The following is a 72089-nucleotide window of genomic DNA, read 5'->3' as shown; positions in this document are numbered from 1 at the left end:
TTGTGGCTAATCGCTGAAAATCTGACTGATTCATCGTATTTGCCTTTTACGCTGTCTGCACTATCTTGTTGCATTTTCTGAAGAACAAATACATTACTATAATGAAAGCCTACGTTTATTACTAAAATTACCAATTCAAAGATATTTTATTTAAAACGAAGTCCCAGGTCATTATGACTTAGTTTTAAGAAATTTAATGTCAAACAAAGTTGAAGGTCAGTATAACTATGGTTCATGAAGCTCATTGTTTCATTATATTTAGAAATCACTTTACATTAAGTCATATTTACCAGATATGGCATGCTTGTATAACAAAATGATGTTAATATGAAAAATATATGATTATTCTGTAATATTTCTAAAACCGTTTGTTTCAAAGAAATTGTTATGTTCATAAGTAAAGAAAATACCAACAGTTTATATCAGTGATGCAACGGATTAAAACAATTATTAACCGGTTAACCTTGCACTGAAGCCGGTTATGAACCGATTAACTGAACAAGCTTAAAAAGAAACAATATAAAAAGAGACTCACAAATGTCATGTTGCTCGAACACGTACTCTCTTTAGATAAGAAAGTAATTTAAGATCGCTTGCGCTGATTACATTAGCGGCCATTACAGATTCATAATACACATGTATCATAACAATTATGTAAATCGTTCTCTAAATGCATGTTCGATCTTGCATGTATTTGTCCTGCGTAGAAGCATATTAGTAAAACGTTATAAGAACCGCAAAATATTCCGTTTCATGTGTCATTATTTTATTTTTTTGGTTGGACCGCTTATACAAGCACGTTCACGTCGTATCGCTTAAATAGTGCTAGTTCCTTTAGTTTTTAACCAACTGTACCACTTAACTTCGAAGCAATTACATGCATGCTAAATATAACTAGAAATGGCGCGGCCGCAGCCGACGCGTATCCCCACGCCGCAGCTTTTAACCCAGGGGTCAGATCAAAATTCCAAAAAGTGCACTGTCGCACATATGCTCGTAGCTACCATGTGTTTCAGTTTCAAGGTTCTACCGCAAATAGTATAGGAGGAGATAGTGGCCAGGACGGACGGGCGGACAGACAGCGGAGATAACCACATAAACCCCCGCTCCAATTCGGAGCGTGGAGATAATGATTTTATTTTGTATTACTATTTGAGTGTTTTTTTTAATTCAATCACTTTAATTATTTGCTTTCTTGATTAAATCTTGCCTCAGACGGTGGTGGTTGCATAGTTGATGACGTACGTTACTAATAATAAAATTTTTAATAATAACCGCTTTCGCGAGCTATTAGTGTTGGTTAATGTCAGAACAAGAGATGTGATTGTCAGAAACATGATACCCCCTACTGCGCCGCTTTGAAGCCATATATTTGACCTTTGACCTTGAAGGATGACCTTGACCTTTCACCACTCAAAAAGTGTAGCTCCATGAGATACACGTGCATGCCAAATATCTATTTGCTATCCTTATGATTGCAAGTTATGACCAAGGTTTAAGTTTTGGGACAGAATGACAGACAGACAGAATGACAGACAGACAGGCCAAACACAATATACCCCCGATCATTCGATCCGGGGGCATAACAAATGAAAACAAGCCGCCCAACGTCAATTACATCTACGCTAATAGCTCCTTATCCCCGCAGTTCGCAAGTTACATTTGTGCGAGTTAAACAAAACAAAAGTGTCAATTATCCAAACGTATCCACAGTTTGTAACCACACAAGTACTAATTTATTGCTTTATTACTGTGTTTGTTGACAGGTTATTTATTACCGTCGTTGGTGTTTCATATTGTTCTGACTAGAAGCTAGCGTAAGTAGACATTATGTCACGCGCACAAAAAAAAACATACTAAAAATAGGTTAACCTTTTCCAAAAAAATGTAACCGGTAAGTTGACCGTTTCGGTTGGTTTACTGGTTTACCTCTATCCTTATCTTATATCCTTACTTATAAGATATTATATATGTATTCATTTATATCTTATCTATTTATTTATGAAATGAAATAAGATTTAACACATTGACAAAAAGAAAGTATAAGCACATGACAGAAGACAATAACACAATTGAATATATAAATTTGTTATGATCTATTCTTGATAGAAAAAAAATATTTTAGTTTCACCGCACACATTAAAAGATTTAGACTCATTTGCTAGTTTACCACGTTTTCACTGAATAATATGCCATTACAACGCTGCGGGTGTGAATGTTAGATTTTGCAAACATTTATATCGTATTCTTATTCACCTATCTTATTATGAAAAACGTGTAGTACATCATTTGTAAGCAAAACGAACTAGTTCACATTGATCAGTTCATATTGCTTACTTACGAATTGATATTTCAAGTAAAATATGTTCCATATAGAGTAGTTTAATGTGTATGTTGAAAATGGTTTGAAGTTCATTATGAACTCAAATTTGAACAAACAATATGTTTTAATCAAGCGTCCGCAGAACAAGAAGGAATTACTCACATAAAATTGGACATAAAAACACGTTATCTACAATCTTTACAGACAGGGATACTTCGACATTGGCTATAAATAGCCTTCTTCACACTTATTTAAAAAAAATTATAATGCCATTTAATGTATTTATTTACAGAACTTTATTATTTAAAATAGTATAAAATTCGTATAACAGCAAAACGCGTTGGTAAAAACAGTTACAACGCGGGGATCGAACCTAGGATTTTCGATATAAAAGCGTTCGCTTCACCTCGACACCACATAGACGCATTTGTTTTGTCGGTTATACTATTTTAACCCACATCTTGTTTTGATTTTGATCAACCTATCGTTGATTTACCAGCATATAAGAATAATTCCGGTGTAACGTAAATACACCAAATTGCACGATATAACACGAAGTTTATTGCATGATAAAAACATCAAAGTTAAAGATGTATTAAACTTTATTTGCCTTATTGTCAACTTTGATTAGAAAAATAATTCCACCGATTGTATTACATGCATCGTAAAGTTCTAACGAATTTAAACCCAAGCAAACAAATAGCATTCCTTCATATTTGAATTTACTTCCCTTTACCAATGATCAAAAATGAAAACTTGTCAACTTACTTATGATCGTAAAGGTGACACAGAAGACAACACAATTTTCCATGGTCTTCACAGTATAGCTCAATGCGATGATCGGGGTGTTGTTGACAGTTCTGCAGGAGATCCAATGCTGTCTTGACAGCAGGCCACTTATCCAATTCATTTCATCCAAACGATTTGTGTTTCTTAAATAGGCCATTGTGGTTTTCAATACATTTATCACAGTATCCGTCGAACATTGCTGACAGTAGAACAATACCTCCTTGTTGACATTGTCTTCCTCGCAGACATTGCAGCAATAATCGTATATTACGTCTGAACTAGAGTCCGCCATTTTATATCTGAAGTTATAAAGCTTAACTTCAATCAATACACGACAAACTGTACTGTGGTTAATATGTAAAGTTTTCAATCGAGTAGCCATATGCGTCACGCGATAAACAGTTCGTTAAAACTTACAGGTAGTATACTAATGGCGAGTAAACTACTTTAGATAATAAGCGCATACTTCAAAACTAATCATTGTAATTAAATCTGAAATTACTCCGAGTTTTGGTTTGATAAACGTTAACAAATCGGTCAAAAGCATGTAAAACAAAGTAGCACAAATAACTGATATACTGCCATCGAATAGGAACCAAGAATTATGGTAGCGAGTACACGGATTAATAAAAGCAAGTACACATTGAATAGTAGAAGAAAAAAGTCGATCCAAACCCCTTCTGCCATGTTCAGTACCAGTCAAAGTTTGAGAGAGCTGTTGTTAAAATAGCAAACATGGCTCTACTTGGAACCAGTGAAATAATTGGGAAGAGGTATTCGACAGAGAAAATTTGGTTTTCATCCCGATCCCTATGCTTAGAACTGGTCATATCTCTCCACGAGGGATGTTGAAGAAGCAATCCGAGCGACCTTCCCTAACGCTCAGATCGGGATTTGTCAAACCTCTGCGCGGGGGTGGTAGAGACGTCATTTACCGCTATCATTATGCTCGAAACTTGTCCAATCTATGCGCGGAGCTAACTGACAAAGAAAACTTGGCTACCATGGATATCGCTCTGCTCGGAACCACTTAAGTCTGCGCGCGGGGGTTAAATACAGAACATTCGGCTACCACCCCTATCATTATGCTCGGAACCAGTCAAACCTTGTTTTCACGTTTTCTATGCTCGGAAAAACTCACATCTCTATATGGGGATTGTAAACAAAGCACAGACGTACCGCTATTATAACGTAATGCTTAATAATCAACGTAAATAAACACGCGTAACTCTTCCTCAAGGAAGCTATTTAAAACGCAGTCCTCATTTCGGTTTCAAGTATCCATATCATATCATCGTTGCTCATAACTCATAAACCAATACAATTTATAGTTCACGTAATACAGACGTTCCCATGTGATCTCAGTCGTGTCATTAAATTTTAAATTATGGACATTGTGAAACAGAGGCGCTTAAGGGGAAACTCAGGGCAAGCGTTAAAGAGACCTCCAGAGAACACATGACTTTCCCTTCAATGTGATATCACGAAGGTTGGCTTCACCTGCAACAAACGGCTAATGCCAGTGGACTGTAGAGAATTGTGGTTCGCAGCCCTGACTCAATAGATACATCAAATATATCATAGTCAATGTTTGAGTAATAACTGGTGCCAACGTGAATATAATATACGTTTACAAGAAATACATAGCAACTCACAACAATAAAAATAAATATCGCTATGTTTGTGTTTAATATAAATCTATATTAAGCGCACGCACACCATCAAATGTTTGCAATTGCAAAACGAGCAATTTTCTTTCGTCTTATTTCGAAAGGGGTTTTCCGTAGGATACGTATCACTTGTAAAGCTTTTAAGTTTTATTTTGAAGTGCATTATATAAACGATGACAATCGTCTTTACGGCTAATACATGTGTTGGAATCTTTGTTGTGTTTGCGTTTCTATTAAATACATTTTTTTAATTATTGACGTTATTTCAAATCGTAACGTTTATTATAGTTTATTATTATTATTTAAAAATGTGTTTTTTACACACGGATATTAACAAACAAAATAGGAACACATTATCAATTTAAAATAAAGTTTCAAATTTCAACACAAAATAAGTAAAGCAATCACAAATACATAAATAAATGAATGAATTAATTTATTAATGCATGGATGAATGGATAAATGGATGGATGGATGGTTGGATGGATGGATGGATGGATGGATGGATGGATGGATGGATGGATGGATAGATGGATGGATGGTGGGTTGGATGGCTGGCTGGCTGGCTGGCTGGCTGGCTGGCTGGCTGGCTGGCTGGCTGGCTGGCTGGCTGGCTGGCTGGCTGGATGGATGGATGGAAGGATGGACGTATTTAACGATTACAAGTTATTTGCAAAACAACACCAGCCTGATAAATAAATGACATGTATCTATGTGGGAACATGCACACTGTACGATATTTTAGTGCTTACGGAATTACAACGTCGGGTACGACGATGGGCATCGAAACAACATTGGCATGCGCATTTTAAAATCCTTTGGAGCGAAAATAAATATTGGCGCCTTATACGTTATCAAGAGCTATTACATGGATGGATGGATGGATGGATGGATGGATGGATGGATGGATGGATGGATGGATGGATGGATGGATGGATGGATGGATGGATGGATGGATGGATGGTGGGTTGGATGGATGGCTGGCTGGCTGGCTGGCTGGCTGGCTGGCTGGCTGGCTGGCTGGCTGGCTGGCTGGCTGGCTGGCTGGCTGGCTGGCTGGCTGGCTGGCTGGCTGGCTGGCTGGCTGGCTGGCTTGCTGGCTGGCTGGCTAGCTGGCTGGCTGGCTGGCTGGCTGGCTGGCTGGCTGGCTGGATGGATGGATGGAAGGATGGACGGGCGGACGGACGGACGCACTCATGAATGAACGAACGATCGATCGAACGAACCAATGAACAAAGAAACGAACCAATGAACAAAACGGGTATTATATGTCGTGGCCACGAGATAGAAAAAAGAGGAGTGCACAACTAAGTAAAAGAGGAGTGCAATTAAAAAAAAGATCGGTGCATTAAACAAAAGAGTTGAGCATTTTTGCTATCTCGTGGCCACAAGTTAATCAGCCAATCAAATTTTGCGTAACGTGTGCAAATATTCTCTACGCATATATATATATATATAGCTGGTCAGAGCGGACTTTTACTGTGATTATTACTTCCCTTTGTATAAAGATTTCGATGAACGACCACATGCAACAATTCGATTGGCTGAACAACTCGTGGCAACGAGTTAGTTTAGTCGGGATCTCGAGATAGCTAAAATAATCTCCTCTTTGTTTAATGCCCCTTTCTTTTATTAACTGCACCGCTCTTTTTTTAATTGCACTCTTCTTTTATTTAGTTTTGCACTCCTCTTATTTCTATCTTGTGGCCACGACAAAGCTAACTGCTAGCCACGAGTTAGTAAGTCGTGGCCACAAGATAGAAAAAAGAGGAGTGCAATTTTAAAAAAAGAGGAGTGAATGTCACCTCTATGCCACCATAGTATATTGTTTATTTCCAAATCTCATAACTAATTGATTACATCTAGTATGAAATGTCACACCACAGTAATACAAAAACGCAATAACCTGTATAAGGTGGTAAATGATAAAACGGGCCCATTGCATTGAAGGGTTACATAACAGAGGCGCACGTTGGCGAAAAGTTGTTGGAGAGTTAGAGATGAATAGCCCATATGTGTTTGGACATTTGCAAAGCCGACTAGTATGCCTTATTTACCGATATACTATTTTCTGGGCCAATTGTCTGACATATTCAATAACAGGTATTTTGTTTATAATTCAAACACACACTGTTGTATTTAACGATTACAAGTTATTTGCAAAACAACACCAGCCTGATAAATAAATGACATGTATCTATGTGGGAACATGCACACTGTACGATATTTTAGTGCTTACGGAATTACAACGTCGGGTACGACGATGGGCATCGAAACAACATTGGCATGCGCATTTTAAAATCCTTTGGAGCGAAAATAAATATTGGCGCCTTATACGTTATCAAGAGCTATTACACTACTATAGCTACTTTTTACAAGCAAAATGACAAATAGCTTAGTCTCAAAACTTAAAAACGTCAAAGCGTTTATCAACATCTAGTCGTAAATGATGTAGCGAGGCAGTCAACAGTATATTGGCTGTGTTTGACGCAGGCGATAAATCAGTGTGCACTATTTACTAATTAAATATGATGTTCGCACTTTTGTATATTTTACTCAGGGTTCTGTTGACGGGGCGTTGTAAGATATTGGTTGGAAATACATGTTTTTACGACACAGTTCCAGACAAAAACTTGCAGGGAGCTTAATTGGCAATATGACACTTGCCTCGTTTCTGTGTAACGAACGGATAAATCTGGATTGATTTATTGACGAAACGGCGTAGAGCACTGGGATAAATATTTCTCAGGCAATGGCTAAAAAGAAACTTCGTGCACAAATGTTACTAAACAATTACTAGAGTGCCGAATATTCAGACTCTTCGGTAATATTGGAAGTAGCCATGGCAATAATTGAAGCAGTAACATAAAAAATATGTTGTTTTTTTTCTGAATGTTTTTTCCTTATTGTATTACTCATGTTAAAAAAATATAGTCGCCGCTTAACTCTTCACCCATCGACCCTGTCTGCGACTAATGTTTGTGGAGGTATATCGGATACCTTCGACTAATGTTTGTGGAGGTATATCGGATACCTGCGACTAATGTTTGTGGAGGTATATCGGATACGGTATCCCCCTAGCAACGGTACTTGTTCTACATAAGAAACGAACTCAACAGCGTTCAATAGGTTCAAGTCTTCCGATGCTAAAATAAATAATATTTTTATATAACTAATGATGAGGAAAATGGTTAGAAGCTTTACGAAGATATCCATATTACCAGGATGTTCTTCTTAGATAACTTTCCCAAGAATCTTTGAAGATTTTGAAATAAGTACATGGTGCACATTGATTGCTTGTCCGGTATTCTTTTAAGCAACTACTGTCCGATATTAAACGAAACGAAATCCACATAGAAAATCAAAATAATAAAGAAATCAAAATACCCCATTTAAATCCAAATAAATTGCTTCTATTCTTTATTTGATATTGCACATTGGGAACAAATGTAGCATACATATGGAAATAATTTGCGTATTTGTATCGTTTTGATTGTATTGTTGCGTTTTGGGGGGAAATTTGGGTACTGATTCTCTGCACGCAAATACTTTGTACCCCGTATAATCCTTTAACTTAACATTTTGTTGTTGCTTTCTCATTATTATATAACTAACGTTTCAATGATGTTTTTATGAACTAATATTTTTAGTCGAAATGTCGCAGTGAATGACAGTAAACAGAAGACAAAAGGATATATAATTAATCAAACCCTACAAAGAGCAAATGATCACGCATGCATTACCCGTCGTTTTTAACATTTGAATACTATCCCTTTGCGGAACAGTGCATGTCATGAAAAGATTAATTGTAGCGCTGATTACTTTCTGTTTTGTTAGTTATCACCCGTTGGGGATAAATTGTGCATATCGATCCACTCATGCAATTCTTAAAGTGTTGCTGGGATTAAACTTTCCCAGTATTAGGGAAATACACAACTTTTTTAGAGCGTTAAATTAGTGGATTGATTATTATACATAATCGGTAATAGTTGTTTGTTTTATTCTTCGACGTAGCTGTCTCTCAGCATTAGGACATAACGTCCATGTAAATGTTCAGCAATTAAAAGCTGTACAATGAGCGATTTATGTTCAACCATTCAACGGTCTTATGTTATATATCAATATGGAATATATCAAGTACGTCCCAACCGAAAACTTCGAAAGCTCCGAAGAAATGGGGATATATTGCCATGAACCTGTCCGTCGGTTGGTTTGTGGATCTGAACGTGATCTCTTTTTGAACCCAATCGTGAGAAATCCTCCTCCTCCTTCTCTTCCGCCTCCTCCTCCTCATCATCATCATCATCATTATCATCAGCATCATAAACAGCAGCATCACAATTATCATCATCATCATCACGATCGTGAGCATCATCAGCATCACCATCATCAGCAGCAGCAGCATCACTATCAACATCATTAGCATCATAATTGTTTGAAAAGCAATTAGCAAAAAAAATATGTTGTTTATTTGATGGAAAGACGACATTGATTAATTTTGTTGAAGAATTTATTCACGTTTGATTTGTAAAATCTCAAATCATTTGATAAGATCTAATAGTTTATTTACGTTAGTATCATTTTTTATATCAACGAAACGTATAATCAATAACGGGTTTAAGTTGATGCAAGCGACGGCGCTTGGTTGCGATAAAGATGATTGATAGATGCACAGTAAAATTACAAACACACGAAACACGTAAAGTAAACACATACAAATCCCGTAAAAAGTTTCTACTTCGCGCTCTGGTTCTAACGTAGATTTTGCCATATTTTCGCTGTGCATGATAACACGGAATACACAAGTACATTTCTCACATTATTTTTTCGCTAAAAGATTTCCATACACTAGACTTTGATGATTTAATAATTTGTCCCCAGGGAAGAATATATTATCTTGTGTACGCTTTTAAAAGTAATTCCAAAATAAAAAGGGCTTCGCTGGTCGCCTATGGCATAAGACATATGTTCGCATGGCGCGGCTAACGTCAAGCTGGTAAAGCCTAAAAGTAATGCCTACGAACAGCTATTATACGACGAGGATTAAGGTATAATTACAAACTGTTAAAATGTTAAACTTACCAAAAATATAAATATATTTCTGTTTATTTTTTTACAAAATCTCATTTTTTTATTGGGTCTTTCTATATTTCAGAGCATTTCCGTATTGCTCTGATATTTAATATACATGCGTATTTAAAAATGCTTCCATCACCGTCTGACTTTAGGATGCATTTCCCTCATTCACCCAATTATCAATCTGCTGAGATTAGCTTGTGTAGTGATGAACGTACGATGCAAAACAGCAAAGCTTTCTAACATCTGTTTATAGAACAAAACAGTAATGGTAGGCCGTGCTCTGTGAAAAGGGGGTTTAATTCATGTACTTAAAGTGTCTTCATAGAATAGCTTGTGCTGTCCGCCAGGCTAATCAGGTACGACACTTTCCGCTTTTATTGTATTTTTCGTTTAAAGAAAACCTCTTATTAGCAAATATCGGTTTAGGCGGAAAGTGTCGTCCCTAATTAGCCTGTGCACAGGCTAATCTGGGACGACACTTTACGCACATGCATTACACCACTTGTACATAGTACATTGCCAATATTAGTCATACAATACTGCAGTAATATACATATCACAATTTCATGTGAAGGGGAAGTGATCATGCAGTAACAAGATGTGTGTATATTCTTTTACGTGATACATGGCAGTGGTTAGAAAATCATAGAAACAAACGCATTTTTATTAAATATGTATGGTACATTGTGGCTATTGTGCAATTAAAATTTATGGAAAATAAACTTTAGTGGAAAATTTCATTATCTGACGCATACCATGTGGATTATTATGCTTATAATGGTTGTAAACATATCACACATATTTGCATAGATAACATATAGCAGCGACTTTAGCCATGAGTCAGGTCTGTACTTCCTCTGTATAAAGTTGCAACAGTACTTTTAGTTATACATCTTTGGTATGTTTTACGTTTGAATACAAAATAATATTTTGTAAATGTGTGTATTTTGTTGCCTGAATTATTTCTTTGTTTAGAAATACACCATAAACTCGCAGAGCTGTATTCTACATATACATTGCATACCAGGCGATTGAAAAAAAATGACCGAACATTCGAATACCAATTTTCCTTTGTGTTGCCATCCATATAAAATAAAATATATGAGCGCTTATACAAAATATTTTAAACATATTTAAGATATAATTAGTAAACATCGTTTTCAAAATACAAAACCTTAGTATGCAGTTATTTATTTCTTTATAATATACATAAACAAATACAATTACAATTCTTCCTTTTTATATTTTCAGGTGCCCACTGTTCGGAGATTGGAAGACTGGACGCTCAAGTTAGTTCATCTAGGCTGTAGTATCATTTTTACTGACGTAAAGTATTTTCATATCAACTATCTATAATTGATCAAAATAGTATTTTAACGAAAATAAACTATAGAAATCATAATTTAAATTAAGCGGGTATACACATGTCCGTTTTTTAAAATCGACAGTTTCAAACTACTAGATTTAATATTCGGTTGATACAGCAGTAGTAGATCTGAATTGTAAAGATTATTCAATGTTTACTACGCTCACTTCTGTCTTGCAATCGACAAGAAAAAGGATTTAAGCTGTGGGTGCTGATTCGTTTGGAGTTTGTGTGGCATACGTATAAAATCCGGAGCCAAGAGGTATTCAACTCAACTCTCCGATCTAGTTTGCAAATTTGAAACGTGTGCGGATAATTGAAGCACCTGTCGCAGACGGCTCACTTTTGCTTTAATAGTGAATGTCATAATTTTCCTTATCGACAAGTTATAATTGTATATGAATAATTTATATCAGTCGAAAATAACTGTTTATAGTAACACATTAAACAGAGGTCAGAAAATATTTTATCCCATCATCAGACGTGTTTTGTCGAAATAAACCACTGTGGAATAAATTTTCCTCTATTTCAGCAGTGCTGAAATATAGCTGTCACGCGCGGCGAAGAATGTTCATATTACTCGGAATCAACTATAAAGTAATCATTTTTAGTAAAATCGAATCAGATTCAACAAAACAAACAATTTGATACCAAGATGTAATATATTTTTAACACATAATGCAACTCAAAAAGCAAATAAACATTATTTACAAATATTAAGTGCGCGTACTCGTGACGTCATTATTAACACGTCATACGACACAATGCATGTTGTTTCACGCTAAAGATGCAGTTGCTTAGTGTCTTTTTTTCATTATTTCTTAAAAATCGGGGACGTAGAGGTATGATAAACAGAAAAAAAGATTAGTTACTGATCTTTTTGTAATGTATTAGGCTCGACACGATTAAAATAATGAAACAATGTTTGCTTAAAATATCTTTGGGATTTTCCGTCTAGTTCGATTTTCCTATTCTATTTTAAAAGAAATAATTAACGACTAAGAAAATTGATGGGATAAATCGAATACTAGGTCGGTGCCGAATAAAGCAAAGTTTATCTTGCTCGGCACGAAAATCTGAACCACTCGCCAAGGCTCGTGGTTCAGCTTTTCTAAGCCTCGCTAAATAAACTAGACCTAGTATTCTCTATGTACCCGTTTATTATTATTATTATTATTATTATTATTATTATTATTATTACTATTATTATTATTATCATTATTATTATTTTTATTATCGCAGCATAGTTAAACAACCAAAACACATATATGTATGTTAATGCTTCTAAACATCTGGCACGCAAACCTCTTAGTGGGGCATATATCAACTTAAGAAGTTCGCAAGGTCAAACAATTGCAGTAATGTTAGTGTATGAATGAAAGTCATATCCTAACTCACATTGAAACCACAATTTCCTTTTCATTGGTCGCTAAAAACCATTATGTATCAGCATTACTTTGAAATTCAACCATATTAGGGGTCAATTATCTGGAAGAGTAATGACTGTAATTAACCCGCCAGTTGAACCAGACAAGTACGCTATAAGAGAACTCATATGTAACGTGAAACCTTAAACAGATGATACTGGCATGTTGAATATTGCATGAAAAGTAGTTTATTCACACGCTGATTTTCTATTTTAGCTCGGACTTTATCATGCAGCTCTCTTAACTTTGCCAAAGTGTCAGTGATCAAACATTTTAAATGGGGCAATGGTTGGGAATCACTGCATCTTATGTTTCTTTGTTGCCTCTTAATCTGCTTTAAAACGGCCGTGAAATGTATATAAGCTTCGATAAATTTGAAATAAACAACGCAACTTCAAAGAAATTTGTCGGAAATAAATACAAATAAAATATCAGTTGCTACAAGATTAATTTCATTGACAGTTTTTGAACGTTTTTATTAAGTAACTGATTGCCTACTGAGTTGATTAATCTAGACATAAACACAGGAAGTGACGTCAACGTAGTTTTGCGGAGAAAATAAATTTATAACAGGTAACATAATAAACAATACAAAGATGGATCGTGGTTTAAGTAACAGCCTTTTATATGTGATGTAATTATATATTTTAAAATCAATTTACTTTTAGAGCTTAAGCAATATAATTATTCGTAAAAAATAAGTTAATATACACGTAAACCAGTGAAATGAAACTTTATACTTACTACGTTTCTATGTGTTACTAAAACATATTAAAATGATCGCCTTTCATTGATTAATGATCATGAACATTATTTATCTTATCTTCATTTAATGTGAACTTAAGTTCTAAAGGTATTGAAAGGGTGTATACAATGACCAACTCAATAATACATTGTTCATTTCCCTTGTCGATGATTGCTGTTGAGCTTTGCTTCAAGTTGACCTCTATGCGTGCCGGTTAAGTAAACTTATATCATTCTTTCCACACTTAACGGATTAGACAAGATAAATATTTACGCTGCTAGTGTATTGAGGGCTTTTATAAACACATTTATATCTAAAAAGTGATAACGGTTAAATAATAATCAGGTATGTGTCAAGCCGATTTATTTATGAACTTGCATAGCATGAACTTGTTGAATTATGAGTTGTTGACACCATTATAAAAAATCAAATGCAGAAAGATAAACATTATACAATTTATAGATTGAAACAAACCATAGAAACAACAAACATTATTTGATGAACGCTGATTTTTATAGAATCTCGACGAATAATCATGCCATTTTTAACAGACACACTAAAACATTAAAAACAGTTTAATTGTACAGCTTTGCTCAAAGATATACGAGCTAACCAAATTCCGTCTGAATACGCCTTAAGACATTGATTTGTGCCTCTTTTACTTATTGAACGTGAATACAAACCGCTACGCAATAGGATTAAACGAGTATATCTTCAGTTTTGGTGTTTTGGCGGTAATTCAGGACTTTATTACACACCATAACAGAAAACAATAAATTGGTATCGAATTCTTCACTCAACACAAAACACGGCATATAGTTTAAGTTTTTAAAAAGCGTGATGCAGTGAGATTGTACTGACTTATTCACAGGTTTTACACATGAAACTTTTCAAACTTTGTCTACATAAAATAGCACTATAAATTAAGGCATGAAATACCATTTATGCCGTATACTCATAGAACAGAACAGAACAGATAGACTCATACTGAAAATACAGCTCGGTTATGCATTGTCTTTATGTTAAATTATTAAAATACAAAACGTTACCAACGCGAAATGAATTACTAATTTGGAATGAATGTGTTGTTTTTGTTAAGTTGTATTACAACACGGGGATCATTTACATCAAGTATCAAATGTTTTATCATATATGACAGTCTTGACGGCCGCGTTGTTCAGGAAATGGTCTATAAATCCGAGAGACAGTAGTTGGAAAGCTGCTTGATACAAACTTTGATTTTGTTTCTTAAATTCCATTCCTTTTATTTTTTTTCACCATACTGTTCAGTGGTTAAAATCTAGCATTTTATAGCATTTGATGACACAATTAAAAATTTCAAAAAATCCCATAGTCAATTAACGCCGTCAATGTTTACAATGCCTTTTCTAGTTGACCTACCGAATTCTATAAGCAAAAGGCAAAACGACCTCAAACACATAATCGGGTCAAGAATTCTGATTTACTCTTTAATTTTAGCATGCACACTTGATAGCGCGGACTTTTTAGTAATTTCTGGTGTTTGATTGGCATTACGAGAATGAACAAAATATTATACGATATAGGTTGTACGTAAGAATCATTCCTAAATCTCTAGTCGAACTAGACATAACGCGAATGCATTTTATAATAAACGATGTAGGACTGTCACGCATACAACTAGATCTGATTGTTTCTGTGCTAAAATCGTACGCAAAACTACTCCCAATTCCAGGCGTGTCCAGTTTGATTTTGTATTTAATATCTCCAAGCCACTTCACTTAACAAATACTAGTACGTACTTCATGAACGTGCATGAACGAATGTAGAAATGGAAATCTATAACTCATGGCTTAGATTGTATTTCTTTTTATCAATGTTGTCAATAATTGATTCAAACGCAGATACCAATCAAATACAAACAATTATTTCCGGTCATTTGTTGAGGGCTTTTTTATCATAGGGTGGATCGGAAGATGACAATTCCGTTGTCAACACCGATTGTAGGATGTTTAAGAAATAAGAAAAAATAATTGTTCTTAAATGACGACATTTGGAAGAATTACAGTGATCGTTGCTGTGGTGGTGATTTGAAGTTAGATTTAAAACAACGACATCAATAACAACCACGAAAACAGCTGATACACATTCGCGTTTTTAAGGACAGGGTCGCACGACTAACATCTTAGACTGTGAAGATTTCACGACTTGTTGCGTAAGATCGGAACACAATGTTTATATTACTGACGATGAACTCAAGATATTTCAAGTTATTTCAGCAAATTTATCACAAGCAATTCATGGGATTATGATGATGTTTTACTGAACCGTGACTTCTTATTTTTACTTCGACACAACACATTGAGTGTGATGTTCGCATCTACGACGCCTTGTTGTTTAACTTCATTTGCTATCTCTCACGATTCGCAAATCGGATAACACGCTGATACGGGAACTCCCAGTAAATCCATTGGCTGCCAATATATCAACTATCTCGTTTTAGCAGGGCCTATTTATCACACTTTCAACCTAACATTGCCCACGAAGGCTTGTTAATGCGCTTAATTGATCGGCTCCAATATTGATGGGTGGGTGCTAGAAGTTTGAAGCGCACAATATACGGTGTTTTTTTAATTTATTGATAAAATATCTGATACATGCGGTTTCTTTGAATATTTAGAATTAATTGCCGTGCCAGTGATAAAAAAGACAGATACAATAGGGGCGTGTGTGATTTAAAGAAGAGATTTCAAGTGATGTGTTAAACATATTGTTACAAAATTAATATAGCTTAATGGTGATAAAATGACAGAAACCAAATTAAGCTTATCTGTACAACAAGTAAATAAGAGACTTCCTAAAAATTTTCAACAACAACATTTCCTTCAATTTAACATCATTTTCCTTAAAAATAACGAACGCGTTAACAGTCTTTGACCTTAAATAACAATATTTTGAGAAGTATATCACTTGTAACAGAATGCATGCACTCAACACATAAAAGCACAGGTACTTGAAAAAAAAATTTTGTCCGTATAGATGTATATATAATAAGAGAAAAGGTATCCAACGATGATTTCACATGTGTATTAAATAATACAATGCAACAGCATGAACGATCAAACAATGCCCACATGTCGTTGTTGTTGCTAGCAGGAAGCGTCCATCTCTGATTAAACACCTTTTACTTGATTAAAAAATCCCCAAAGTATGTCCGAAACAGCTAAAAGTGTCACAAATATGACCTTTTCTCTTATAAGATATATAAGGACAACTTCTTTTCAAGTACCTGTGCATAAAAGTACCAAGTGTTTTTAAACGGAAAATAATATTTACGAATAGCTTGCATTTAAGGATTCAACCGGAAGAATTTAAAAACCACATACACATTTGTCAATGTCTCGATAAGTCATGGAAGACTACTTAATTGAACACATTCTTAATAATAATTCAAAATTGTTTTATTTTTACACTTTTGGTTAAGCACAAACCTAACAAAATAATTTTGAGCGAGTTGATGCAGAGGATCTATTTGTGTCGTGCTCTGTGAAAAGGGAGTTTAGTGCATGTGCGTTAAGTGTCGTCCACAATTAGCCTGTGCAGTCCGCACAGGCTAATCAGAGACGACACTTTCTGCCTTCACTGGATTTTTGCTAAGAAGAGACTTTCTTTAGACGAAAAATACCATAACAGCGGAAGAGTTATTACGAAGCCGATTCAAAAGTTGTACAGAATCATCAAGCCACATAAGAATATGAGCTTCAAGAAAAATGTGTTCACGCCTTTTGTTTCAAGTGCTACTTTCTGTGACGTTTTATGGCATCCTTCATAAAATAAATGCTATTAAGCACACGTTTGTCTAAAAAAAAAGGTTTTCGACAATAATTCGCCTCCATAAATTGAAACGCGCGGAATTATTAAGACAACAAAATATCTTGTACTTATCATTAATTGAAAATATAAAGCTTTATTTATTTGTTGAAACTAAAGACATCTACATTCAATAATCTGGCCATGTATATGTCCCTGAATTGTGTAAGTGTTTGTCAAATCATACACATGTCTTATGTGATTGTTTTTATTTGTGTATGTCGAGCATAGACGACAACTTTAGAACAGAGTAATGTCCTTCACCAGTTCTGCAATTCTGTTCTGTGTTCTGTTCTGTTCTAACACCACGAATTACTGGAGGCCTATCATTAACAATCTCTGTCACATTAAGTATCTACAGCCTGTTCGTAAAAGTTTGTAAGGATCGGTGCTGTTTACTCTTCCTGTTTTGAGCGCTTCATAACACCCATGTAATTACTTAGGTGGATTTATTGACCCATTCGTAGTCAAACGCTTTGGCCTCATAATAAAATCAAATGTTCAAACATATTTGTATTAAGTGGATTTAAGGAATTACAATACAACAACAGGTATTTGTTATATACATATGCCGAGCATCTTAATACCACCATTACCCGTTAAACGAAAAGTAAAATATATTGTTCGTAAATTAAGAAAGCTTTACCAATTTGGTGAAAAATATGCGGGGCAACCTTGAAATTGCGGGCGATATTCATTTGATTGAACTACGTTAAAGTGCGGCAAATCCGACGAATAGCTTACCAATTTGCAATGTCATTATGTAATAATTATTGAACTAAAAATACTATGATGATTCTTCTCGTCATATTGTAAGCTTATTTGATGTACGATGTGGTTATGCTTATGACACGATATTACGTCACAGAGCAAGAAAAACACATACACGAATGTTTGAATGTTCAAGAAGAAGCTATTCATGCGAATGACATACCATAGTTAGTGAATTTGTCATGGAACGCTAATACATTGCATCTTACATTTGAAGAACAGTTACTTAATATTTATTTTTTTATTTAAAAATGTACGTAATATGTTTGACTTCGATTGTTTTGTAATTTTTTATTACTACAGTTTGAATGTCTATTGAAAAACGTGATTTTTTATATTACACTTGATTAAATAGGTAATGTCTACTTGAATGTTTGTTTTTTTATAAATCGTGTAGTGTACAAACGAATGTACATGTATACTTAATTTTGAATTTGATGCTTATTTTACAAATAAATTTACACTGACAAAACCGACGCTAAAGAATTCTGAGCCTTCTATGGGTTTATAACTGTTTTGTCTCGGTTTGTACTTGAAAACAACGAATACCGATTACTTGAGCAGTTTAATCGAGTGCAGAAATGTTCAATAAAATATGCCGCACGAGCAGCAACTTGGCGGATTCTTTTTTATGACGAACTTAATTGTGGATGAATATACACAATTTATGTTTCGAAAAAGCAATTTCGTGCATACTTCATGAGCTGTAACTTGCAAAATGGAAATAATGGATTGGGTTTAAAAACAGTTATGTTTCATAGGATGTATACACCATCCTTCGTGAATGATTGCATACGGGCATAGTAAGATAAACGTTGGATGTGGGCGACTCATTGTGTGGGTAGAAAAACTTCATCTATAAAATCGCACAATAGTTAATGAGACGATTAAGACTACAAGTAATTTACTTACAGCTGTCGAAGGTATATATCACAATAAACTACGTATGAAGGTATATTTAAAATATATGATATTTGGTTTTTATATGAGGGTTTGATTGTTTAACATTGCTAAAAAAATAGCCTGGTGCATGTTCTCGTACTTATTAATTTAAAAGAGAACAATGAAAACCAGAGACGATATCAATAGAGGAATATGTTCAGAACATTCGATATCAACATAAAGTGATTAAAACTGTGATCGCCGCCTCGGAACGGTCTATACAAAGCATTCGGGGTTCAAATCGCTTTGGAGGCTAGTCGAACCTGACACTTACCAAACAATTGAGTCGCGTTCTGAGAAAACTGGGCTTAATGCATGTGCATAAAGTGTTGTCCTAGATTAGCCTGTGCAGTCCACACAGGCTAATATGTGACGAGACTTTCCGCTTTTATGGTATTCACAGTTTCAAGGAAGTCCGTCCTTACCGAAAATCAAGTTTATGCGAAAAGTGTCGTCCCTGATTAGCCTGTACGGATTGCACGGGCTAATCTGGGACGACACTTTACGCACATGCATTATGCCCAGTTTTCTCAGAACGCGACTCAATTAATCTCAAACCAAACGCGCTTCTTAAAGGACTTCAATAAAATGCTACTATCCAGGAAGACAATGTCAAACAGAATGCCAAGACATGACGCGCAATCAAATATAGTCATCGTCGTCGTAGGAACCATTTTGTGTTTGTCCTCTTTTTCTTCAACATCGACATTACGTGACCAGTCCTCATCTTCTTATTCCTCATCCTCGTCATCATCATCACCGTAATGATGATCATCATAATTATCATAGTCGTCGTTGTCTCAGTGTCATCATCATCTTCACCAGCATCAGCCATAGCAACAAAGCAGCAAGAAAAAATGCAACGAATATCATCATAATTTTGCTCATTAAACCATGTCGTTTCAAATTAATCTTTTATTAAGTCATCACAACCACTCCGTGTAGATCAAGGTCTCTTTTATTGTGTCAAAGGACTTCAATATAATCCGGTCCTATTGATTGACTTTCTTCAGAGACTCTGAAATGCAAACTGCTTGACAATTGTGTTAGAATAAGAAACAAGTTGACGGATATATTAATTGTGTGAATGGGTTTAATTGGTAATTGTTTACATATTTTTACTGACTGTCGATCGGTGATAGGAGAAAGACACTTGTTCAATAAAAGAATATCGCACTTGACCATTGGCCTTCTCAAATGGATTTGTATACAAATGTAACCAGCGATTTTATCCATAAAAGCGAACTCGTTTAAGTGTAAAAGTATAGCATATTTATATCAAACATTGAAAGATGAGATTAATTGGATTGTAATCTACTTTACTACCTTCGATGAAAACAATTATATACGTACTTAATCGTGTATGACATGTGCGTCATGATAAAGTGCTAATATTATCTTTAAAAAGAGTTATGTGTATTAACGGAAAAATAGAATTGTTGTCGTTCGCAGGTATGTTTGTTTAACTAAATATGTTGAAGCCAATTAAATATAAAAACTATTGGATATTGTTAAATTTAAAACTCTAACAGATTAATATAATTTTATGATATACATGCACTGCATTTGTTTGTTTTTTAAATGGCATGTCGTTCACAAGCCTCTAGTCGGTAAAGAATAAATTCTAATGTAGATCTCTACACATTTTATTACGTTTAAAAATAAACAAATATAAATTGTTCTATTTAAAACATTTATATCAAGGCCATTCTATATAGGCAATTTATCTTTATAAAAATATTAGTTTGCCGCTAACATGAACGTTTAATAAAACAATCATCGCTTATTTAAGAAAGTAATTTTCGCACAAACTTATATGACTTCATTATAACTGAATTCTATAAAAACTTAAACGTTTACATCTTCCCTAATTTTAATCGTTTGAAACACGTATGCAGCGTTTAATCTACAAAATGTGTATCAGTGCTTTTTTTCTTTGAATTTTATTTGGACCGCTATATTTTCGGAAGATGGGCATCATAGATGCTTAGAGTCAAAATATTATTTATATAACTCACTGGATTTTACAAAATAAGCTCACCTCTATTTAAATAGCATATTCACGCGTATGCGGACTGCACAGGCTAATTTGGGACGACACTTAACGCACATGCATTATGCCCAGTTTTCTCAGAACGCGATTCGTTTATTTGTGCGCGAGTTTATACGACGTTTTTGTCGTCAGCGGCTAACTCACGCAGTTCTCTTTGAGGAAGTGAATATTAAACAATTATCTTAACGAATAAAGTTGATTGGAGATAGACCAAATAATGAGCTGTTTTGCTCTCGCGCTTTAATAGAAGTATTTAATTGTTTTGCAATTTTCGTGGTAGTCATCACTTGGTTCGATAAAGACAAAGTTTACTTTGAAAGACTATATAATCGTGCTGAAAATAAGTAAGTAATTGTTCGGTTTTCTAATTATGGCGAGCGTTGTTGGTTAAAGATTTTTATTTAAAAAACTACTACATTGTTTGTATTTGTTTCATATTAATTTTCTAAGTTAGCATGTAGTAAACGATAAACCTGGCAAACTGTGTCATCAAAACTCAATGACATTTTACATGTTTTGAATGTTTATACATGTTAATCCTTTCCCCCTATTTTTTATCCACACCTTTTGATACAGCTATCCGCTTATTATGGCAAATGTAACATATCTCTGGTAAAACCTGAGTGAAGATTCTAATTTAATGGCTTTTTTTTATGTAGTGAATTCTATCAGACAGAGGTTGCTTTTGGTCAAAACTATAACGCATCAATCGTACATCATATTTTAAAACTTTGTTTTCGTTAATTCAAATAATATTCGCGTTTAAAAATGGTATGGTTAGTAATTTGTATTACCTGTATTGAACTTGTTTTCATTCAGTTTAACAAGTTAACTTCACGTCTTAAGTGACCGAATATACAGACAATGAGGCTATATCGTCTGAAGTCAATCATGAAATGGAAAGCAATGTAACATTTTGCTTTTTCTAACCTATACCGCTGCTGGAACCATTTCTCGTCCCTGTCTTTAAATTCTTTTCTAAATTGCTGTCATGGTTGCTAATAAATTCTAAATAAAATGCACAGAACATCTTCTTTAACATCTTTATATACTCATTGTATCAAACAAGTTTACAAAAATAGCCTGCTTGTTTAACGGTTAAAAGTATTGCATTTACCAAAGAATGAATAAGTCTAGTTTACAAACATGAAAATACAAATTACGTCTTACCACGATACAGTTCTTTGCGAAAACTTGCATGGACGACGAGAAAAAAATAATCCTTGTCCTAAATGGCCTTCTTCGTGCAAAAATGGGTCTTATGCCATATGAGGCCAGTGTAGCTTCGGACAAACCTTTCTGGTCTTGAACTTCGCTAACCGCTTACAGCATAAGACCAATGTTCGCATGACGCGGACGAATAATGCTGATAAAGCCTACAAGTAAAGCATATTAACAGCTTTTATACGACGAGGATTTCTAAAGTATTTATGCAAAGTTAAACTTACCCAACATATAAATAGAGTTAAGTTTTTTATCCAAAATATTTCATTTTGTTATTGTGTATTTTATATTTATGAGTACTTCCATATTGCTGTGATAATTATTAAACACGTGCATGCCAAAAATGCCCCCATTGGACGTATGAGAGCATTACACGCATTCATCAGATGAGTAATCTGCTGAGATTGGCTCGTGTAGCGATGTACGTACGATTGAACAGCATCAAAGCTTTCTTACATCTTTTATACGAAAGAGCAGAAAAGACCATTACTTTCGTATGACTTGTACATAGTAAATTACTTTAGTATGACTTGCACATAGTAAATCGTTAGTCTTAACCATGTAATACTATACATATCAAAAGGCCATGCGAAGAGGAAGTGATCATACAGTAGCAAGCAGTGTGCGTATTATCTAACGTGATATATGACAGCGGTTTCAAAGTAAAAACAAGAACAAATCGCATTTTTTACAAACTATTTAAGTTGTGACTCTGTTGCTATAATGCTGTTAAAATTTATAGAAAAAATGTACAAAATAACTATGTTTAACTACTTTTAAGCATATAACCGCTTTAAAAATACAATACCATAGTAGCCATTCATTTGATATTTTCCTTATAACATACATTAACAAATACTTGTATAATTCTTCCTTTGTATATTTGCAGGTACACTTGTTCGGAGATTTAAAGACTTTGCGCCTAAGTTAGTTCTTCTAGGCTGTAGTTAATGACGTAACGTACTCTTATATCAACAAACTACAATTGATCAAAACATAATTTTAACGAAGAGATACTATCGAAATCATCATTGAAATTAAGGGGGTGAACATATGTACCTGTTTAAATCGACAGTTATAAACCACTAGATTTACCAGTCAGTTGATCAAATGCGATTTAATGTCCTCTAGTGTTTAGCTTATTTGAAGTTTACTACGCTCACTTCGGTCTTTCGATCGAGAAGAAAAAGGATTCACCCGGTAAGTTGTGGTTGCTGATTCGTCCAAAATGTGTGTGACATAGGTATAAAATCCGGATTCCAAGACGTGTTCAACGCAACTCTTCGGTTTAGATGCTGTGGAATAATTGCAAAATGGAGAAGTGTCCGGATAATAGACGGGTCAGTCGAAGACGCCTTACGCTGGCTTTAATAGTGGATGTTATACTTTTCCTTATAGGTAAGCTATAATTGTGTAAGAAAATTTTATTCGATATCAACGTGTACAATAATTACACATAACATAGTGCTTACATAAGTTTTGAGTGGAAGCGTTCAAAATACCTTCGCGTAAATATGGTAAATAGATCAAGTATCTTAGAACTTTTGAAATCATTGTTTAAGTAGGGTAAAACATGACTGCATCTTCAGAAGCAAAAAATAACAGATTTGTTGATTTTTTAACTAAACAAAGTAATGAAATGGATTGAGCTTAAAATAATAGACCAAATGTTTTATTTGGTTTAGATTAATACAGTTAATCTTGTTAAATAAAAATAATAATAACACTGATAATAATAATAATAATAATAATAATAATAATAATAATAATAATAATAATAATAATAATAATAATAATAATAATAATACAAATAATAATTATTAATTACGTCAAGTCAAGTCAATTTTATTGGCAGATACATAAGAATATAGCCAACGAACATACATTGTGATGAAAAGTATGGTATATATAAAATGGGCATGAAATAAAAATAAACAATTGTTGTGGGAATATTTACCAAAATAACATACGCAATGTTTAACCGACTCGTAATAATAATAATAACAATAATAATAATAATAATAATAATATTAATAATAATAATAATAATAATAAAATAATGATTACTAATAATACAAAAAAATTAATAATAATAATTATCATCATAATCATCATAATCATAATATTTTTAATAATAATACCGACTAAATATCTTCCACGCAAACCTCCAATTTGGACACTTATGGACTAAGACTTATTCTGGGTCAAGCCATTTCAGTCAAATTGGTTCGGGGAGGATAATCATATCTTAACACAAATTAAAACCGCAATTTTCTTCATATTAATCGACTACAACCATTCTGTATAAGTGTTTCGTTGAAAATGAACCATATACGGGTTCTATAACCTTGCAGAATAATGACTGTAATAAACCGGCTAGTTGAACAAGAAAATTACGCTAAACGCGAACTTCTTTGTAAAATTAGGGTGCAATTATCTTGACTGTTATAAACGGCTAGTTGAACAAGAAAATTACGCTATACGTTAAATTATTTGTTAAATAAGACATTTAACAAATGTTTTGTCACGCTGAGTATTGCACTTGAAGTAGTTTATCATCATGTTGCGTTTCTTTTTGAGATCCGCCCTAATCATTTCGCTCTCTTAAATTTGCCAAAGTCTCCGTGATTAAAGCTGGTTCATGGGACAATGGCTGTGAATCACACATCCTATACTCATTTGCCTATCATAATCTACCTTGTTTTGTGACGAAATGTATGTTAACTACACCGCAATAATTACTAGAGTTCATATTTTTGTTTGATATTTTCTTAGCGGAAATTTCGCAGCGAGTAAAGCCGAGATATATAGTGAATGTAAATACGATATCAACGCAAATCCCTTTCTTGCCGATATGGCTGGACAGTGAACGCCATATCAACAATTAGTAATAAAGGGTATAAAACGGCGAAAAGTACTAGTACCTGTCTTGACATGGGCGTCGCCATCTTGTTTGTCACGTGATTACCCCCTCTGGCATTCCGAGTAAATTAACGCATGCAAAAATGACAGCACTAACGTGTACGTCATTTTCATTAATTGATACGTCTAACAAGAAATTACATACAATAGCGTATAAGGATTTGATTCATAAATCGACATCTGATTGGGTGTTTCTATGCGAAAAATGTACGCAAAGCTATTCCTAATGAAAGTAAGTATCATGTTTGTTTTGCATTTGATATCTCCCAGGCACTTCACTAAACAAGTACCACTACATATATTGCAGAACGTAGCTTTTTTACTTATTATTTTTGCGTGTATACAATGTGAGCGCGGATAACAATCAAATCCAAAAAGTTATTTCCGGTCATTTGTTGAGTGTTTTGTTCATGTCATAGGGCTAATTGATTTCCGTTAAACACCGATTGTAGGATGTTTACCTACTTAACGTAAACTATTTGTCTTAAATGACGACAGAGATCGGACAGGATGGCGTTTATAGTTGACTTACTTTTTGCCTGGATTGATTTGAAGTAAGATAAAAAAAACACACGAGATAACGGCTTACGCACATTTGCGTTTTATAAATGTTCACACAACTAAAAATCGTCGACTGTGAAATTTCCCCGACTTGATGGCTCGATCATCACAATCCATTTAATAATAATGATGAATGATGAATTTATCACATTTTTAATATAATTTGAGCTAATCTCTCGTAAGCAATTTATGCGTATTCGAGACTGATTTAATGATCCATTACCTACTTTGTTGACATCGACAAGTCAGTTAGTTTGATATTCGCATATACGACTCATTGTGGTTTTGACTTTCTTTGCTATGTCTCAATAGTCGCATAATCAGAAACGCCGCTGATTCGGGAACTCCCGGAAATCTGGCAACCCAATTGGCTGCCAATATATCACATATCTAGTTTAGCGGGCCTATTTATCACTCGTACAGCCCATTTATCCCATTAAAGGTTTATAAATGCGCGAAATAGACAGGTTCCAATATTTCGTTCTAAACATATCTCGTTTTATCGAGATCTATTTATCAATCTAGCAACCTTTAATCCCAATCGAATATTTGTAAATTCGCGTAATTGACCGGTTCCGATAATGATGAATGGGTGCTAGAATTTGTTCGAAAAGAAATAGGACGCGCTTTGACTGTATTGAAACGTTATGATATATCAATAAGATATTTTAGGTTAAGATAAACATGAGCCTCGCTCTGTGAAAAGGGGGTTTAATGCATGTGCTTAAAGTGTCGTCCCAGATTAGCATGCGCAGTCCGCACAGGGAAATCAGGGACGACAATTTCCGCCTAAACTTGATTTTTGACAAGAAGAGACTTTTAAAAAAAGAAAAATATCATAAAAGCGGAAAATGTCTTCCCAGATTAGCCTGTGTGGACTATACAGTCTAATCTGGGACGAACCTTTACAAACATGCATGAATACCCCTTTTCACAGAGCTTAGACATCCTTATACTGTTGACATTTATGACTATTATCAAAAACGCGATGCTGCAAGTTTCAAGAACCTTAAAAATACATATAACATGCAACAACAACACATTATTATTTTATTCGTTTACTTGTAAAGTTCATTATATTAATCCGTAAACAATAATACAAAAACAAACGTGAGACAAAAACGAAAAAAGGTATTCAATTCCGTGTTCTAGTTTTGGCTGTTATTTTCTTAATAGTGTTTTGAGTACATTAACCAAGTTACTGTTCATAACATGATAAAGTGGTATAGATGCAAATTGTTCCGGATGCAGCTCTTGAATCAAAATATGGCATACCTTAATGGTAAAACTTCCTAAATTGTTTTCCTGGATTATTATACATCAAAGATGCTCAATATTCATGAGGTTTTTACTAGGTCGGACGAAGATTTCAATATTCTCTATAAAGTAATATTAAAACAAAACTTCCACTCTCGCATGTATCCATGAAATAAACCGCGTCGATGTATATTTTAGTTCAGCAGCTATTTATCAAATCATAATTGGTCAAACTAATGCGTTCGCTAACAGGCCATTAATCAAACAGAAGCTTAGTTTTCTTACATACTTGCCCCATTATATTTTAACGGACCTTTTCACGTTTTGGTAAATTGACACAATTAAACAAAAGTTGTTTCACCTTCGCAAATGTTCGTTGTAGTTATGATATTTGTGAGGAAACAGTAAAACTGAACATTTATCAGAAATATCCATTTGGTGCATCTTTTGACGATTTGAAAACCTGAAAATTATAAAGCGTTGCAACGCGAAACGATTGAATGATTTGAAGAGTTCTGTTGCTGTCATTATATTGTGTGACACTACGAGGATTGCTTATATTAATTATAAAATACATCATTAATTGTATGAGCACGGATGGTCGAGTGGTCTAAGCGATAGACTTCTACTCCAGGGGTCAGTGGTTTGAGCCTAGTTGAGGGTTACTATTTTTCTTTCTTTAATTATATTCTTGTCTTTTACTGGTACTTTTAAGATCCAATGTTTACATTTATCGATATAAAGCATTTAATGACAAACTTCAATATATGTCAAAATATGTGAAAAGGTTCCTTTAAAATCTAGGTAAATACGACATTATCAAACCGTTTGTTTCCAGTCGACCAAAACAGTCTATCGAGTTGCCATTTTCCATTCGTTCATCTCAAAGCATGAACTCCAAAAAGACATCACGTGTTTAAATAACTCAGATGATGTGTCGCATGAATTGAAGTATGTTTGACGTGTTAAATAGATCGTGGTGGTTTAGTTAAACTTAATATAACGGTATCGGGAATAAAACTTCATGGCCATAATGTATAGGTCTAATCGTAACTAATAATTGTCGCCGTATAATTAAATGGTTTACACATGAACGCAAAATACTTTAATGGTTTAATTTTAATGTTGGATAACGCCTTCATCAATTGAGTAGCATTTCAAATACTGGTTAACAGCATTATACTTGACTGTGTCATTGCAACTTCTATGTATGGGCCGTGCTCTGTGAAAAAGGCGTTTGATGCGTGTGCGTAAAGTGTCGTCCCAGATTAGCCTGTGGACTCCGCACTAGCTAATCAGGGACGACACTTTGCGCCTAAATTTGATTTTTGCTAAGTAGAGACTTTCTTGAAACGAACAATATCATTAAAAGCGGAAAGTGTCGTCCCTGATTAGCCTGTGCGGACTGCATAGGCTAATCTGGGATGACACTTTACGCACATGCATTAAATCCCCTTTTCACAGTGCACGGCCCATATGTTAGTTTGATGTTATTTGAATAGTTCGAGAAGCTGATTTCGATTACCTTTTTCCAATATTTTCAATGTTTCAACTGTTATTACTAAAACGAAAACATATTGCTTGTTTTCAAACATACACTATCCCAATAAGAATCAACTTCTCTGAGAAAAAACTTTTCACAATCAAATATACATATATTTGTTAGTGGATTGGTTTTTCAGAGAAGTTGATTTTTGTTATAATTTGATTATGTTTCATTCAAAATGATGTTTTTACTAATTATTATTATAGCCACACGCTAACCACCTGTGGGTTATTGTCGAAAATTGAAATTTTAAATTGAACAATTGATGGCATTGGTGATATGTATACATTGGTCATACTTCTGTTCCGGAAACAGTCCCATATACACACCACATACACTGCATTTATATCATATTTTTGTTTCCATTTCAGTGGGAATCCCGGTTCTTTACTTGTTCCTTCAGGGCCAGCCTTTTATCCAAGGCTTCCTTTGTGATGACCCTTCCATCTCCCTCCCTTACCGTCCCGACACCATAAGTACACCTGTACTTATCTTCGCCGGCGTCGGGACTTCTATCTTCTGTGTGAGTAGAAATAACGTTTGTTTGTACTACATATATGTGGGCGCCGGCGAGTGGCCTGCCCTTCTATTCATTTTGACAATTGTAGCTACACAATACCGAAGCGTTCTTCTGGATAAGTCATTTTGTATAAAGTATAGCTCTTGACCAGATAACGTGTAGCATACGAGTCTCATTTCCGACTCAAAAGTCATGACCCAGATATACAAGTAAAATATAATGAACGGAAATATCAATAAAAAACACACGTCTTTGCTTATTTGAGAAATGTATTTTATAGGTCGTTATCGTGGAGGTTTTAAACGCCATCAACAGGAAGTATATACGCGCATGTCCCACGCGCGAAGATTTCTGGTTCATTGCTAAGGGCTACTCGGTGATGGTCGTCGGGTTCGTGGTTCAAGAGCTGTTTGTCGAATTTTTGAAGAGACAACTTGGATTCTTGAGACCCAACTTCATGGACGTGTGCCGTCCGCAGTTCAACAGATCACTATGCCCCGCGTGAGTTGGTTACTATTTCAGCCACCTGTAAATGTGTTACTTATCATCTTCGCGTGTGCAAACCGCTTTGAGGCTTATAAAATTGTATCACAATCAGCTTTTTTCAGAAATATTGTTACAGCGTTTTTGCTTTCATCAAAAGCTAAAACATGTGAGAGTATTTTGTAGTGTTAATTTATTCTGGAATATTATTTTCTTATTTACATCGGTAATTTTTACTCTCAAACATTGAAATGTTTCTTTCTAAAGCTACATTACCGAGTACACGTGCAGCGGAAGCGATCACGACGCCGACGAGATTCGTGACAGCCGACAGTCATTTCCATCCGGGCACTCAGCCTTCTCCCTGTACATCGCAGTTTTCTACTGCGTATGTATCACAACTTCAAGAGTTATCGTGTTTTAAGTCTATAATGCAGGGATTATTATAAGTCGTAAATGTTCAACCATGCCAGAAAGACGGATGGATAAATGCATTTAACGCATTGAATTTGCAGCTCAATACCACGGAATAAACCATTTAAAACTGTAATAAAACATAAAACGAGTTATTGTTCTCGCACTCAAAAGTATATTTATAGGTAATATATTAAAATGAAACCTAAAACTCGCGTGTGCTTTTCTATTAGCCTTACAAGGTCCTATTCCGTGGTGAAATACGAGATGTAGTTGATACACTTGTCTAGTTTCCTTTTTTTCATCGTTGTCTTTGTGGAATTAAATAATATCGAAACAAAACACTTAAATATGTCCGCTAATTCTTTTTCCAGTTTTACATACAGAGACGACTCCACGTCAGTTTCTCACGAATTCTGAAGTTCTTCCTGCAAGCTGCTCTCGTCTTCACTGCATCCATATGCGGCTTGAGTCGTATCAGGGACCACAAACACCATGCCTCTGACGTCATCGTCGGATTTACCGTCGGGGCAGCAGTTGCCGTCTTTGTGGTAGAATATTTATATATAATTAAAGTGCACGTTTATAGCGTTTTTTCCTAACGAATTTATAATGAAAACAACAACACAGTCTAATGAATTATGTCCTTAACATCGGCTCCCACTAACATTGCATCAAATAGTAATCGTTTACATATGGGCCGTGCTCTGTAAAAAGGGGGTTTAATGCATGTGCATAAAATGTTGTCCCAGATTAGCCTGTGCAGTCCGTACAGGCTACCGGTAATCTTGGACGACACTTTACGCACATGCATTAAACCCCTTACACTTCATCAAAATAGTAATCGCTTGCACATTATTTCAGTATAAGCTTTTGGCGGAAAACCTGCTCTCCACATCTTTAGAGGATGACGTCAGCAAATCATCCATGTCAACATCGACAGTGTCACATGACTTATGTTGCACATGCGCAACAACAATATCTTCAAACGTCGAATCGCATACGCCTGCCCCATTACTCCAAAACGGGTACTTTAATGACGTCCCAAACACACTCGACGAAGGCAGGCATACGTCGTTAAAACTTAAAAAGAGTTCTCCCGTTCGTCGCCCTTTGTCAACACCAGTAACATTATCATCCCAACAAGAACTGGTTTGAATTTACACACGTGTTTTATATAAGTTTTTCTGAACTCGTGTAGCACAGAGAATTTGTTCTCGATGGAGTAGTAACCGTTACGAAATTTGTTAATCTGGTTGGAAGAACGTTTCTTACAAAAATTTAAAGCACGCTCTAACTAAAATTATCATCATCAAAATCATCGTCATCATCCTATTTGTCGTCGTCGTCATCATCTTCATCTTTATCCTTATCAACAACACTATCAACAAGAACAGCAGTGTTAAACAATATCATAATTACCATTACTAAACCTTTTTTTCGTACTAATCACCAACCAACTTTCGCGTAGACCAATGTCCTTTTTTTGTCAAAGGGCTTCAATCTTATCCGGTCTTGGTTATTGACCTTCGTCAGAGAATATGAAATGAAAACTTCTCGAGCAATCGATTGTCTATAAGAAACGACTACTACGGATATATTAATTGTGTCAATAGGGTTTATTTGGTCTTTGTAAAATTATTTTTATTGGAACTCACTCGGTGATAGGAAAAGACACTTTGACTTCTCAAAGGTATCTTACTAAGCACTTGACAAATTAACTTATCAAATGGATTGTTATATCAATAATACCAGCGATATACAATAAATAAAAGAACATTCGAATAAGTGTGAACATGTTCCATGTATACATCACACATGAAAGATGAGGTTAAATAATGATTATTTTGATATTTGTGTTGTGTTAAATGCAATTACATATTTGTGGCATTAATTGTCCGATATGATAAATTGTGTTTATTTTATTTGTATACATGTGTATGTGTGTTGACGGACTAAACACTGGACTTCTTGTCATTCGCAAGTAAGTTTTCTTAAACAAATGGCGTCTAGCGTATTAATAAAAAAACTTAGTCAGTATTGTTAAATGAAAAACTCTGTCATATGAATATAATGTTTATTATATAAAAGTACAACATATGTTGTAAACTGTTATTTCTTTGACAAGCCTTTAGCTTGTAAAGTATACAAACGTCTGCGTTAACCGGATGTCTATAATCGGCCGTGTACCGACAAAACGACCGGATGGTCTTTGTCGTGTGTTATCTCTTTTATTACATATAATTCTATGTTGTTCCTTCACTTAAATTTGTTGCAGAACCAGCTTTCCGTACTTTAATTTTTATTCAACCTAAGGGACTTTATGACCTATTTCGTTTGAAGTAATTTATGTGACGAAACCCACCGGGTAAAGGTAGACCCTCTGGATTTAATGAGAACAATTCGGACGTTGTGGTTACTTTTAACAGTAAAATATTTATTTAAAAAGGCATCTATCGATTGAAAAAAGGTATTTGAGATAACGTGTTTTTCATGTATAATTGGAACGTCTATAGGACTAAAGTAATCACTCCGACCAGTGATTCTATTTCGGAAATCGTACTTTCGGTCAGAATGGCCAGAATTCGATACATTTGCCAGTGTATCATTGAAACCTGTACATATTTGCTGCTTTCAGGGAAAACGGGGCTTAATACTGCATTAAAAGTCTGTCATGTTGGCAAATTTGTTGCTCAATAATTTTAAGTGAAGCAATTAATTGTGAAAAAAGAGACATATTGTTGTTTTTTATTCTAAGTTATCTCTATAAAATGGATATGAGGATAAACAGTGCTTTCAGACATACTCTTTATAAATGTGAATGGCTTGTGTTCATTTCCAACTTGCGATATAAAAAGCTATAACAAAATTTTGAAAACTGAACTGCGTCTAAGATTATGCAATAGCGAAAACCTTCAGTGCATTCAGCGCTTTGATTTTCATTATCATTTTTTCAATTGACCTCGCGCGATCCGTTTCTTTTCAGATATAAAAAATCTAACCGATCAGGCAGACCGATATTATTTATATTAGCTCGCCAGATACGAATAACGGACCGCTATTATATTTATATAATTAGTTTTCCTATCACATTATATGTAAATTAAAACAGTCGCGCATTTTGTCTCTCATTTTATAGGCGTGAAAAACGTAATATACAAAGTACGAAATCTCTCGAAAGTATTTCAGTTACCAAAGAATATAGAGAATACTATGTTAGTGTGATTGTGTACTTAAATTTATCCCACGAGTGAAGAAAGGTTTACATGGCGAGGCTTGTCGAGTGCCACTGGATGCAAGCAGGCAATTCTTTGTGAATAGACATTCTTTGATCGACTGACAAAGGAACGACTTATTCATCAAAGAAATTACCCTTTTAACTCAACATCGATTTCCTTCGAACAGTTAAAGAACAATTCACTGATACTTTCCTTAAATTTAATCCATCAATTGTTCAACAAAACATCGCGTTATTCGAGTATATTCGACATTTTAACGAAATCGAAAATGCAATTTCACCAGTTTCATTCCAGTTTTATATCCCAACACTGTTACTCACATTCATAATATGATAATAATGTCGTAAACACACACAATAATCGTTCGATGCATAAAAAATATTAAATTGTTAAATAAAAACCCGCCAAGTCCGAATTTATGTTGTCCTTAAATCCAAAGCGTCTAGCTTGTTTCGGGCAGTGATAATCGGCCCCAGGTCGCAAACCAGGGTTATGCCCCCTGCGGGCCGATTATCACTGCTCGGCCCATCTCATCCGTGTATTATCCTCTAAATAATCCATCGTAAACACACACACTCGTTAACTCGTTAAACGACTGCGTATCCAATGACTTGAATGACGCAATCGGGGGTGAAAGGCCAAAAAAAGTTATCCCTATGTTCTAAAAATAACTGTGGAATAAACCTTATCTAAAAATAACCGTGGAGAAAACCTTATCTTTTCTTTATGCTTTTCTTTATGAGTCGTATTTGTTCTATAAAATCATTTAGCTGTAGTATAAAATAATTAGACTTATTAAAAAGTTATAAAATTGTGTTTTCCTTATTTCACTACTATCTAAATTAATATATCTACAATGATAACAACAGAGTCATAACTCCCTTTAACTTGAAGAATTCTACTGAAAAAAAAATCTTGGATAAGATATGTAAAACGTTGTGACACTCAGGTACCATTGACACTTATCTTGGGTATGTTATATAAATGTTTGGACAACTCAAGTAGCTACCTGATACATTTTTGGGGTAGATTATATAACGCCGTGGGTCTCTGAAGTGTCTTTAGAGTGCAAGATGGATAAGTTGTATCGTAACCAGCAAAATCTCTTAACATACTTCTTTAACTTTTATTTTATTTGGTCTTTATTTCATATAATGTAGAATATATACACTTCAGCGATATATTTGCATTATTCACAATGGCGCCAAACAGTGCATTTTTAAGCAGCTTTTTAACCTGATAATTTCAAACGTTTTTCAGAAAATTGCTTATTTCAGAAACTAATTATACATTGATTATGTCTTGTATGTATTGTGAAGCCATAGTTATATAAAAGAGTAAAATCCATACTAAATAAACGTGTATAACGTACGTATTATGATAATAAAATAACGGGTCCATTGCATTTTGTGTTTACACGACAGAAAGCAAACATTGGCGAAGAGTTTGAGGTGAGTAGCCGATATATGTGTGTTTTTTACGCTTGCAATGCCGCCTATCAGGCCTTAGTTTTAATATAAATGGCTGTCCGGGAAGCACCGTGCTTGGTACACGCGTTTCTCCACGTAAGTATTTGTGTTTGGTTGGTGGTCACCATAAGGGATAGGTGGGTTTTCCTTCGGGTATTCTGGCTTCCCACCACAGCATAAGGCCACATCAAAATAAAAATACCTTTAGGAGAAAAACAAAATACAGGAAATTACAGCTGTACTCCAAAGGTCGTCCCATCTTTCGTGAGTCAAATATATAATTAGACAGGCGTGTTAGGGTAAACTCCGGATCTCAACATGTAGCCTCAGGCGCGGAGAGACCTCGTAAACTTCGAAATACACACAAGCATTTATAAGATATGCCATTATTTTGCCAATTTTCTGACGGAGTCAATAACAGTATTGTTTTGGATATTCGAACACACATTTTGTATTGAGCAATCACATGCATAAACGTGTTTGCAAAACAACAACAAACTATCGATAAATAAATTAGAGCAGGCATGCAATGGTTTTGTGATCGTAAAACTACTATTTATTGCTAACGGAATAACATCGTCGGGTCCGCAGATGGGCATTAATATAACATCTGCATGCATTTATTTTGAAATCCAATAGGACAAATATTAATAAATCTCCGTTATACATAACTCCGTTATACATTAAACATATTCATAATTTTGAAGTTAAATCACTTGCTCTGCACATACAAAATGATTTATTGCCGAGTTAAAAAACTTAACTATGCGTCAAGGCGTTTATCAGCATCTCGTTGTCAATTATACAACTAGGCGTCACGGCGGTGAAACACGAACTATCCACAACATCTTGACTCTGTGCAACGATGGGGATAAATCACTGTGCAGGTTTTAAACAAATTATTTTTATGTTAGTCCGGACTTTATTGGCAGGCCGTTGTAAGATAATGGGTGGAAATGCATGGTCTCACTCTAATGTTCTCACGACACAGTTCCATTCGAAAACTTGCACGAGGCTTAATTAGCAATTTGAGACTGGCATCTTTTTTGTGTGGAATGACGCACCGGCGAAGATCTTTTGAATACAATTTTCTCTAGCAATAGCTAAAAAGCTGCAGAGATTAGTCCAACATTATTTTAAGTCGGACTGAGATGCATAATTCCAACAAAAAATAAATTAGCAATTTACTTACCTCGTTTAAACAAAAGTTAATTGATCCCATTCTTGATTTGTAATTGAGTATCGGAAACATATAAAATATATACCGGGGTAGTTTGGGTAGTTTTAAATAATTCACATATGCATATTGGATTGATTGAAAACTTGCGTTGTTTTTGCACATTTATAAATATAATGCACGAAAAGGCTATGTAATCCGTATAAAATATTGCTTAACATAATCTTGTCCAGTTCTCTATTATAAACTTTCGCATACAAGCTTCATGTAAAATAAATATGTTGAGTCGAATTAATGAAGTAAAAGCCAGTCAACAGAAATTAAACGAACGGACAAAAGCGGCTGAATAATCAATTATACCCTACTTGAGCAAAGCTTGCGTCACCGAATCGTTGTAAACATGTGGATACTTATCCTATGCGAACAAGTGCATATAATGACAATATGCATTTCAACCGTGATTACATTGTGTTTTGTTAATTATCACCCGTTGTTGTTAAATTGTGCATACCGATACCGTGCATTTAAAAGAAATAATGACATAAAACATTCTAATTATTAGAGAAACATTAAACTGACTTTTTTTAGCGTCAGAACAGATGCTTGATTCGTAGGTTGTTGTTTGTTTTATTTTATTTGCGAATCTGTCATATAGGGTCTTGAAATTAATTATATGTGAATGTGGGCAAAATAAAAGCGGTACAATTTGCACCTTATGTTCAATCTATCAGTGGTCTAATTGAATTTTGCTATGATTCCCCACCCCTCAAAAGAAATGTCGGTCAGTTTGTAGGTCTGAAGCTCATTTCGTTTTGCACGAAATATTGAGAAAGCTTTGGCCTACGCTCATGTTGGAAATATTATTGTTAGCGTTGATAAAAGAAGTGATTATGAATAATATAATGAATAGTTTAAAACATATTATGTTATTTTGAAAAAAAAGACGGTTAAGTGATTGTAAGCTCCTTTACAACATACATACAAACAAACTTTCATTATTTTTCCTTTGTGTATTTTCAGATGCGAGAACTATTCGAAGATTTAAAGACTAGACGATACAATTGATTTCGTCTGCGATGTACTGTAACGACGTAGCGTATTTTTATGTCAACACTCTATCTGTGATCAAACCACTATTTTCAACGAAAACTGAACGGAGACATATTTTTAAAATCATAATTTAAATTAGGTGTTCATTTGTATACATATGTCCTTGTTTTACTCCTAGGTTTAAAACCACTGTATTTACTTGTCAGTTAATTCAGTGTGGTTAGTTGGTCTGTAAAGCACAGCTCGATTGAAGATTACTACGCTCACTTCATTAGTGCAATCGAACAATCGGACAGAAAGAAGGATTTAAAGTGTGGCTGCAGATTCGTCGTGTCACACAAGTATAAAAGGAGACTGAATCACCCAACCCTCCGGTCTTAATGGTCCTGTGGGACTATTGCAACATGGAAAAGTGTCCGGATAATAGACGGGTCAGTCGCAGACGACTCATGTTGGCTCTAATAGTGGATGTGATATTTTTTCTTATTGGTAAGTTTCTTTTTATATACAAACATTATTTATTTGAGAAACAAGTTTTTGCACATAACACAGTGTTGATATATTTATATATTTATGTATTTTTAAAATTGATCTTGATCGAAATGATATAGTTTATATTTACTTCAAACGCATGCTGTTATTGTATAAGTATGTTTAGGACGATGAGCTGTCTTATAAACTATTTTGAACTGATAAAATATAAAGTTTAAGTCTTACGCGTACATATTGCGAAAAAAAAGTTTCTTGGGAATGTTTGAAATTATTGATCACTTACGCTCAAAACCATATCTATCTTGAGAATGCACACAGCATATTGATTGTATGCTTTTTTCACTTAAAGGGGCCTTTTCACAGATTTTGGCATGTACTGAACTTTGTCATTAAATTGTTTGTATTTAGAAATGTAATCATTGGATGTAAAAAGCTCTAATAAACAATAATAGAATTTAAAAAAAGTAACCCTCTACTGGGCTCGAACCACTAATCCCTGGATTAAAAGTCTATCGGTTAGACCACTCGGCAATCCGTGCTCATACTATGATTGTTGTATTAAAAGTCTATCGGTTAGACCACTCGGCAATCCGTACTCATACTATGATTGTTATCGGTTAGACCACTCGGCAATCCGTGCTCATACTATGATTGTTATCGGGTAGACCACTCGGCAATCCGTGCTCATACTATGATTGTTGTATAGACCACTCGGTAATCCATGCTCATACTATGATTGTTGTATAGACCACTCGGCAATCCGTGCTCATACTATGATTGTTGTATAGACCACTCGGCAATACGTGCTCATACTATGATTGTTGTATAGACCACTCGGCAATCCGTGCTCATACTATGACTGTTGTATAGACCACTCGGCAATCCGTGCTCATACTATGATTGTTGTATAGACCACTCGGCAATCCGTGCTCATACTATGATTGTTGTATAGACCACTCGGCAATCCGTGCTCATACAATGATTGATGTATAGACCACTCGGCAATCCATGCTCATACTATGATTGTTGTATTTTATACTTAGACCACTCGGCAATCCGTGATCATACTATGATTGTTGTATTTTATACTTAGACCACTCGGCAATCCGTGCTCATACTATGATTGTTGTATAGACCACTCGGCAATCCGTACTCATACCATGATTGTTGTATAGACCACTCGGCAATCCGTGCTCATACTATGATTGTTGTATTTTATACTAAGACCACTCGGCAATCCGTGCTCATACTATGATTGTTGTATAGACCACTCGAGAATCCGTGCTCATACTATGATTGTTGTATAGACCACTCGGCAATCCGTGCTCCTACTATGATTGTTGTATAGACCACTCGGCAATCTGTGCTCATACTATGATTGTTGTATTTTATACTTTACACAACTAATCCTCGTACTGTCACAAAATTTAACGACCAAAAAACCTCTCCAAATCATTAAATCGTATCGCGCTGCAACTCTTTATAATTTTCAGTGTTTTAAATCGTCAAAAGATGCACATAATTGATATTAAGAGCATGGGAAATGTTCAGCATTACTGTTTCCTAAAAAAATACAACGAAAATTTGCCAATATGAAACATTTTTTTTATTTTGCCAATTTACACAATCGTGAAAAGATCCCTTTAAGGAATTAATTAAATTGATTGAGTTGAACTGAACAGACCAAATGTTTTATTAACTTTAGAGCATTATGGCTCATCGTTATTTTACAGATTCAACATCAACGTCTATTGTTTGAAAAATTTAATAATACTAATGATACAAGTAATACACTTAATACTACTACTACCATTACTACTTCTTTTACTACTATTACATGTACATCTATTACTACTATTCCTACTGCTACTACTACTAATAATAATAATGGTAATAATGAAGCTTATAATAATTATAATATATGCTACTTATAAAAATGATGATGATGATGACGATAATGATAATTTTTTCAATAAACCGATAATTTGAACCAGAAAATTACGCCATATGCAAACTTACCAGTATAATAAAACCTTAAACACGTGGTTTGGGCATGGTGCGTGTTGTATTTAAAGTATTTTTGTTTATATTTTGCGATTCGATTTTGAGCTACGCGCTTATAAGCTGTCTAAAATTTGCCGAATACACAGGGATTAAAACTTGCAAATTATGCAATGCTCGGGGATCACAACAGTTGTCCATTTGTCCTCTCATAACCCCCTGTTATCTTGCGGTAAATAAGGCAAACTGCAAAACAATAACTGCGAGTGTTGTTATTTTTGTTGGTAGAACCAACAACCAATGCTAACAAATTTCATCTTAAGAAAGTTTTTTTTTTTAATTACCGCGTTTTTAATATATTGGCAAGTAGCTTTTGTTATCCTTTGTTTGACCGCGCGTTTTACATTTAGTCACGGAGATGCACACACATAACTTATTAAAGGAAGACAAAACAGCTGGAATGTATGTAAGGAAATTAAGAAAAAAATATGAAACTGTAAACACAAGCAAACACAAAAGCTTCAATTTCCAAGCGCATAAAACAAACTATCGATATAATGCATAATTCTATGATTTCTCTTCACACAAAGAATGCACACATAAGTACCCGAAGATTTCACGCAGTACGTGTCACAGCGTCCGTGTAATGGTGTGCGTTTTTGTTAACTTTCTGCACTTATTATTAAAGCTACGCGAATAAATAGAAACAACCTCTACAAAAAGGTTCTAAATATTTACATTTTATTTTTTTAAATAACTAATCATTTTAGTTTGATTGATATTTGTAATATACATGGGTGTGACCGAAATACGAAATACACCAAACAGTTTTGACTCGTTAAACAAACGCTGCTGTTGGACGTGGCTTTCACATATTTACAGAACAGTTTAAATAAATCACAAATATAATGAAGCTTAGAAGAGTGTCTTCTTGGACAAATATTACAGACATCACCAGTCTTTCAATCTTCTATCAATCTGCTACCGTAGTATCCATTTTTATGATCGGTTGCAACATCGATTATATGACTACCTACGCGATTTATTAATCTATTGCACTCAGTCAGTAAATTGAGTATTAAATCAACATTTGTGTCACTATTTATACGCGTCGCTAATCGCATAATTTAAAAATTATACTCCCTTCGAGTTTACGAAAAATGTTTTTATAACAATGAAAAACAATACTTGTAATAACCTTAGGCCAACAACTGAAATGAAACTTGAGAATTTAGACCACTTTATGTATGCAAAAAAATAATCGCCGTTTTGTAATTGAAAAACTTTAAATGCATTCTGTTATCTTTTTTATATTTGAAAATCGAAAAGTACTGAAAAGGGTTAATAAAATGATCATTATAGTTGCTTTTCCGTGTCAATGATCGGTTTTGCACTGTGCTGCATGTTGACATCGAGTAATTTTAGATCTTCCTTTCTACACTGAACTGGGGATACAACTATTGACCAATCGGATCAGACAATATAAATATGTATGCCATCAGTGCATGTCCGGTTGTAATTAGCACATTTATATTTACACAGAGATAACGATAACATAAAAATCAGGCATGTGTCAATTAAGGTAGTGCACCTCTAATGATTTCCCGCGATTTCTTCGAAGGTTGAAGAGCCTACTATTAGGTGCCGTAGCCTAGTGGTTAAGGCGATAGACTAGAAATCTTTTGGGATATTCCCGCGCAGGTTCGAATCCTGCCGACGACGTATACTTTTTTGCGACGCGTTTTATTTATTTTCTAACGTAATTTGATTTAATATGGCATATAAGCTATATTTATTGTTAAATATGTTGCAATTTTAATGCACATTTTTCAATTATTAAAATTAAAACAACGTTATGGCGAAATTGGGTGATTTACTGTTGAAAATACGAACCATGCATGTTGCATTTTTATTTTTATTTCAAAAAGTAAACGGTAAATCTGTCTAGTTCTTGGTATTTTTGCTGTATATAGTGTTTCTATAAAAACTAAGTTTAAAATGTGACTTAAATGATACTATTTAGAATTTTAAGACACTTTGTTTTTAACCGACCCAATTTTTACTTGGCTGAAATCACTTACATTTCATGGTGCTCTTCCATAGATAAAAATTTGTAAAAAATAAATGTCTGTAAAAGAATACTTATTTCATCTTGTTTAAACTTTAAACACCTTTACAGCATCTGTACACACCAACTGCATGCCCATATTTGGAAATTTGAATGAATTATGGAACTTTTATATACCCCAGGGGTGAAAATAAACTGGACAAAAGCCGAGCGTGGGGGTGGTTTTGAAAAAATCGGTATATTTTTTTAAAAAGCATGGAAAGCCTACCTACAAATTTGCATGTAGTTCAGTGAAATGATGCTGATTAAGAAAATAATTAATTAGATTATATTTGGATAAGTGCCCATTAGAGGTGCACTACCTTAATACAATCCATTTTTTTAAAATCAAATTTGCAACGCATAGTACGGTTCTGTCCAGTTATGAATCAATCAAACGGGAATATAAAACAAAAGCAAAAAGATTGACATCATACAATTGATTGGAAAAAAAGACGAATGAGAGAAATAGCAAAAAATGTTTGATGAATGCAGCTTTTCTAATAGACTGGTCGACTGATATATTTTTTTTTATCGATCTTTACACTGTATTAGACCGGTTTTATTGTAAATACTGAACGTAAGTCACAGCGCACCAAAATGGAAGTTTATTTTATTTTAATTTAAATTCCAGAATTTAAACAGTCTCATTACTACAACGATATCCTTTTCTAAAATACATTCGATTAAACAAATACATGAATAACATACATAATCATAGCAAGGCAAATATAAATGCAAATACTTAAAAAAAAAATTCATGCTAATGGTATTTCCGTACAATGCTCTTAAAGGGGCCTTTTGACATATTTTGGCATTTTTTTTAACTTATTCATTAAATGCTTTATATTGATAAATGTAAACATTGGATCATAAAAGCTCCAGTAAAAAATCAAGAAAAAAAATTAAAAAAGGAAAAGAACATTGCCCGGAGCAGGTTTCGAACCAGTGACCCCTGGAGTCCTGCCAGAGTCCTGAAGTAAAAACGCTTTAGCCTACTGAGCTATTCCGCCGAGTATACATTCTTGACGTATTTTATACCTAATATAAGCAATCTTCGTAGTTTCACAAAATTTAACGACAAAAACAGAACTCTCCAAATTATTCAATCGTTTCGCGTTGCAACGCTTTATAATTTTTAGGTTTTAAAATCGTCAAAAGATGCATATAATGGCTATATTAGAGCATGGTTAATGTTCAGTATTACTGTTTCCTCACAAATATCACAACTAAAACGAAAACTTACGAATCTGAAACAACTTTTTTCAATTTTGTCAATTTACAAAAGCGTGAAAAGATCCCTTTAAATGAGTTCATATTGAGCAAATTGTTTTATTGTTTTAAATTCCCTCTAAGAAAGCCACAATTAAAACAACGAGTTTTCCAATAATGAAAATAATTTATGTCTGGTGAAAATAGCCAAAAAGGTCGCTGCCATAAACTTCTAATAGAGAGCTATATATGATTTATTGCCTATATTTGCACATCTATCAACAAAGTCTCGCTCTCCTAACTAAATACACTATTTCTATCAATCGTGATTTATTTTTTTAATCAGTGCACGCAGCTCCTTATCGGACTAATACTAAATTTATGACGACAGCGGCTTATTCCCTAAACTTCTCAACTTCAAGGATTTTTCAAAATAACAATATATTTTGTTAGCATAGAACCTTTACTATTTCTGCAGAAACATGGATACTCAAACATATACAAAGTATCCGATTCATGTCGTTTTATGTCGTAAGACAATTATGTATGCCTCTTCACTAATTGAATGTGCTGGCAAACTGCTACGCAATATTATCAAAATAATGTAGTTTCAGTCATGCTACGTTTGCTTAAATGCATGCTTTAATAGACGACTTTATTACCCACCATAACACGGGCAAGAGCCCGCGTAGCGGGCGTTGACCGTTCATACATATGGAAATTTGGACAAAACAATAGGCATAGGGGATACATCTAAAAAATTGCCACGCGACATATATTTTCGCGATGCAACTACCTCCCTTGAATACTCATCTTGTTCATGTTCTTTCTCCGTTTGTTTAGTTGCGAATTTATTTGATCCGATTAATTCAATATTTCACTGTAATTATTATCCTCACAAATCAATAAATAAAACTGTTTAAAACATTGATTCGCTGAATTAATGAACATCGGCGTTGATTTCGAGCTCTCAAATTTTTAAGGGGAGCTAACCACTGCGCATACAGCGTCCGGTGAATACCGGTATTCTCGCGGTATTTAAATAACGACACCCTACTGTTTAATGACAGAATTCGTGACGCATTTTCTATTCGCTCGTAGAAAGCAGTTTTACGTGTGATCATGAGCAACATTCTGGTAAGTTGTGGTTGTTATCCATCAGAAACACATTTATTCACAAAATTGAACGATATTCCGATGTAACTTTTTAGTCTTTTAGCTTATTTTAAGCGTATTTACACCTCGTCTGTTCGCACTTTGAGAAATCCCGAAAGGTTACATATCACTATATAAAGTTTAGGCCTAAAACCACAAAATCTAATACCGTTGGATTTTCGTACCTACATCGTTCGTAACAAATCTTCCAGGTTCGAAATCAACAAAAAAAAACAAGACATTTATAAATTGTCTCCATCATTTATCAAATTCTAAGATATTTGTTGGTTTTTTGTTTTTAGAAGCTGTTCTGCCAAGGCGAGAGCTGGGCACCACTTAAGCCATTCTATCGAGCAAAACTGAAGTTTTGGTTTCCAGAAATCAACAAAGGAGGCATTCCTGAACTATCAAAGTTTCCAAGCTATACACACAGTTATTTGCTGTGGTGATCTTGTTTATTGGTTCCGTTGGTTTACTTTGATGGAACATGTGTGAACTTTAATAGAACTTTAAAAAGTCTATATCTGTCTATCTATAAAAAAATCAGCTATGGCATTATACGATCAGATGTGCAAACATTGTCAAAGTGTTGTTAAATTAACAATTTGAAGGCAATTATGCTGAATAAATATGAAGGTTCCCATTCAAATTTAGCTTGTATATCGACAAGTGTCTGCCAATAAATGCCAAACTAGTAATACAAAACTCACCACAAGTATGTAAAAGCACGTAGTACCTGTTGTGATCATTTTTAGTAAGATAGTCTTATTCTAAAGAATAGCAAATAGTTTGTTTAGTCAATGCATAATGACATTGATATGATTTCCTTTCTATTGTGTAATTTATAAATTGGTTGTTACTTGTTGTTCCATGATACATGTTTTATCGCTAGTACAAAACCAGCATTGTAAATTTTGTAAAAGGTAATAAAATGTTACTTCATTGATTCCACAGTTTTTCAGAAGATAACATCACTTTGTAATTCCATATACGTAAATATTCCTTTAAGTTGATGGCAGTGTTTCAGTATTACTTATTGTGCAACTATTATTTTATGTGCAAATAAATGATGTGAAGTGTTTTGTATCTTAACACAATACCATAAACCTTTTTATATATGTACTGAATATATATATACTAACATCATGTACATGCTTCATGCGGCTTAGCCAAGAAAGACAATGACTGACATTTAAATAGGCTCATCATGTTGAATCCTCCGTTTGACAATAATTTTCTCAGTTCAGTAGACAAATCAATACCTACCTGATCATGCATATGATTACTGATAATCTATGATCTATGTTTTATTGCATGTGTTATTTGAATGTTAAAATAAAAAAATATAGATGATATAACATTATGTTTATTTCCATTCAAATTGTAACTTAACATCTACAAACTAAGTATATGCAGTTTAGACAGTGATTAATGAATTGCTACAAAATGGCTATTTTTTAGTGGCGAAACAATTTAAACTATTCGACAATAGTTTGCGAAAGAAAATTAAATCCCTGCAAGATACCTGTATTTATACAATAGTTTAATTGCAAAGCAAGTATGCTGCCATTCTGTTCCACATAGTTATACATTGATAATTAAAAACAGGAAGACAATTAGCGGAGTTAACATTTCCCAACAGTAGAAATCATTCTGCTGATGAAGTCCATATAGTACACGGACGAAAGCTCCAGGTATAGCTTTCAATACTTAGTGCAGGGCTTTTCAGCCTTATATAACAGAGGCCTATTAAAGGCCGCTTCCCACTTGAATTTTTTTTTTTAATCATGCAGTTTTTCAAAAAATCCTAACTTACACCAGCTTTTTCATTTCCCAAAGCAGTAATTTTAGGGAGAATTTTTCCCAAACGAGCAATTTCTTCCCAAAATCCATAGGCTAGGGCATTTTCCAAATGAAGCGAGCAAAAACCCCTTAGTGTGTGTAATTTGACAGTCTAAAACTTATTGGATTTTTAAAAAATCCTGTCAATCAAAATTGATTTGACACATAATTTTGATTATGTTAAATCAGTGTATACTAAAATCAACTTGTTTAGCAAGCTGTTAAGTTGAATTGAGACATTTGATGAAACAAACTGTTTCCTGGGTAGGACCAGTACTTAGTGTCATTAGGGCGATCTAAAGAATGCTCCCACTTAAGGGATCAATACATAGACCTCCCAGTGACTAAGCCAGTTAGCAGACACCATATCCACTATATCGCAGCCACTGAATCAGCTTTAAATTCCTGCGGCTAGAAAACAAAAGTATAATATTTTGAACACAATAATGTCCATACATTTATTAAAAATACATGTTTAAAAAAAAGCTTTTGCCAGTAAATTAGGTAGCACCTATAATTATATTAGTAAACATTACGTGTTAACGAGCAACACTTTTACTTTTTATATGATTCGAACACATTATTCAGCCTGATCACACATGCAAAACACCGTGTTTAGTTTCAGTTTTAAAAGTGTTGCATGCCGTTTCAAAGGGCGTATAAACAGATTATCAAAATGACCATTGTCCAAACACATTCTATACATAAAATTACACTATAAATCTAGCAGAAAGTGAAATACCCCAAATGACTTAGATTCATACTGAAAATATGGTTTCGTTGATAAAGTATCATCATTTAGATTATATATAAAATCATAAAGCGTTACAAACGCGAACCAATCAAATATCACGAATAAAATGTTATTAAATGTATGACAGCCTTGATGTCTGCGTATTTTATGCAATAGCCCTATTATATAGCCCAAACGACGTTTGTTTAAGACCCACTTGATAAAAACTTTTTTCTTAGATTCTATTCCTTTTATTTTAATTTTTCTCAGCAGTTCCGTGTACAAAATCAAAAAGGTGAAGGTATTTGCGTACATACTTAGACATGCCCCAATCTGTTTACATATCCTTTTAAAGATTACAGTGCCTTTGTTGTGAAAAGGTCGACCTACCACATCATATCCACACAAAGCCACCCGACCTCGTAAAAATAATTGTATCACGAACTTCCCATTGGATTTAAACATGCTTATATAACAGCATGGGCTAGTTCGTCATTATCGTTCCTATATATCTTGCATGTTAGACATAACAGCTGATAATTAAATAATATACGATAAAGGTCGTACGTAATTCTCATGCATATATATTTTGCCTGACAGGCACAACACGAATTAACAATGTAATATACGATTTAAGTAGTACGTATTTATCATTCTTATATATTTTGTCGATAAAGCATATTACGAATGAACATAATTTAATGAAGGAATAAAATATAGGATGGAAATTTATAAAACAGCATCTTATTGTTTGTATGCGAAAAGAGTAAGCGAAACGACTCATAATGATAATCCCTGTTTGATTTTGTATTTGATATTTCCCAGGCATTTCACTTCACAAGTGATCTCTTAAGTGGAGGCAATTACTAAAAGCGTAGATTATAGAACGTTATTTTTAATTATTCTTTCCCATAAAGGATACAATCGCAGATAACAATCAAATACAAACAGTTATTTCCGGTCATTTGTTGAGTGCTTTGTTCTTGTCATAGGAATAATCAGAAGAGTAGATTTCCGTAAAAAAAAACAGTTAAGGATGTTTACCAACTAAGTACTTACCTACTTAATGACGACAGAAATTGAAACATGACACTGATCGTTGTTGTTTATTTACTTTTTCAAGGAGTGGGAAATTGGGTCAATTTTACGCATTTGTTTTAATAGCGTAGTATTTTGTCACGTGACTTTCATTCATAAAATACCGGATTATTACGCTGTTGGAAAATGTATCGGCATGTTTTGTTTAGTTACAGCGCGTGCTTTCAGTGTAAAAGCCCCGCCCATAATTATTGCAGAATAGCCCATAGACGGTTTTCTTATTTGTTTATATGAAATTTGGCACGTGCCGTGTTAGAATTTAAGTTAGATTGAAAACAAACCTACATAACAGCTTACACAAATTCGCGTTTCATATTGCAGGACAAACAACATAAAAATCATCGACACTGTGAAAATTTTACGATTTGATTAAAATAGATCGTCTCAACCTTTTTTAATAACTGACCATGAACTAAAGTTGTCTGATGTTTCCAAACAATTTGAGCAAATGTCTCAATAGCATGGCATTTTTTTTATACGAAAATGTTTTAATGAACTGGGTCTTCACTTGTTGATATTTCGACAATGCTCTAAGTGTGATATTCGTATCCTCGCACCATTAGTTTTTGTCTTCCTTTGATATCTCTAGCGAATCGAAAATCAAATACGCGGCTGATTCGATAACTTCCAGTACAACTTCTATCAAATTAGCTACAATTGTATGAGCCTTGCTCTGTGAAAATGCATGTGCGAATAGTGTCATCCCATATTAACCTGTGCAGTCCGTACAGGCAAATCAAGGACGACTCTTTGCGCTTTTATGATAATTTTCGTTTAAAGAAAGTATCTTCTTAGCAAAAATCTAGTTTAGGCGGACACTGTCGTCCCTGATTAGCCTGTGCGCACTGCAAAGGCTAAGCTGGGATGACACTTTACACACATGCATTAAACCCCTTTTCACAGAGCACGGCTCATATAAATGTTTCGTTTAGCGGAACCCACTTATCAACCTAAGAGCCTATTACTCCCACTCGAAGATTTGTAAATTCGCGTTAGGTCCCAATATTGATGCATGGGTGGTGGAAGATACACGTCTCGTACGTGATGATTTTCGACTTGGATAAATATTTAGAAATAAGTATCATGCTGTTTATTGTGTCTATTATCAAAGAAGTGACTCTTTATGATTCAAGAAATTTAAAAGTATATACAAGTATAGTGACAATAAAGATGGAGTAGGTAGTTATATAAATTCGTTAACCAGAAGACTAAATGAACTTCAAACAAATTAACTAGGGAAAAGTATTAAACAATATTGTCCCTGTTTAAGGTTAAGGAAGATATTTCATACGTAAAACGTATTTTAACCGCTTTAAATTTGTTCAAAACTTGATACAATTGCCATTTAGGTACGTTGTAAGTGATGTACCTCATTCATCAAATATTGGCTTGTTTTATAGCCTGCTTAAATGGTGCAGTTTCCTAAAATGATTAAGAACAAGAGGAACATTCTTGACATACCCGAAACGAATTCTATATTTTTGTAAGATTTATACATTTCCAAGGGACCAAGATTTCTATATTAAAACTAATTAATACACAAAATTTACACTTTTGATTTACCTCTGAACGAATGGATATCTATAGATGTTTTTTTGTAACATCCTTGTTATCAAATCATAATTGGTCAAATTTAATTTGTAATGTATTCGCTATTGCTTAAAATACCAATATTCTTGCAAAGAGCTAAGTTTATCCCCCCATACCTCACAATATAGTTTTGAAGAGTAGGTCAATACGAAAGAATATTAGGGAATACTTTATGCAGAGCATTTTTAATTGACATAATTGCAAGTGATAGCCTGTATATATTCACAGGCAAGTTTAATTTTTCTTGGTTCTATGTCTATTCTTAATTCGTTAGTCTAAGAATCGGTTGATAAACACCGGCCCTGGTTGGGATACTCCACTCGTTCACTTCAAAGCATGAGGTCAAAAACGATTTCACGTGAATAAACCACTCAAATAATGTGTAACATTAAATTGAAGTTTTCTTGACGTGTTCAATAGGTCTTGGTGGTTTAATTCTAACTTAATATACGGGTATCCGAAATAAAACTTTATGACATTAATGAATACATGTACACTGTATTGTACATTTTTTGCAAAATTACAAGCTACACATTTACGCCAAATTCTTGCCTGGCGTTATTCTAATCTTGAATCAGTCCCTTGCCATTTAAGTAGCATTTAAAAACTGGTTTACTGTATTATACTGGACGGTTACAATGCAACTAATACATAAGTAAGATTGAGGTTATTTGAATTGTTCAAAACAATTGACCTTGATTACCGTTTTCCGGAAAGATTTAATGTTGCAACTGTTTTAAATCTTTTAATGAATTGTAATAAATGAAAAGAAAAAATTTCGTTATTTAAAAAAAAACAATCGCAATATGGAACGCATGTGTAGCTGTCGCAAATTAATAATTTAAATGTAATGATATTGAGTAAATGATGTACCAAGACACACACGCCATATTTAATGTCACGTTTTTGTTTTGTTTTTATTTCAGTGGGTATTCCGGTTCTTTACTTGTTCCTTCAGGGTCAGCCCTTTATCAGGGGCTTTCAATGCGATGACCCCTCCATCTCCCTCCCCTACCGGCCAGATACAATCAGTACACCTGTTCTTATCGTCGCCGGATTTGGGACCTCTGTCTTTTGCGTGAGTAGAGACAAAGTTTGTTCTAAACTATATATGTTTTTGTGAGCCGGCGATTTGCCTAACCGTCTATTCATTTTGGCACTGTTAGATTGACAACACCACCGTGTTCTGGCAAAGTCATTTAGTTGAAGACCAGTGTAGCAAATAACCAGATTTATGGGTCGTATACGAGTCTCATGCCCGACTCAAATGTCATAAACCCGGATATAAACGTAACAAATAAAGAACGGCAATATAAGAAATCATGCAAGCCTTTGCTAATTTAAAATATGTTGTTTTCTAGGTCGTTATTGTGGAGGTTTTAAACGCCATCAACAGGAAGTGTCGGCGACCATGCTCAACATTGGAAGACTTACGGTTCTGCGCAAAGGGATTTTCTGTGTTCCTCGTCGGGTTCGTAGTTCAAACACTGTTCGTAGAATTCGTAAAGAGACAGCTTGGATTCTTGAGACCAAACTTCATTGATGTATGTCAGCCGCAGTTTAACAGATCGCTTTGCCCCTCGTAAGTTGGACAATATTTCTTCCAGCTTTAAGTATAATAAATCGTCGTTTTGGCTAAGAACCGCTTTAGAGGCAATTAAATTGTTTGATTATAAGCAGTTATCATAAACATTTGTATAGCATGTTTTCTCCTCATAAGCTCAGAACATTGATGTATGTGATTTCATTGTAAGTGAAGTTTTCTTCTGAGCCTGATTCTTTATATTTAAATTGGTCACATTTCCGATCAAACGTATTAAATAGCCTTTTCAGAAAATGGTTGTTGTTTTCTATAACAAACTTTTATGTTGAGATATTTTTTTATCTGCAGCTTCATTACCGAGTACACGTGCAGCGGAAGTGATCACGACGCCGACGAGATTCGTGACAGCCGACAGTCATTTCCATCCGGGCACTCGGCGTTCTCCATGTTCATATCCGTTTTCTATTGCGTATGTACACTTTCTTTTAGATCTAGCGTGTTTTCAGTTTAATTTTTCGGGCTGATACAAGTATTCAGGTCGTCACTTTTACCCTTATTCGAATGCATTTGTATACATACAATCGGCCGCTTAAAACCATTCGATTTAACATTTAAATGTAAACTAATAAAACATAAACGATTTCTTTACATGAAACGTTTGTTTATAAGTGATTATTTCAAATATAACCTGAAACTCAATTGTGCTTTATATTTACCCTACCATGTTCATTTTTGTCATGGTATCCGAGATGTAGTTTATACTCTTATTTAGATTCATTACATTGTTGTTGCATACTAAATAACATCGAGCCAGAGCACTCACAAATTTGAAATTCTGTTTCAAGTTTTACATACAGGGACGTCTCCGCATCAGTTTTTCACGAATTCTGAAGTTTTTCATGCAAGCTGCTCTAGTCTTCACTGCATCTATCTGCGGCCTGAGTCGAATCAGGGACCACAAACACCATGCCTCAGACGTCATCGTCGGATTTGCCGTCGGTGCAGCTGTCGCCGTATTTGTGGTAGAGAACTATGTATAATTTAATTGCAAGTTTATAAATAGTTAGCTTATGAACTTATTCTTAAAACAACACAATACAATCCAGTATCTCGTAATTATCGGTTCCCAATTACAATGCATAATTATTAAAATCGTCTAAATATTATTTTTAGTACAAGCTCGTTGCGGAAAACCTTCTCTCCAAATCTTTAGAGGACGAGGTCAGCAAATCATCCACGTCATCATCGACAGTTTCACATTACGTATGCTGCTCATGCACAACACCGCAATCCTCGAACGTCGAATCGCAGACGCCTGTCCCGCTACTCCAAAACGAGTACTTTAATGTCGTCCCAAACACAATCTCCACAAGCAGGCATGCGTCTTTAAAACTAAAAGTGACACCAGTAACATTATCAAACCAACAGCAGGAACTAGTTTTAAGTTACACAAGTGGTCTATGTTAAATCGTCAGAACTAGTGTAGCAGCAATCAGCTTATTTTTTATTGTAGAAGTTATCGTTCAGAATTGAACACAAACACGAAAGTTTGTGGGTTAGGCAGTTAAGATAAACTTATCTTACACAAATCAAAAGCACTCTCTCAGGGAGTAAAAAGGTTCTGCTGTTTTGATAACTGACTATCATAAGGCCTACCAACAGTACTGCTGAGTGGTTTGGTCAGTTGAGTATTTCACAAGGACTGCAAAGGTTGCTAACTTGATCAGACACTCACGTAGTACGACTGTTAAGTGTTTTTTTATTTAGCGGACTTGTTACATGTATTTCTTCATATATGGCAGTCGATCGTAGGCTATATGCAGAAGATCCCTGAGCAGATCAGTGTCTTTTAGACATCGTATTGTCGACAAGCATTGTACTTGCAAACCTTGACCTCAGTGTCTCAAAGGTTTAAGGCACGTCATTAAGCCAATCTCATTTACAGCACATACGTCTGCAAGTATATGATGGTCCAGTAATTGGATATTACATCCATATCAAATCAAGGGATTTGGAAAGATCAGTCGATTGCTTTATTTGGAACGACTTACCTATTTATGTCAGTTTGTTCAAATTGCTTTTGATACATATAGCTAATGGATATATTTGATTGATGTTTGTTAATATAATAAATTAATATTGTGGACTTCCGTTGACCCAAAAAGTACGGTGGATGCTCCTTTTTTGAATATAATAAAAACATTAAACTTATATGATCGTGTCTCTTACGTTCATTGTCTGAAACCTGTCTGAACAACCGAGCCATTGATTAATAGTATCGTATTGTTGCCGTAACTTCTTTTATTAATATAATTTTAATTGCTAAATATAAACTATAACGCCTTTACCATCACATAAAAGCAACTTGCTTTGTGGAATATAGTTTCAGTCGTAATCAAAGATACCACGCACTATGGGAAACGTGTGATTATAATAATCGGTTTAAAGCAATGTGTTTATTGCATTGTTCGAAATATTACGTCATGATTATGATGAGACATTATAAGAAGAGAAATGGTAGAATCTTAAATATCCAAATTTTTATAAAGAGACATTAAGTCAACATTTGAACAACAATGTATTTTTTGATAAAGCAGTATTATTCTTTAAAAATAAAACGAACACGCAAACATATTTGTCATCAACAAAAAGCATTTTGAAGTATTGAACTCAACACAGAGACTATCACGTGTTTGACAAGGAAAGTACATGTTCTGATAGATTTAATTTAAAGTTCAGCCGATAGGATTTAAAACTCGCAGACATATTTAAAAAAAAATGATTTATGTAAAACACCCTTATTAAATACCCATCCCAAATATTTATAAAATATTTTTTTTAAAGCACCCACGTTGATTATGGTCTAAATACGTAGTTTATTAATACACTTTTGCCAAAGCAAACGTTTTAAGCTATGTATGGATCAAGTTCTTGCAGATGCTTCATCTAATAATAGGCACATTAATCACGATGCACCACCTTTAAAAGCCAAACGTATACAGACGCAAGCCACATGAAGCAATTTGCTACAAGAGAAATGTGTTTCACGCCTTCGGTGTCAAGTGCTTCTTAATATGACGCTTATTGCATCTGCTGTTATGATTATCCATTGAATAAACACACTTAGTCCGCACAAATTTATCATTTGTTCAACAGAACATTTTACTACAACACATTGGAGCGAGCAATTGTTTGCTATTCTCATCCAATAATTTTCCTTTTAATCGTTGAACGAAATATACAAAATATTTTGTAAATTATATAAGCATTTCCTAGATTAATCGAAAAATAGCTTTTCGCAGGGAAAAATAAACATGCGGACGCAATCGAATAATTAAATATATTTTGTTATTCAAAGATTTGTTATTGTGATATATCCAAAGAACATTTTATACATGATTGTAGACCTTATGTAATTCGCATAGATTAAAGAATAAGCTGATCGCTCTACTTGTTGACTTGTAAGCTTATGTTTAAGATTTGGTTTAGGTTATGTCATAGTATTACTTCAAAGGGCAAGATGCAGATGTTGTAAAGACAAACTAACTGTTTGATATCATATAAATTTATAAGAACGAGGTAATATTGTTCGTAAACTAGTCATTATGACATGCAATGCCCTTTAATCTTACTTCTTTAAATAAATAAAAAAACAATTTGTTTTATTCTATTACGTAATTTGTCTGACTGTTGTCGTTATGTAATTATTTCGTGGCTATTTATGCAATATCGTTTTTCAATGAATTCAACTTTTATCTTTTTCTTAAATAAATAAGGTCGAAATGAAAACATTTGTTTTAAAAAATTGTGTAGTCTAGAGTCGCAAGCGCATGAACCTTTATTCTTAATTCAGTATTGTTGCTTATCTTGCAAACGAATTGGCACTTACAGAACTAACTCTAAAGAATTTTGAACCCTCTAAAGCTATAACTGTGCTCGGTTTGAAATTTTAAACAATTGGTACCACTTAATTTTGGTAAAAACGGATACCGGAAAAACTTTGCGAAACCGAAATTTCGCAAACTTAAGTACCCTTTTTCTTGAAGGTTTGCTTATTTGTGATAAAGTATAAGATAAACTTCTAACTTGTGATTAATAATTGATTATTTTTGCTTGGTAAATGCGTTTTCTTCACTATGAACTTTATTTGCAAAGTTGGGGTCCCATGGGATTTTTGTATTTTCCCATGGGATTTTTCATTATCCCATGGGAATTTTGGTTTCTGCAATGGGATTTTTCTCCAGCTTTTTTATGGGAGAAAAAATCCCATGGGATTTTCAAAAACATAAAACACGTTCGTTTGTGCTTAGTTATCGATTTTAAGCATTGTTAAAGCATTTGTGCTTATTTTCGTTCAATTTACTTTGATAGAAAAAAATCCCATTTTTTATGGGAAAAAAAAATCCCATGGGATTTTTTTTTCTGATTTTTAGAGATTTATTCATCTAACCTTCAGAAACACTACCTTTTAACAAATGATGAGCATTTCTCGCGATTTCAACGCGTTAAATCGTGTTTAAAAAAAAAATCCCATGGGATTTTTTTTCCCATCGGATTTTTTTGTCCCATGGGATTTTTTTTTCCCATGGGATTTTTTTTTCCAATGGGATTTTTTTTAAGGTATAAGTTTCTAAAAGCTATATAATAATAATAATAATAATAATAATAATAATAATAATAATAATAATAATTATAATAATAATAATCATGCTCAATATGATGAATTTGTACTTTTAAGCGACTAACATTTTTATTCGAGCCGATCGTCGAGTCCGAATGGTGAGTATAAGAGCAATTTACCAGTACAAATTAATCTCACTTGTGTAGAGAACGCTACCGTACTATAAAATAATCTTGATAATAAGTCATATCATTTCTCGACAGAAAATGAAAACAGTATCCATATTGATGTCAGCAATGTCCCCTGCTATGATAAATATTGACAAAATGAAAAACCTTGACAATAATTCCGTGTCGAATACGCATTAGATTATAGCAATCAAATTCATATAAGCATTGATAAGATAATATGCGAAAATGGGTCTTATGTCAAATACCGCCAGCGTAGCTCCATTCCATAATGTCCGGTATTAAGTCACGTCAAGTTTCGTGGTCGAATTATAGCATAATAATCATTTTCACATTACGCGAATCATATGAGTTTCCCTACATATATTGTGTTAAAATTTATGTTACACTAATGTGCGATGATGAAAATGGGATTTCGGTAATTCTACATTCGCCCGCCTAGTACCGAAATCCCCATATTTACGCCTTAAAGGGTCAATAGGTCATCGGTATGAATGGTTTTTGACTTCACATGAATGTTAAGGTGCAAAAAAATGATATTAATTTTAATTATTAAGCACTCTTGACAGCATTAAGTTGCCTCTCAGTGGGGATTTCGGTAATTCTACAATAGAACTTAAACGCGCGCCGGTACCGAAATCCTGCTGTACAAACCTTCAAGTTTCAACAAAATTATTATAGTGTTTTTTTCATTAGCAACCAGTGAAATGTATTATCTCCCATTCGGTTACTTCTTTTGGAAAATAATTAGCGGGGATTTCGGTACTGCTACATTCGTACGCCCAGAGCCGAAATCACACATGTTTACGCCAATCCCCTATATTACGCCTTAAAGGGTCTATATGTCATTATGTTTGGGTTTTAGCTTTGCATTAATGTTGATTTGTACACAATCATATTAGTGTTAATCATTTAAACACTCTTATCAGAATATTTTTTCCATTATTAAATAGTTTATTAATGTGAAAAATGTGTAAACGAATGTAAAAAAGGTAAAATGTACATTTAAAAAATTGGTTACACAAAAGTATATGTAAATATAACATGACATAGTAATAATAAGTCTTCAGAAAGTATTTTCCAAACAAATCTGATGAAACAAATGATATCGTACTATCTTATTTACAATATGCTATACACTTTTGCAATTTAGTTATCAATGTTTAATCAAAGCATAAATCAGCATATGTTGCCTCTTAGCGGGGATTTCGGTAATTCTTAACAAGCACATAAACCCGCGCCGGTACCGAAATCCCCGCTGTTCAAACCTTCAAGTGTAAACAAAATACTGATTTCTGTTTTAATAAAGGGAACAATAGTATTTTTTGGCCACCAAAAAGCACTTCCGCGTCAACAAAACGATTGAAATTATGTCAGAAACCCAGCTTTTCATTGTATATATTGCAATACACCATCGGCCGCCGAGAGCGGAATACTGCGCTTGGCCGCTAAACAATGTGGAGTGCATCAAATTAAATGTCAATTTTCGATTTTATTACAAAAATAAACACTGCCTTTTTATAAATATGTCAAGCACGTACACTTAACAAAAAAATCGATATATCTTTATGTAATGTAGAAAAGTAAAGCGCTTTATATATAACAATGTTTTATAATGTCTATCTGGTTGAGAAAAAAAACTAAACAAAACCATGTAGAACATATAATATGTTTTCATGATTAAAAAAAATATTTAATGATGCACGTGATGTTTTATAATTGATATAAGTTCACGTATCATTGAACGAGTTAAGGGAGAGATGCGAATTAAATTACACATTATTAAAAACTGATACTATACTGTCAGCTTGATTTATAAATTGTGTTCCATCGCGCCAATATATTCATTGTTCCATGAAATTGTGTATAAATGCAAAACGATTGAAATTATGTCAGAAATCCTGCTTTTCACATGAAATGATCCTTAACACTTTATTTATTCCAATCAGGTAAATAACAAATACAATAATAGGGGAAGTCTATACTGTGTATTAGAAACTTGTTGTGGTGATCCCTATCTTATCCGCTCAATACACATCCACCTGGCTACTGTACAGAAAAAATTAGATTTACTTCCAAAATAACTGATTTCATTAATCTCTAACTTGTTGTCTACATTTTAAATTAACAACGATAATGGATCAACGTCACCGTTGCACAATTATTAAGTTCACAGTAATCTGTACTTTAAATAGATAGCCTAATTAAAGACGGTGCTAATAAAGAACAAAGCGTGAATGTGGATATTGAGAAATTAGATCCTTTTTTGCATTACACTGGCAGTATATCATTCTATCTTATATAAATAAGCCACATTTAAGACATGGATACAATTAAAATAAGACACATTTGCATCTTTCATTTCTTGAAAAAAAAATAAGCACGCAGTCACATATAAATAAGATAGATTGAAGACACAGAAAAAAATAAATAAGACACATTTGCATCTTTCACTAAATTTTCTTAAAAAAAACATGTGAAACTGAAGAAAAACATTTATTACTGACACATTATTCTAAAAGTCGACTGACAACTTAAGTTCAAAGAGGGATTTACAATTAAATAAGATCCATTTTCGCATGATGCTGGTTGTAGAGCAAGCAATACATTTCTTACTGACACATTATTCTAAAAGTCGACAGGCAACATAAATTCAAAGAGGGAACCACAATTAAATAAGATCAATTTTCGCATGATACTGGTTGTATAGCAAGTAGTCACATATTAATTACAGCTTGCATTAGTTGCAATAATTTTGTTAAGTGCGCGTGCTTCTGAACGTTGCGTTAAGCGAGAGTGTTGTCATTTTGTTAGTTTTATATTTTGGTATTATGTATGATTATTGCTTGTTTTGAATTTGAAATAAACGCTTTCTGGCAAATAAGCATCGTCTTAATTTTAATACAAATAATGAACATTTGACATACAAAATGTCCAATAACATACCGGCAATAACATTATATATATGTTAATTTCTTTGCATGTTTATACCGAAATTATAGCCGACATCGGCAGTTAGGGAAATTTTGTGACACACTTTAACACATCAAACATGCATGATAGTTCTTTTTTCATATGATATTCCCCTGGTTGCTTACCGGTGTATTGGTGCAGTTGATAACCCCGCCGGGACTACAGTAGGGTGCTAATACACACGTGTATCGTGTTCAATACAATCGTCTTAATTTTAATACAAATAATGAACATTTGACATACAAAATGTCCAATAACATATCGGCAATAACATTATATATATGTTAATTTCTTTGCATGTTTATACCGAAATTATAGCCGACATCGGCAGTTAGGAAAATTTTGTGACACACTTTAACAAATCAAACATGCATGATAGTTCTTTTTTCATATGATATTCCCCTGGTTGCTTACCGGTGTATTGGTGCAGTTGATAACCCCGCCGGGACTAAAGTAGGGTGCTAATACACACGTGTATCGTGTTCAATACCCGATCCATGCTACAACGTGTAAGAACGGGAATTTCGGTAATTCTACTTTTTAAGCTTGCGCACCTCTAATGGGCACATATCCAAATATAATTTAATTAATTATTTTCCTTATCAGCATCATTTCACTAAACTACATGCAAATTTGTAGGTAGGCTTTCCATGCTTAAAAAAAAATAAACCGATTTTTTCAAAACCACCCTCACGCTCGGCTTTTGTCCAGTTTATTTTCACCCCTGGGGTATATAAAAGTTCCATAATTCATTCAAATTTCCAAATATGGGCATGCAGTTGGTGTGTACAGATGCAGTAAAGGTGTTAAAAGTTTAAACAAGATGAAATAAGTATTCTTTTACAGACATTTATTTTTTACAAATTTTAATCTATGGAATAGCGCCATGAAATGTAAGTGATTTCAGCCAAGTAAAAATTGGGTCGGTTAAAAACAAAGTGTCATAAAATTCAAAATAGTATCATTTAAGTTATATTTTAAACTAAGTTTTTATAGAAACACTATATACAGCAAAAATACCAAAATAATAGACAGATTTACCGTTTACTTTTTGAAATAAAAATAAAAATGCAACATGCATCATTCGTATTTTCAGCAGTAAATTAATCAATTTAGCCATAACGTTGTTTTAATTTTAAAATTGAAGGATGTGCATACAATTTTCAACATATTTAACAATAAACATAGCTTATGTGCTATATTAAATCAAATTACGTTAGAAAAGAAATAAAACGCGTCGCAAAAAGTATGCGATGTCGGCAGGAATCGAACCTGCGCAGGAAAATCCCAAAAGATTTCTAATTCATCGCCTTACCCACTCGGCCACGACAACTTCACATCTGTGTAAACTTAAATTAGATATATATAAGTAAACAGGTAAAAAGGCTCGCTCGATCTTTGAAGAAATCGCGAAATCGTATTTTTCAGATGATAATTGGATCAAAGTCAATATTTATAGTGAAAATAATGTAATCTAAATGAATAAGTTAAACATATATCAAAATTCGGAGTTTGAAAAAAATAAAATGCATCTCTCGGAAATAAGCGATCATTGAAGATCGGCAATGGCTTATGTATGAAGTGAAAGGACAGTTGAAAGTTTCCATTTTGCACGTTAATGATTCTGATAATATGGTGACAAAGGCAGCAGTCCTATGTAGTATTGTGTTTGACCGGAGAGTAGCGTGATCTGTGTCGGTGTTGGGCGCTCTGAGGGCGCAATCCGGCTACATAGGTACATAGGAACCTCTTGTGGCTATAGTCCATGGATCGGGTTCGGCAGACAGGGAACATGTAAATTTTTATATATCTTAATTACCTAAACGTATATTTATCCTGGTTACTTATTTACTGAGGTTTGAGTTAGTCGCAATGATTGTAGATACGTTGTACTATATTTAGTAAGTATTTGGAGGACGAGTGGCACGGGCACGCGCTTTATTATCACTTATGCAAGGAACGCGTTTTGTTTATATACGTATTTTTGATATTCCGATAGGCTTAAGGGAGGTAACTTATTCAAGTAAAACGCGATATTTTTTGCGATGCCTTTTTATAACTCTTGTTTAATTAATTACATACGAATATACAGCTAAATTTAAGATGATTTTAACCAGAAAAAAAAATTCGGAGAAAGATATATTGAGATTTTGATATTCCATAGAATGCGAGTCTCCATATATATTTTCTATTGCAGGGGAGGTAATTTAAAAAATTTAAAGTCTCCGAATTTTGGTCTTTGTTGTATCTATTTACGTTTATTTTCAAGCTAATGGCGATTAAAAAATTAATTATTATTAGTATGTGCTCACATGGATATTGGTACGGATATATCGTGTTCATATAACTGTTACTACATCTAATTCATTCATCATTCAGGTCGGGCTACACAAATCTCGTGAAGAGGCCAGTAGGACCTGTAAACAAACTCTCATACACACACTCCTCACTCATCGTGGCGCTCTATAAGATCGATGTCATAAATAAAACTGTATTCGCTGGTATTTTCGGTTGATATGTTTGATTGCTTAGGACGCAATGAATATAGTGTATTTATATTTAATCGAAGTGAGCTCATTGTTGTTTCTGGCGGTATTCAATTTCTGGTAATAGTTTCGCGATTAAAGACGTCGGTTCTCGGTTAGGTGTGGAATGTTCTTATTTGTTAATGTGCCAAGTGCTTAAAGGCGGTTTATCGCACTTTATTAGTCGGCGTTTCAAGAGAATGGGTAATAAATGCAAATCAGTAGGTGCTTAGAAGACTTAAGTACGGCAAGAACCACAGGTCACTCTGCTAGGAACGATTACCACTGCCTGTCTGCAGCAGACGACAAATGATTCTGCTCTAGCAGTGAATGTATATACCAGCTTGTAAACGCCATTGGCCAGTCTAGTGTTTATCATTAAAATATGCACATATTGGCTGCTTTCATGGAAAACGAGGCTTAATGCACGTCAAATAAGATTAGCCTGTGCACAATGATAAGCATATGCAATGCGAACAAGCTAATCAAGGACGACAACAGCGAACAACTTCAGTGCCTTCAGCGCTTTGATTTATAATATACATTATGTCCTATGTTATATGGCGTATAGCTACTAATATATGTGTGTATAAAATATGTTAACCGTCTTTATTTTTTAAATAAATGAAATCATACTGAAACTCTACGAATTGAGGATTTACATGTTTTTATGAGCTGTCAAAGATTATTACAAACAACAATTATTATCTTTTTTAATGCAGACACTTTAAAAGACTGTGGGTGCGGACCCAGGATCCTGCGATAAATCAAACGGAAAGGTAATTTAGGTACTTAAGCTACGTTGAAGAAACTCGGACATTGTTGACGCCCTGTCTTCAATAAATACTGTTTTTGAGTGAGGTAAAACTTACAAATGTATTTGTTAGCCAATTGACGTGTATCGTGGTATTTTGAAATTATTTTTAAAATAACTGGGCTAAGCATTGGTTTCGGTAGAAAAGTACTGCAACAATTTCGCTAGATTTGAACACATTTTAACACTCCGCATTATGATATTTTGATTCAATTTTTCATATTTATACCAAGTGAGTTTTCATTTGACCGCCTTGCGGATACAGATCCATTAGCATGTGCTTGTGTATTATAATAACAATTAATGAGTTAATTTACTACTTACAGTATCGTTATTTTCATCAACATCATCGTTATCATCGTCATCATCATCATCATCATCAACATAATCATCATCTCATCATTATCATCATCATCATCAGTATCATCATCATCATCATCATCATCATCATCATCATCATTATCATCATCATCATCATCATCATCATCATCATCATCATCATCATCATCATCATCATCATCGTCGTCATCATCATCGTCATCATCATCGTCATCATCATCATCATCATCATCATCATCGTCGTCGTCGTCGTCGTCGTCGCCCTCGTCCTCGTCCTCGTCCTGCTCCTCCGCCTCCGCCTCCACCGCATCATCAGCAGCAGCATCGTCATCAGCAACAGCAGCAGCATTATCGTCACTATCACCAACAACATCGTTATGGTCGTCATCGTCGTGATCATCATCATCAGTGTCATCATCATCATCATCATCGTCATTGTTATCGTCGTTGTTCTCCTCCTCGTCGTCGTCATCGTCATCATCGTCGTCATCGTCATTCTCATCATGAACAATTTCAACAACCGTAAAACCTATCGCTCAGCTCATTTTTGCAGTGAATTCGGATGTTATATCAAATCTTTTTGATTAATAGAGTTTGCTGCTTAATGTATTAATAACTAAATAATAATGTTGATAATATTGAAAATAAATGGTTTCAATTTTATTTATCCGTTTAAGATGCAGTATTTGACCAAGTCAATTTGTCGCTAAAAGTATTCATTACACATTCAATCCAAAAAGCGTTACGAGTTGCTATTGAAACTATAATCGCATTCCGATAAAAATGGTGTCTGTATTAGGGCCTGTTTAATTTCTACGCTTCATTGCAATTCATAAAAATATTTTTAAGGGTACCGGTATATCTAGACACACTCTGTTATCCAAACAATCCTTGTGATCATAAACAAATAAACAATGAAATATAAATAAAATTAGATGATAAAAAATGGTATCTTCCTTTTTGCTGTTGCTAGTTATCAACAGAGTAGCAAAACTTTTAAATATAAATTATATTCAATTCATAGCACGCTTAAAGATTTGAAGTTTATCTAAATCTATAAGCACAAACATATGTATGTTTGTTAATACAAAGCTTTAGCAGTTTTCTGATTGCGCTTGAAAAGATGTGATTGTTGTTGTTGCATTAATAGTATCATTAGTTTGTATTTCCAGATTAGGTATTCCACCATACATTTTGTTTTTAATCAGATGTCCTATAATTGGCATTGCAATATTTCAATAACGAGTAATCAACACAAGACTTTATGTATTTTTAATTGTTTATCCATATTATCATTAACACTTGAGGGAAAAATAAGCTGTGTCATTTTTTATTTTTTTTATTTTACTTATGGTTCAGACAACTCTGCTTTTACTATATGCCGTAATAATTATAAGTTTCCGTTCACTTAAAGATATTGTTTTTCGTGTTGGAAAATTTAAATACGAAAAATATTTAGAGACAAGTGTGTTATGTTTGTTTGTCAATTATTTAATTGAAGTAGAACTAATACAATCAGTGTACATAATTTTATTGTGTTGTTCCCTTCGTTCTTTACTTTAAAAATACAACTTAACAGCTTTGCAATCAACTGAAATAATATATAAAAAGTAAAAACAATAAACGTTTGGCTTTCTTAATACGATATCATTTCAAACGCTGTTGGAAGAAACCATTGCTTATTAGAGGTTTACAAGGTAATTTACCCAAGTACGCAAATGTAATGGTCGATTGCCCTTAGGCATGATTCTGTTTTATTACTTTAATCCGGTTGTAAAAATGCATGACCGAAGGGTCATCAGATAAGCAAAAACAGGGCCAAAATCTGATAAAATAGCGCTGTTTAACTGACTGTACGAAAATCCGTATGTCCGAAAATTTAGAATCATGAAAACATAAATATTTTGGCTTAAAAAGGAAAATACGGTGGTTTTATGGTGTTTAAATCATTAGAAATAGCAAAACCTAAAGACATTATCTTAAGTGTGATTTTCAAAAGATTTTATATGAATGTACACACACGGTTAAACTAGTCTATTAAAATGCAATACCTTCATTGGTTCTCATGTTTTTAATATTTATTAAACATAGGTATTTGTGAACACTTGTTGTTATATAATATTGAAATGTACACGCATACTGAACATAAAATCATTAGCATAACGGCTAAGTTGGTTTTTACTAAGATTGCAATAGTGTTTATTTTATTATTATGAATCTTATGAGGATAATTTTGAAAGTATGACACAGAGTATCTGAAGAAGATATATACATAATCACATATGTTGTTGTTGTTGTGGTTATTTTTTAAATATTTTTATGAGTATCATACATTCAATGACGAATAGCTATTAATTTGTCATACAAACACCATAATTATTATTGGATTGCGGAGATTAAACAAATCAATTCCCTAGTAACTGATATAACTGATACATTTATTGAGCGACAATTTTTTAATTGCATACTTTTTTTATTAACCCCAATTAATGTGTACGCAACGTTTCTTTTATTTAAATCGCTGAGTACGAAGCATCAAGCTATTTTTTTATTAATTGACAGTGATCTTTAATGTATGTCATAATATAAATTGAAATCAATCTTAATAAAAGCTTGAGTGGTTGGTTTGTAATAAGTTTTGTAAATGTTGCTGTAGGATATGTATGCACAATAAATACTAACGCTCTGGCATATTGTGATGGTGATATGATTATATATTGCACAATGAATATGTGATGATGTTCTTGTAATAATATTGAGGCTATAATAAGTTTTTGAATTAAGCTAGCTAATTTCAAATAAGATACAAACACATCCCAATCCTAAAATTATCAGTAAGTTATATAATTGTTTGCCTCTAGGCGCATAATTAATTGAAGGCCTAGTTTATCTGTTAATCCTCGCCCCATGTGGTGTCCCAGTGGGTACACTGATATTTATACACGATGTATTGGTCCACAATTAAATCTCTTATAAAAACATGTCTATCAGGTGACTGAAAAATGGCTGTGTAGATACAACAAATACTACTACAACGGAGACTAAGATAACACATGTTACAATTAATTTGTCTTCCTTGCGTTCTTCTTATACGACAAACACTTCTAAAACAAAAAAGCAAAAAGCCGCTACTGCTACTGCTTCGGCTACTCTTACTGCTACTGCTACTGCTGCCGCTGCCACTGCCACTGCCGCTGCCACTGCCACTGCCACTGCCGCTGCCGCTGCCACTGCCGCTGCCGCTGCCACTGCCGCTGCCACTGCCGCTGCCAGTGCTGCTGCTGCTGCTACTGATAGTGCTACTGCTACTGCTACTGCTACTGCTACTGCTACTGCCACTGCCACTGCCGCTGCTGCTGCTGCTACTGATAGTGCTACTGCTACTGCTGCTGCTGCTGCTGCTTCTGCTGCTGTTGCTACTGCTACTGTTATTGCTACTGATACGGCTACTGATACGGCTACTGATACGGCTACTGCTACAGCTACTTCTACTGCTACTGCTAGTGCTACTGCTACTGCTATTGCTACTGATTCTGCTACTGCTACTGCTGCTGCTGCTGCTGCTACTGCTGCTGCTTCTGCTACTAATGATTATAATTCTCCTTCTATTTCTCTTTCTACTATTGCTAGCGATGCTTCATAATTTATTTTTAAATGTATCATTTTGTTAAAACAGGAAAGAACTGTTATATATCGCCCCATTGGTGCAAAAAGGTACCATATGACATTTTGGTCAAAAATGACATTTTAGTATATTTCGTTATGACTTTGTATGAACTACATTCTGTAAAAAATATCTAAACTGTAGCTTGTAAGGTTCCAAAGATATAGGACAATGTAAAAAGGTAACAAGTGAAAATCGCAACATTTGTGACACATGATACCTTGTTGCACCAACAGTGTGTGGGAAATTTAAATAAATATCAGTGCAAAAAGAAACAATATGACACATGGTACCTTTTTGCAGACATGAAATGAATGTGTCCACAGTCTTTTTTTTTAAATATAAATGTGTTTAGTTGGTACCTTTTAGCACAACTAAGTTGGTACCTTTTAGCACAACTATAAATGCACAAGCCAGATGCAGGTAACAATATATTGGTTTATGTTGTACCTTTTGTACCACAACAATGAATACACTTTCCAGACACTGATAACACCATAAAACTATCCTGTTAACCTAAGATGTCTTATAATTAGCAGATGATAATTATGAGGGGGGAAGTGTTGCACCTTCATTTGGTGATTATTAGAGTGAAGAGAGCAGACACGTACTGAGATATTATACATATGATTTTGTACATGTTATTCATAGAAGGAGATGGAAAAAAATAAAACAGTTAGTATATTTTTATTGCCAAATTAAATTCATATACCAGTTAGTTATGAAAACAATGAAAACTTAATAACTATTATTATATTTGCATCTTTTTTGAAAGATTTGATATCTTCATTATAAAACTACCATGGATGTAAGTAATTTATTTATTGGAGCAGTCACAAAAAGAACATACTTTAAATGTGCTAACGTTTAAAAATGTACCTTCTAATTTCACAGTTTTTACAGAAATAGTTTTAATGTTATTTAAACAGTATAATGAATATATTCACTATATGGTGGTATTTGCTTAACAGACAGAAGACAAGGTTTCGTCCGAAATGAAGAAAGTAATCATACATTTACAAAAGAGTAACTGTTTGGGCCTATGAAAGCAACGCAAACAAAAGGCAATGATTCCGACACTACAGATTCTGAAGATATTCAATTAGCTGATCTTGGTAGAAAAAAGAATAAACCAGTTAAAAGGAAACTTATCATAAGTGATAGTGAATCAGACAGATCATGATGATAGTGCTAATGATGAAAATTATGATCCTAACAAAGATGAGATCAATTCAGAATTCAATGTTAAGAAGCTGAAGACAAAAACAGAGACTTTTGCAAATGAATAAGCAAAGAGAAACTTCATGGAAAAAGAAAACCAAGAAATTTAAAATTCGAAAGAAAAATTACATAAGGAGAATAAGTCATTTTCCTCTCATATAACACAGCCATATGTAACTATAGCAATGAAATACAATCATGTCATGGACTTCAAAGACTTTGTGAAGAAAAATTATACAAACCTGAAAATATCAGTCTCTGAACAAAAAATAAACTGGCTTAAGGTGAAGCGGATACAAGTGAAAAGGGACAATACAAGATCCGTATTTGTGAAGTACAGCTTTGACGACAAGCAATTTTAGGAAATTCAAATACAGAAAACAACAAGAAAACAGAAAGGCATTCATAACACTTGGCCAAAGTGTGAGTCAGATTTAAAGCGTTATTACGACACAAAACTATCAATATTGATTCAAAAGGAAAATGACCTTGATAATTAATGCTGAAAAGAAATCATTCCTGAGGAGTTTCATTCTTATTACGAGTCCTTACCGACGAGCAGCACGGAAAAGGATATTGTACCTATTGAGTGGAATGAGGAAGATACTGATATCGAGTAAAGAATGTTGACATTGTGGATATTATGGGTTCTCTGCATGTTTGTCAAAAACTGACATTTGCAAGATTAACTTTCAAGAATACTAGTGTTTTTAACCTTAACAATACTTTAATTGTTTAACTTTACAGATGTGCCACATATTTATAAACGTTTATACTTAACTGTTATTAATAAAGTATAATCGTCATTTTCTCATTCCAGTTTTGTGTTGTGCAAAAAGGTACCATATGTCATATGGTACCTTATTGTGCCTTTTTAGAATACAACATAACATAAATAGTTCGTGGAAAAAGGGCCCAAGTGTGCATATGGTACCTTTTTGCATGTTGTTTTGCATGTTGTTTACCTTAATATTGAATTATGCAAAAAGGAACCATATGACATAATTGATCAATTATCGCTTATTGATGACTGGAACATGTTCAATTTTTGCAAGCATGAAGGTTGTATTTATATCTAACCATATGCACAATTACAGTCTTGAGTTGTCTATAGTTAATTTGATATATACTTTCAAATCTTTAAACGCGATTTTCTCAAAACTATGAAAATGTCACTTGGTACCTTTTTGCATCAATGGGGCGATATATATATTTTCTTAAAGGTGTAAAGAATCTAAACTTTTCTGCGATTAAAGTTTTATTTAACTGGATTAGTATAGGCCACATAACAGACGCTATTGTACTGATTTGTACTAAACAACATTTTGTCATAATCAACAGTTTTAACATGCCGCAGTTTCCTTGGAAGTTAACCTTTGATTGGAGTTATGTATAAAACATTAACAAGGTATTTGTTGACAGTTTGTCCTGTCACAATTATATATTAGTTGAGCCAAACGTGTGATAAAGATCCCTTTTGGGGTGGCGATAAATACTATTTATATTGTTCAACAGTGGGAGACTGAGAAAACATATGTTACAATTAATTTGTCTACTTTGCCTGCTTCTTCTTTATATATTTTTCTTGCTAATCGTTTAAGTTTAGTTTTAGTTAAGTAGGTATATCAATTTACATTTTTTGATAGATATTTATTTGAATAGTAATAGTATGTTTTATTTGACTTGACATCATTGAACCGGTTTATTCATTGATAAGATCGGGATCTCCACAGGTGTTTAATCTCGATTGTTAGGTGGGGAGAAGGGTCCGAATGATAATGTTGTCGTCGGCTTACGAATCACATTTCACAAGTTTTAGACAAATATGCATACGTTATAAACCTAATTTAAGTATTACATAGATAATAACTTATCTTTATTTTGATGAACTACGTTTAAGGTATAAAACTATAATTATCTACATCTACATCTACATCTACATCGTTACGTTGATCTGTCAGACCTGACAACCCTTCAACGGTGCGCTAAGAGAAAGAGATTAAACAGGAAAAAGTAAAGGTAGAAGTATAGAATCGACGGAGCGACATACAGATACAGGCAGAAATAAGGAAAGTTTTATCAGCTGCTTTCGATTCATCAAGGTTGACCTCTCCGGCTTCCGTGGCGGTTAAGGGGCACTAGGCCCCGCCGGTACAGCCCGAACCCATCATTTGAATTTACTTGCAGCTGGAAGAGAGTCCCCGTTAGAAGGTAAGGTTCGATAGCTCCTTCTTGAAAGATGCCAATGAAGGAGCCTCAGCCACTGAAGCTGGGAGTCTATTCCAGAGAGGTGTGGTGTTTGGGAAGAAGCTATGCTTGTAGCAATCTGTCTTAGTGGAGTAGGGCAGGTACTTCTGTTGGTGTGACGCTCTTGTCCTAGAGTTAGTTTTCTGTAGGTAGTCGTTGGGATTAATGTCTATGAGGTTGTTGGTGATTTTATACAGGAGGGTAAGTTGTATTTTCTTTCTTCTGGTTTCAAGGCTTTCCCAGTTGAGGTTTGTAAGCATGTCTTGTACGCTGCTTGTGTTTCTGTACCGATTAGAGACGAACCTTGCTGCCCTGCGTTGCACCATCTCAACTTGTTTGATCTGGTTTTGTTGGTGAGGACTTCAGACTGTACAACAGTACTCAAGATGGGGCCTTACCATTGAGATGTATGCTTTCGTCTTAGTATCGCTATTTGAGTTTTTTAGATTCCGTCTCAGAAAACCTAGCATATTATTTGCTTTTTTCGTCTTGATGTTGATATGGTCTTTCCATGAGATGTTTGATTGTAGTTGGACGCCTAAATATTTGGTGCTGTGTTCCTCCATTAAAGTTATTCCTTTCAGTGTGTATTTTGCTTTAAGTGGTGATCTTCCTCTTGATGCTCTGAGAACGCTGCATTTTTGTGGGTGAAAATCCATGCCCCATTTCTTTTCCCATGATGCAAGAGTGTCCAGGTCTTTTTGCAGGATTTGCTGGTCGTTTGGTGACTTTATTTGGCGGTATAAGATGCAATCATCTGCGAAGAGTCGTGTTTTTGAATGCAGGTTGTCGGGGAGGTCATTAATAAATATTAGGAATAGTAGCGGTCCTAGGACTGAGCCTTGGGGCACTCCGCTGACAACTGGGACATTTTCGGACGACTTCCCCTCCACTACGACTTGTTGGCTTCTGCTATGTAGGAAGGAGGTTATCCATTGATGGGGGGAGCCTCTAATACCGTAGTGGTCAAGTTTATTCAACAATCGTTTGTGTGGCACTCGGTCGAAGGCTTTGCTGAAATCGAGTATGATCATATCAGTCTGGATTCGGTTATCAAGTGACGCTGCTAGTTCATGGGAAAGTGTGACTAACTGTGTTTCGCAGCTTCTCCTTGCTCTAAATCCATGCTGGCAGTCATTCAAGATGTTGTGTTCTTCCAGATGTTTCAGGGTATTGCTGACAAAGATGTGTTCGAGCAGCTTACAGCATATACAAGTAAGAGAGACTGGTCTGTAGTTAGCAGGGTCCTGGCGTGCTCCTTTCTTATATATAGCCGACACACGTGCATGTCGCCAATCTCTAGGTGCTGTGCCTTCATTCAGTGATTGATTAAATATCATTGTAAGGATGGGGGCTAGGTTTTCGGCGCAGTCCTTCAGTATTCGAGCCGATATGTTGTCTGAGCCTGATGCTTTACGTAGATTGAGATTTTGTAGAAGCTTTCTCACTCCAGCCTCTTCAATGTGTATGGTGTCCATGTCTGGGTAGGGGGTGCCTGTAGGTGAGGGTACATCATTTCCATCTTCCTGGGTAAACACCGACATGTACTGCTTGTCTATGTGTTGTGTGCCGCATACATACCATCTTGCTTTTTTAAATTTGATCACAACGGTCCGAAGTCATAAACATTCATTATGCATGGTTGCTAAAGCACAGTGTATACTAACTAACCTATGTTTATTGTTGTTTGCTAGGGTTATTATTTTTTTTATTTTTTTTTTTATTTGGGGGGGGGGGAGGGCTTTATAGAAGATTTCAACTAGTCCTTCAATTAACGAAAAAAAATATTGGTATAGGAAATATAAAAGAGTAATAGACAGCTTCATTCATGCTGTTCTATTATGGTGTTTTAACGCATATAATTATGTATGGTTGATGAAGCACATTGTATGCTACCGATGTTTATTGTTGTTTGATGATGATGTTACGTTGGTGTTGCTGTTGTTGTTAATGATGATGATGAGGAGGAGGAGGAAGAAGAAGAAGAAGATGATGATGATGAGGGTGGTGGTGGTAGTAGTGACGACGACGACGATGATGATGATTTTGATTATGATAATGAGATTTGAATTAAATTAATGCGCAAAGATTTTTCTTTTTAGCGGCCAAGTGCAGATATCTGCGCTCGGCCGCTGTAAGGGTTATGTAATATTTGCAATCTACATAGGAGTCAATAGCAGATACCAAGCACCATATGCTTATGAGAAACAAAAGCAAAATATTGGCAATCGCTGAAATCTCGAATATGACTTAATCATTTTATTAAATGAAAACCGGTAACTATTTTAAACGGTTATTATATTGCAACAACTGAGCGTTGTTTATCCAAAAGACCATTGTTATAATTACAGGGACGTCAATAGGCCAAACTATTCAGGAAATATGATTTGAGTCGTCAAGGATAGATTTTGAGATCAATGTACGTCCGATGAGATTTAAAGGGAGTTGGAGGCGTAGGGACAGATTCGTTCGAGTACGCGATCATTTGAGAACAAATAATGTTGAAGCTTTATCGGAATTCCGGAAATTTGCGATCGGTACCGATTTTTCCTGGTTCTTTTTTATTGATTCTGATAAGTTAGCGGCCGGCACGGACATGAATATTAACTGACGAAAACCTCTTCGCTACTTTCCGAAAATCTTCGACATGTTGCAAATATCCGTAATATTCCGCATTGTACTCACCAGAAATTGCAACTAGAAAGACTACAATAAATCAATTAGCTACGGCTCGGGCGGGGATTTACCTTTTTTCCCTGTAAGGGACCTAATGCCCCAGACTACCGGCTATTTTTTCCGGAATTCGAACTTGATACATTTGATATCCCTGAATTAAATATTTATATCC

General features: G+C 34.3%; 2 protein-coding genes and 1 long non-coding RNA gene across 3 annotated transcripts in view; 2 read left to right on the top strand and 1 right to left on the bottom strand.

Moving 5' to 3' along the window:
* The window catches only part of LOC127873802 (uncharacterized), a 10519-nt gene extending 7049 nt beyond the window's left edge, over positions 1 to 3470 (bottom strand). The window contains exons 1-2 of the long non-coding RNA XR_008046395.1: positions 3092 to 3470; positions 1 to 77 (exon numbers count right to left, since the gene is read on the bottom strand). The exon at positions 1 to 77 is cut by the window's left edge and continues 923 nt beyond it. This is a non-coding gene — a long non-coding RNA (uncharacterized LOC127873802). The remainder of the gene's footprint in view (positions 78 to 3091) is intronic.
* A 16752-nt stretch (positions 3471 to 20222) lies between these two features.
* Positions 20223 to 32041, top strand: LOC127874325 (phospholipid phosphatase 1-like). The gene is made up of 7 exons (XM_052418572.1): positions 20223 to 20413; positions 23128 to 23636; positions 28896 to 29047; positions 29325 to 29545; positions 29795 to 29915; positions 30316 to 30492; positions 30806 to 32041. Exons 2-7 carry the CDS (start codon positions 23531 to 23533, stop codon positions 31097 to 31099), a joined length of 1071 nt encoding a protein of 356 aa, XP_052274532.1. The 5' UTR covers positions 20223 to 20413; positions 23128 to 23530; the 3' UTR covers positions 31100 to 32041.
* Positions 32042 to 37174: 5133 nt separating this feature from the next.
* LOC127874324 (phospholipid phosphatase 1-like) lies at positions 37175 to 52737 on the top strand. Its single transcript, XM_052418571.1, has 6 exons — positions 37175 to 37365; positions 50033 to 50184; positions 50468 to 50688; positions 50998 to 51118; positions 51495 to 51671; positions 51823 to 52737. Exons 1-6 carry the CDS (start codon positions 37257 to 37259, stop codon positions 52114 to 52116), a joined length of 1074 nt encoding a protein of 357 aa, XP_052274531.1. The 5' UTR covers positions 37175 to 37256; the 3' UTR covers positions 52117 to 52737.
* The last annotated feature ends 19352 nt before the right edge of the window (positions 52738 to 72089 follow it).

This window comes from Dreissena polymorpha, chromosome 3 (genome assembly GCF_020536995.1).
Source record: "Dreissena polymorpha isolate Duluth1 chromosome 3, UMN_Dpol_1.0, whole genome shotgun sequence".
In the NCBI taxonomy this organism is placed as follows: domain Eukaryota; kingdom Metazoa; phylum Mollusca; class Bivalvia; order Myida; family Dreissenidae; genus Dreissena; species Dreissena polymorpha.
This window is presented reverse-complemented; position numbering and strand designations above follow the sequence as displayed.

Coding starts and splice junctions, on each gene's coding strand:
- LOC127874325 (XM_052418572.1), top strand. CDS start 23,531: ATGCTGTGGAATAATTGCAAAATGGAGAAGTGTCCGGATAATAGACGG. Junction 23,637..28,895: donor TGTTATACTTTTCCTTATAG/GTAAGCTATAAT, acceptor TTTCCATTTCAG/TGGGAATCCCGGTTCTTTAC. Junction 29,546..29,794: donor AACAGATCACTATGCCCCGC/GTGAGTTGGTTA, acceptor TTCTTTCTAAAG/CTACATTACCGAGTACACGT.
- LOC127874324 (XM_052418571.1), top strand. CDS start 37,257: ATGGTCCTGTGGGACTATTGCAACATGGAAAAGTGTCCGGATAATAGA. Junction 50,185..50,467: donor TTGGGACCTCTGTCTTTTGC/GTGAGTAGAGAC, acceptor GTTGTTTTCTAG/GTCGTTATTGTGGAGGTTTT. Junction 50,689..50,997: donor AACAGATCGCTTTGCCCCTC/GTAAGTTGGACA, acceptor TTTTATCTGCAG/CTTCATTACCGAGTACACGT.